Source organism: Podarcis vaucheri (assembly GCF_965113315.1).
Source record: "Podarcis vaucheri genome assembly, chromosome: 2".
Taxonomy (NCBI): domain Eukaryota; kingdom Metazoa; phylum Chordata; class Lepidosauria; order Squamata; family Lacertidae; genus Podarcis; species Podarcis vaucheri.
In genome coordinates, this window is record NC_138760.1 from 79,409,348 (window position 1) to 79,481,098 (window position 71,751).

A 71,751-nucleotide genomic window follows, 5' to 3' on the forward strand; every position below is an offset into this window, starting at 1 on the left:
TCTCAGGTTCTGATGTGTTCTTGACTTCTAATGCAGACTAAGAAGAATTTGAATCTGGACCAGGGAGGTAAAAGAATTACCATCCATTCTTAAATGCTGCACTGGGCCACCCTAAGGTGCTGCTGCACCCTGCAAATAAATTAATTGAGGAATGAAAGGCTCCTAAAACACCAGGTATTAGGTGATACACAACTGGGAAGGGACTGAAGCTCAGTTGCAGATGGAAGCTCACAGGTTCAGTCCCTGACATCTCCAGTTAAAAAAGGTTCAGGGTTATGTGAAAGACCCTTCTCTGCCTGAGACCCTGGATAGCCACTGTCATTGCATTGTAGTAGACATCACTGTGCTAGATGAACAAATAGTCTGACCTGGAATAGGGCAGCTTTCTGTTATTCGCTGCTCTAGAAAGCCCTCTTCCAATCAGCTCTGTGTGATTCGATCAATCACTCCAGAAATAGAGATGCAACTAGGTCTTCTCATTCAATGTAAAAGGCACATGAATAATCATCCATTTGATGATCTTCAAGAGCTCTGCAAGCATTTGATGTGGAAATATTCTCTTTGTGAAATTCATAATGTTTGAAGCAGCCCTTAAAACAGTAGAGGACATCTACATAATCGTTTATTATTTGGGGTTAAGGTGAGTCAGCTGTGGGACTAGGTCTCTGAACAATGGAGTACAGGGAAGTAAGGAGGGGTTACATTTGCTCCGCTCTGTGACTGAAGTAGACTCACCCCCACAACCCTCTCTTTATGGCCAACCCAGCAAGTGCATGTTTAGCAAACAGACACACATCTGGTTTGGCCCTCACCTAGTGATTTCGTAGAGCTTAAAGACTAAAATCTGACTTAATTTGTAGTTTATCTCTGGTTCTGCCATTTGTCAAGTCCCTCTGACTTTTTAAAGCCATCTGGAAAAAACGGTTTTTTAAATAATCTCTTTTATGAGTTGATTTGACATCTCATTTATATATCTATGTCCACAGTATGGGACAAAAACACAAATGAGGCAACCAAAATATAGGGCCACAGCTGGCAGAATCACGGTCTTCTATCATATAATGAGGAATTGGGGCTTATAGTTAGAAAATAGTTCAACAGAACTTATTTGAAACCTCTCAGTGTAGGAGATGTACAATTGATAATGGTTCATGCTGAATTTGGGAATGTACAGATAAGAAATTACTTATTTTGAATAAGCTGAACATTTGATAAGAGACTTTAGGATGTTGACAGATTGTGTGATTTTTTCTTTCATAGACTATGCTTTGGTGGTTTTTCTGGAAAGATTTATCAATTTGCACTGCAAGCTTTAGAAAATGGGCTGCTGTCTAGGTGAAAAAGAACATCTAATATTTGCTTTTGTCTAACAGTAGTAGTTATAGTAATACAAATGTCAAAAAACAATCACATTCAATTAACAAAAAAACTTCATGGTTCAATATGTTGCATTAAGGGATGTGCATTCAAGCTCCAAAATGCTGGGAAATGGCAGTTTTTAAGGACACATTACCGTATTTTCCCGTGTATAAGACACCCCCTATTTTGGGGGACCAATTAAATTAAAGAGGGAGATTGCGCACAGTTGTTGAGCATTTTGGGGGGGGGATGCCCAAGAACTCTCACCCACCTGGACAACAATTCCTATCATACGCGATGCAAAAGCAACCTATTGTTTTACCGCTCGCAGACAGCACATGCCAAACATACGCCCAATTGCCACAGCAGTGGCCAACTGACAGCAGCCATTGCCACAGCCGCCAAGCACCCACACTAACGCCGGTGACAATATACTGCTCGCGGCAGCAAACAATCCCCCCTCCCCTCTCTGCACTACGATGTCTAAGATGAGCCCAATTTTTAAACGTTATTTTCACATAATAAAAGTTCATCTTATACACAGAAAAGTATGGTGTTTAGGCAATATGGATATGGCATGGTAAGCTATGCTGTGGTTAATTCAAGCTTCACCACTGCTTGGGGTACATACGCTGAGCAGGACAGAGCTGAAGTCCACTGACAGTCATGAGGGACGGGGAGTGAGCAATTCACCTGTGCATTATGGATTCAACTGAATCTCAACCGCTGGGCAGCTGGTACAGTCATCGGCACTTCGCTGGAGTTCTGTGCAATCACCAAAATCTATCCACCAATTAAAATAAACTCCTGCTCGGTATGCTGATCAAAGGAATGCCCATCTGTCAGATGCACAGGAGGAAGTACTCATACTAAGTCTTGACTATTGTGAAATTGGCAAAGTCTTTTCCAGAGTACAGGAAAAGAAAACCTGGCTTGAAAATAATTTACCAAACACCTATTTATTTAACTCTTGAGAATCTGCTCACGAAACCAGCTATGTAGAATGAGGTTTTAAAAAAGAAAAACAAAACAGAGTGAGTAAGCCCAAGGGTTGTATCTAAAGTAGTGATATGTCATGGTCTCATTAGAAGAATAATTTCCACTTGCGCAATGTGACTCCCCGCTCCTTCCTCCCATGCACCCCTTAAATCTGTTCTAGGGGTTTCCCCAGAGACCCTAGAGCAGATCTGGGGAGGGTGTGGGGCATGCATGGGGGAAGTCCTTGATATAGGGTTGCCACCACAGCTGTTAATCAAGATCTGCTGATCTTTTTGTTTTGTTTTGTTTTGATGGAGCCAGTGCCAGTTAAGATGTGGCAACCCTGCTGCAATCATGATTTTTGAATCCTTGTGAAATCTGCTCCTTCATCAAAGTCCTAAGCCAATGTTCTCCTTACTCAAGGAAAAAGTTGTTGGCTTCTTCATTGTGCTGAGCAATTCTCTTAATAGAAGGGATGGAAAATAAGAGTTCCTTTCTACTGGTCAACAAATATTAGTTCTTCTTCACATGTGTCATTCTATTGCTTATAAGAATTTCATGCAGTTGAGCTTCAAAACTGATAATGAATATATTGTTGTACACTGGCTTTTTATATAAGTGGGTGGCTTCTAATTATAATATTTTATATGATTGGGCTGCATAATTTTATTTTACACCCAAATCATTTAGTTTTCCTCCATCGCCAAAGAAGAAGGTCAAAGAGTAATCTTTTCCTTACTTAAAGCAGGTTAGTAAATGCTTCCATATTTTATGAAATAAACTATTATCTTATTCAGGGAAAAATTGTTTTTAAAACATTTCACTGACACTAATATTTGCTACTACTGCTGATCATCCATACATTGCAGAAACAAAAACATTCATCAAGATACACCACAAGTTCTTCAACGTCTCAAAAGCATATTTTCTGGATAAGTCTACAACATTATTCAAGGCAAGGACTGTGTAATGGTACCATGCTATAATAGAAATGCTGACACAATATAAATCACGTGTGCCATGATGACAATATCAATTCCTCAGTCAAAGCCACAGTTACATATCCAAGACATTGAATAACCACTCATTTTTCTTACTCTCTGGATGAGCTTTTGATGCTGTAGCTTCAACTCTTTGATTCAACATTTCAGCCAAACGGGCTAGGAAAACCATTGCTTTTTAAAATAAGGTTCAAAATGACTCAATTGTTTTAACAAGCAAAGAAAAAAATACTTTTAAAAAGCAATCCAAATAACAATAAAAGGCTGAAAGGAGAAACATCAGATTGGCTGACAGATAAATATTTGAGGGAGAATAATATTCTCTGTCTGCTTATGCATTCCTAGTGCCCCATTCATCAGGGGAATAAGCAAGAAGTGGTTGATTTTTTAAAAAACCAAAACCTCTGTGCCTACAACTCCAAATCCTGGTTCTAAATAACATAAACTATTGTGCTAAAGCTCCTGTGATATCACAGAAGATGGTATTTCCCCAAAAGCTAGCCTTAAATATGCTTGAAAGAATATGTGAAAATGGCATCTAGCTTCCCTTTGAGAACCAAAGAGCACAAAGGTTTTCTCTAAATATAAGCAGTGCATGGCTGAATGTACCAGGATTCAATCTCAGAACATGTTTTAATGTCAGGCTTTAGTCCAAGGATACAGAAAGTAGCCACGATGTGGCTTAAAGATATGCCGAGTGAGTTTCTGTCAGTCCTGAGTAACTTTTACCCAGTCCCAAAACATTTGGAATTTGAGAAAATAGCTTTTAGGTGGTACTGAACCCTGAAAACTCTTCTCTCAGATACTATGGACTATGAATTCATACACTATGGTAAAAGATAAAGCATAAATGTTCTGAAACAAAAGCAGGTCCCTGAAGAACCAATACCAATAATTGCATAGAAGATCCCCCTGTCAACATTACCTTTTCAATGAATCAAACTTGTCCATACAGATGTGCAGGGGATTAAGGCAGGGTCAATATAAGCAAAAATAACACTGAACTGTAAACATGAAAGCCTGCTGTCAAAAAGTCCTTCCACTTTTCATTCCTAGAGCAAAAACTAAAACAAAATAATTGCCAGGAAAATTGTAGTTTATGCTCTAGGTATGAGAAACCTAATGAAGGAAGCATAAGAAACAAGCCAAATAAGAAAACAGAATCCCAACATATTATTAACAAACAAACAAAAATAGGATAAATATCACAGGAATGTTTTATCTTTCGTAGTATCTTTATATCTTATATCTCCAATTAATGCCATTTTAAAGCATTTATGATAGCATTATGATGATAATATGGTCTAAAAACAATATTAGTACAAGAACAGTGCAACTTTCTCCTGTCCCTTTGGGAGTGCTGAAAAAGGCACAAAAATACATGTACAGCACAAATCTATGCAAGTTTACTCAGAACTGTCCCACTGAGCTCAATGTAGCTCACTCCCAGGAAAGTGGGCATGATTGCAGCCTCATTAAGTAGTTATAGGCGTATGATTGAATCTCCTATTAAATCAGTGAATATAAAACCATATTTGATTCTAGAGAACCTCATCTAAGTCTTAAACCAATATAGTCTGTTCAAATTTTAAGTACTAACAGAAGACACTCTATATGAAGAAAAAGTTCATATTTAACTGTGTAATCTTTGCTCACAAACTGTTTTAAAGCTTCAAGTGAATTAAAAAAGTATTTCCCACATCCTAAAGTATGCTACTACAGTGCTTTGACAACTTCTCTGCTATAAAAGACTGACCATCATTGGTCCAGTTCCTCCAGCCACTGGAAGAGACTTCCCAAGTCACACCGCCCAACCATCTGATCTGACTTAGGATGCATTATGCCTAATGAACTCTTTCAGGTGCCACCCTTTCATGAAAATGAAACAATAACACAAAATCTTCAAGGAAAATGATGCCACAACTACCAGAGGAAGTTTAGTTCAATGTCCTATGGCGTGGAGTTTCTGCCCACTGTAATATGTTAAAATACAGGATTCTGACATTTAATTTATGGCCTCAAGGTCCATAAATAACAACACCCTAGTGGTCCCAGGCCCTAAGGAAGTTAGATTGGCTTCAACCAGAGCCAGGGCCTTTTCAGCACTGGCCCCAACTTGGTGGAATGCTCTGTCTCATGAGACCAGGGCCCTGCAGGATCTGATTTCTCTCCGCAGGGCCTGTAAGACAGAGTTGTTCCGCCTGGCCTTTGGATTGGAGCCAATTTGATTCCCTCCCCCCCCCCTTTTTTCTTTTCCTTCTCCTGCAATGAGGCTTCATTTTAATATTTTAATGTTCCATTATTTTAATGTTGTATTTTATTTTTGTTTTTAAGTTGTAATCACTCATCTTGTTTTTATTATTGCTTGTAAGCCGCTCTGAGCCCGGCCTTGGCTGGGGAGGGCGGGGTATAAATAAAAAATTATTATTATTATTATTATTATTATTATTATTATTATTATTATTATTAATTTAAAGGAAGCTGGGACTGCTTCATTACAGTATTTCATAGAATCATAGACTTGTAGAGTTGGAAGGGACCACAAGGGTCATATAGTCCAACCCCATGATGCAGGAATCTTTTGCCCAAAGATGGAAAACTGCATGGTGACATTAAAGTAAAACTCAGCCATTTCACTGGCTAAGATAGGCCAAATCAAAGGCACACTGTATCCTTGCTGAAATACACCTAGGTGCTTTATTACAGTAGTGTAATGACTTCAGAAACTTCCCTAGGAGGATCTTTCAGAGGCCCAGGAATGCACTTGCTGGCCAGGTCGGGTTAGGTAACTACAGCATCTTCTATCCAACGCATTAGGTTGTAATTGTTCAGCAAATGGATCAGGACCTGTCCTGCTTTCCAGCTCTGGCTGAGTAAATCAGAGAAACATACAAAAGAGGCCTGCTGCATCAGGCCAGTGACCCATCCATTGCAACATCCTGTTCTGTCACAGAGGCCAACCTAGATGCCCATTGGAAGCCCTCAAGCAATGTTCCCCCCAGTGTAGCAATGTTTCCCCCCAGCTTGAATAGGCGCCAACTCCTATGGGCCAAGGGGTCTTCAGTCCACCCCAATAAAATATTTGAGGGGGCTGTCCCCCCTCATTACCATTCAAATGGTGTGTGCGCACCACGTTGTGATTGATTATGCATAGGGCTGCCATGCGTCCAGATCTTCAAAGGTGGAAATGACGTCTGGGGGGAACTTTGGGGTCAACAATTGGGCTCAACAGCTGCAGTCTTCCTAACTTTTGGGGTGTCTTGGTTTTTACTTTTTGAAATATGGCAACCCTAATTCTGCAAGGGGACGTGGGTGGCGCTGTGGGTTAAACCAGAGCCTAGGACTTGCCGATCAGATGGTCTGCAGTTCGAATCCCCGCAATGGGCTGAGCTCCCATTGCTCGGTCCCTGCTCCTGCCAACCTAGCAGTTCGAAAGCATGCCAGTGCAAGTAGATAAATAGGTACCGCTCTGGCGGGAAGGTAAACGGCGTTTCTGTGTGCTGCTCTAGTGGCTTAGTGATGCTGGCCACATGACCTGGAAGCTGTACGCCGGCTCCCTCGGCCACTAAAGCGAGATGAACGCCACAACCCCAGAGTCGGTCACGACTGGACCTAATGGTCAGGGGTCCCTTTACCTTTAATTATGCAAGGTGGAGCTTACCTGCCCCCCCATATTTTATTCAAATTGGCACCCCTGCCAGCTTGTGATTCCAAGCCAAGGCCTCCAGAAGCACAGAGGCTGGGGGAAAGCAGATGCTTCAGCAATGAAGAGCATGAGAAGAGCCGGCCAACTTGGGCCCACCCGCCAACTCAGGTGCCGGTGGGACACTTGCAAGCAGGACCCCAGAGCCAAAGCGCGCTCCCTTCTGTGCCTTCCCACCCCTGTTATCCCCGTCCGCCACCCATCCCATTTGGGACACACACACCCCCAGGCCTCCCCCGGCTGCCCATTTCCCCCAGTAAGCGCGCAGGTGTACGCACCAACCTGCCCGGCCTCCCCCTCTTCCTGCGCCGAGGAAACCGCTTTGGTCTCCAGGCCACAGACGCCGGGGACGGTTGCTAAGGGGAGCGAACCATTCCGGACCGCTGCGGGGAGACACGCAGCTGCCTCTTTACCCCAAGCAGGCAGCCTTCTTTGATACTCCCTAGATTCCCCCCCCCCTTCCTCATCTGACTTCTTCTCGGCATCTCACTTCGCTGCATTCGTCTCTTCCTCCCGCTAGTCTCTCTCCGCGCGCCGCCCCCCACAACCGAGAATTTGGTTGTGCCCGTAGTGAGCCAACACGCGTCGGCTGCTGAGAGAGGAGAGAGGGAAAAGTTTCCTTTAGTCGGCCGGAAGGTCGCTTGGCTGCCCCGTAGTCTCGAGCCAGTAGTGGGGCGATGAGCAGTGAGGGACCATACGCTTCGTCCGGTTAGGGAGGTGGGTGCTTGTGTATATAAAGAAGCATGAGCACAGCTAGATGGTGAAATGAGCAAAGTGCACTGAATTCGGGGAAAATCAGAGGAGTTATGTGTGTCCAAGATAACAGTGCGCAGAAGCCCAGGCAAAACCCAGCTGGAAGTGTTTTTGCTTGAAATAAGTGGATATGTTTCTAAGCAAGATGCCTTGTCTCCACAATGCTGCAAAGTTGTCTCCCATTTTTGTTACCGCTATTATTCTTATTATTAATTAAATTTGTAGATCTCAGGAGGGTTATAATGGATTTGGAGCATGTGAGAAGATGGATTAGCTCTGCTCTAGGACTTGCTGATCAGAAGGTCAGCGGTTCGAATCCCCACGACGGGGTGTTGCTTGGTCCCTGCTCCTGCCCACCTAGCAGTTCGAAAGCACGTCAAAGTGCAAGTAGATAAATAGGTACCACTCCAGCGGGAAGGTAAACGATGTTTCCATGTGCTGCTCTGGTTCGCCAGAAGCAGCTTAGTCATGCTGGCCACATGACCTGGAAGCTGTACGCCGGCTCCCTTGGCCAGTAAAGCGAGATGAGCACTGCAATCCCAAAGTCGGTCACGACTGGACCTAATGGTCAGGGGTCCCTTTACCTTTATGGTTATTGAACAGTGAGCACCCGGGCTGACCTGACCCAACAATCCCCCCCCCAACAAACCTCACTGCAGCCAACTAAAGATAACCAACCATACCCCGCCCCCCCCCTCGCTACCAAGAAATATGTGAGTATGTGTATGTATACATACCGTATATGCGTGACTGGCATAAAATCCCACAAACATATTAAATGTACCACCACAATCCCCTCTTCCCCTTCTCTCTCTCCCCCTGCTTCTTCTCCCATCTTACTCTGTATAATATCTCACATCAAATGTAAAAAACTTTATGACGGGGGGAGAGAGACAACACACATTTTTGGGTGAACCAAGATCTTTAATAAATTAAAAAAACAAAAACTGAGCATCTGACATTCTGCCTGCACTGCCTGGGCTTGGTAAATGATTCTGATACGCCTTGAACTATTTGGCCCGCAGTATTACAGAGGACAAGATGATTGGACAGTGTTCTTGAAGCTACCAACATGAGTTTGAAATTTTTTTAGCAGCACCAGTCATGGCAGAAGGTGCAATTGCAGCCTTCAGGCATTAGAGATTATTGGGTAATGGTTTGACTGTGATGGGGCCCTGAGGTGATGACTCCCGACCTGGTGAAGGTATGTATTCTTGGTTTATGCAGGAAGAACTCTTGAGATGCATTATAGATCAAAAGGGTTTTATTGCGCTCCAGATTTAAAAAAATACAATATAGTATAAATGCAGCAGTGACTGCCTAGAATGGTGTGTGACAATCTGGGGAAACCCGGCCAGATGGGAAGGGTATAAATAAATTATTATTATTATTATTATTATTATTATTATTATTATTATTATTATTATTATTATTTATTATCTGTGTTGGTTGTCAGTGGCAAGTTTTTTGCCTTCAAGCAATACAGTGGTACCTTGGTTTGCGTACATTTTGGATTACAAACATTTCAAACCCGGAAGTGCGCGTCCCGGTTTGCAACCTTTTTTTTTGGATTACAACCCATTTTTGGGGGGATTATGAAGAAATTTTTTTTGGAGGCCCCATTGGCGAAAGTGCACCTTAGGTTATAACCTGTTTTGGTTTACAAACGGACCTCCAGAACGGATTATGGTTGCAAACCAAGGTACCACTGTACTAACAGTAATGGTAATACTGTAATACCTTCCACCTTGCCCCAGGCCACAAAAGGCTAAGGCACTTTAGGCACAATTCTATACATCCCTACTCTAAAGTAAACCCCACTGAATTTAATCGGACTTCTATGTGAGTGTCATCTACAGGATGGCAGTGTTGTTATGATACTTGTTTGTTTAATTCCAATTTTGAATCGCTTCCTATAAAATATTTCTAAGCGCTTTCACATCATCAATAAAATAAATTAAACATCTTCATGAGCTATGCTTTGAAGGTTGGACAAAGTAGATTGGGAATGTAGTATCCATATAAAAAAATGGTAAATCCTATGGAATGTATAATTTGTGTCTGAGAAAACCAACACAGGATTGCTCTGCACATGTCCCTTTTGTTTTGCTTTTTAAAAATAAAAAAAATAATAATGTTTGCCTTTGTATACAACCCAAAATGTGTCTAAAGGTTCAGCTTTAGTATCAACTGATGCAAATTAGAAAATAATAATAATTAAGAAACAAAACAAATCCGAGTCTTTTGTGATTTTAACCTAGGCATGGCAGTGTTTGTTAATGAATAGCTTCTGAAACCCACGGTCGGCAGCAAATAGCATTAGTAAATACTGTAAATAGTTTTGATATTCTGATAAACAGGGGCCAGCAGGTTGGCCACAAGGGGGCAGTGGAGATTACCCAATGAACCACAGGCAGTGACCATCTTCTGGGGCCTCCCTCAGTGGCCATGAATCAGAAAGTGAAGTGCTTGTCTTAACGAAACTTGCAAAGAAGAAAATATCCAGCTTTCCTACAGTGAAAGGGAAGCTGCACCTGAGATCAGGAGTGCAAAAGCGTGTTGTAGGCAAGCATCCTTCCAAGGACTCAGGGTCACTGTTTAGTGCACACTAATGTTGTGATTAGCTCCCCAGCGTCTGATAAGTTTTACCTAGTGTCTGAAACTTTCCGGGTTGAACTGTTGACCTGAACGTTCCCTATGAATCCCGCAAGCATTTCTTTCTACTTAGCAAGAGCATAACGTATGAGAGAATGCGCAATGCCTTTACTTTCTGTAATTTCTCTCAGTTTCAATGCAACCTGAAATAGATTCCCCTCCTGAAAGGTAGTAAAGGATGGTAAGATGAACCCCAGCTGAGTATATTCCCTGTGGAAAACCTAGGTGATTTATTCCAAGGCCCTTCAAAGCCTGAATTCACAGCAAGCCTTCTCTGTCTTTGTGGTTCATCTCATCTAATTTTTACTGTGTGTTTCAAGGCTTGAGACAAAATGCTTCAGTGAGTCAGAAGATTAAAGCATAGAAGTTTAACTAGCAGGGAGTTCAAGAAGCTACTGAGCCATGGCAGACCAGACAGTTTTGTGATTGACAGGCAAATAAGTGTCTGCGCCTTTGATTTGGTCTCCATACCCTTCAGCCTTTACAGAGATCTGAAACATAATGTCCCACAAGACATGAGCCTCAAGTGGACACTGAAAAGATCCACAAGTACCAACAGGCTGTGGCTATTCATTATTTTTCTCCAAAAGGGACTTCGGTTTCCCCCTTCATTTATAGCCATGTAATTCTACTAAATGAGAGTCTTAAAATAGTTTATTCTGAATTAATAGTCTAATAATGGCACCATTGTGGGTCATGACCCAGGGGTAGGGGACCTCTGGCCATAAGCCAAATTAGGGCCAGCGTGGCTCCCATTTTGACCCATGAGGCCATTCCCCCCAAAGCACGGCCAGATTCCCCACACCTTACATTGTATGTGATGCTGGGGGTGAGAAAGGTAAGACACAGATAGTTCCCTGTAACTTCACCTCACAGTACAATTCAAAGTGTTAACTTTAACTTTCAAAGTTCAACATGCCTGCACAGGAACCTGTATGTGCATTAAGAGGCTCTTCTCCAATAGCTGCTGTCATCTGAGATCAAGCAAGGAGCAACCAATAGGCAAGGCCTTTCTAGGCCCAGGGACACGGGTGGCTCTGTGGGTTAAACCACAGAGCCTAGGACTTGCCGACCGAAAGGTTGGCGGTTTGAATCCCCGTGACGGGGTGAGCTCCCGCTGTTCGGTCCCAGCTCCTGCTAACCTAGCAGTTTGAAAGCACATCAATATGGAAGTAGATAAATAGGCACCACTCTGGCGGGAAGGTAAATGGCATTTCCGTGTGCTGCTCTGGTTCGCCAGAAGCGGCTTAGTCACGCTGGCCACATGACCCGGAAGCTGTACGCCAGCTCCCTCGGCCAATAAAGCGAGATGAGCGCGCAACCCCAGAGTCGGTCACAACTGGACCTAATGGTCAGGGGTCCCTTTACCTTTTACCTTCTAGGCCCAATCCTTGAGTCCAAGGAGCCATAGGATATTAGGTAGGAAAACAGGTTTGCAAGCAGAGAAGACTGTCCTTCCACCCTTAGAGCCCATATCTCCTCCACTGTCAGAGCCAGTGTTGGATTTACGTATAAGCTAAACAAGCTATAGCTTAGGGCCCCATTCTCTTGGCCCCCCCCAAAAAAAAAAATTAAAGGAAAAAAAACCTGGATGTACATTTCCAAAATATAAGATAAGTTCAACAATTACTTTGATAAAGTACATATTTTTCTATGTGTAAATGGCTTTAGATACCTATTAAGGTCTTAAATTACCATATAGCATATATTCAACACAAAAAACAGCGACAATTTGTTGTTGACAAAGGACAGCTGGACATATAAAGGGCCCCATTACCTTTAGAAGCTTAGAGCCTCATCAAACCTAAATCTGGCCCTGGTCAGAGCTCTAAAACAACACAAAAGTCACAGTAAAAAAAGATAAAATAAATCATATACTGTATTTCCCTCCCCCTTGTTATAAAGCCAGCCTAATAGCTATAGTGCCAAAAAATGCATTTGCCATATTTATACAGCAACGTTAAAGGAATGGAATTTGATTTTACCATAAATACAAAGATGAAATACGAGGATACTAAAAAAAGTAAAAGCTTAGAAAATGAAACTTTGTATGCAACCTGCACAATTTAGAAATTTCAGATTACATGCATTTGGGAGTGATGCAATACCTCAGTATTTCTGTGTAGCATTTAGCCCAGATTTTGTGACCAAATGGGGCTAGCTCCCTCATTCTGTCAACACAAGGATTTCCATTTGCACATGCACAACAGAACGTCCCCCCTCTCCTCCTCACATGCATCTTGCCTAAATCTGCTCTTAGGGTTCCCCCAACTCTCTGGAACAGATTTGAAGAGGAACGTGGGCACACACCGTTGCACAACTGGAGATCCTTGCGCTGACAGAACAGGGGAGCTCGATATCGCATGAATTGGAACCCCCCCCCACTCCCACCCGATATAGGTGTTTTATCAACCCCCATCCAAAATATCACTGAAAATACAGAGGAGCTTTCAACGATGCTCAAAAATTGCAGAAAGAAGATCAAATAGAAATTGGCTGTTTACCATCTAATTCCACGTGCTTTAAAATGTACATGCTGACATTCTGGGTAACATTGTCATGGTCTTGTGTCTCCATTAATATTGTTGTAGTAGGAGTGAAGCTGTACCAAACGGGAAGGCTGACATTTTAGGTCCCACCAATGATTCTCCCTGCAGAGGTGTGTGTGATCACCCTGCGCTGTTGAGTAGCGGGCCTTCCATTTCTGTCACTACACCCACCTCCTTAGCCACATGATGTTGTGTCGATCTGGAGTAAATATCACATGTTATGGCAACAGCCTTAAAATATACCTGACAAATCACTTAATCATATTTCAAAATGTGGCATTATAAAAATAGTCTAGTGTTTTGTGGGTAGCAAGTGGTAGCTATTTATAGGCGTTACGCTGTGTTCCTTCTAATTAAAAATCATCTTTCTCTAGCTGAAATCATGACATCAGGGCTAGGTAACCTGTATAGTTGGCTGTGACATGGGAGAGGGAAGCAACAAGACCATGCTGCTGCTTCTTCCCACTTGATTTGCATCAACGTTTTGCCTTCCATTTCCCAGATCCCTTAGATCAGACATAGACAACGTGGTGCCCACCAGGTGTTATGGAACACAACTCCCATCATATATGACCCTCAACCATGCTGGCTAGGGCTGATGGGAGTTGTGGTCCACATTGTTGGACCTGTTCCACATCTGCTATTGGGTCCCCGGAGCACAGATTCACACAAAGTGGCAATCAACCTTGCAGGATTCAAAAGGATTTGAAATGCATATGCAGGACAAAGGCACAGCGCGATAAGCTCGCAATCTGCACACCCCAGTCAGGGTACACCCACTTTTTATAGACTATACAAAAAAACAGAGTGTGAGACTTTACATTCTTATCCAATCAGGCTCTAACATTCCATGTTTCTCCTTTTGAAGGTTAACACTTCTTAATTGAGAGCCAGTGTGGTGTAGTGGTTAAGAGTGGTAGTCTCGTAATCTGGGGAACCGGGTTTGAGTCTCCGCTCCTCCACATGCAGCTGCTGGGTGACCTTGGGCCAGTCACACTTCTCTGAAGTCCCTCAGCCCCACTCACCTCACAGAGTGTTTGTTGTGGGGGAGGAAGGGAAAGGAGAATGTTAGCCGCTTTGAGACTCCTTAAAGGGAGTGAAAGGCGGGATATCAAATCCAAACTCCTCCTCCTCTTCTTCTTCTTCTAATTTACTCATTCTTTGTTTGTCTGCCTGCTACGGCCTTCCCTGTCTTATAACAGTTGCTTTGTTTGTCTGCCTGCTTATGGCCTTGCCCGTCCTGTAACAGTGGCTTTGATAACAGCATGCTGGAATTTCTATTTGTGAGGCCCTTCAACATTCATTTATTTATTTGGTTATTTATTTATTTTTATGCATTTATATCACCACTTTTCTCTCCAAGCAGCTCAAAGTGGCATAGGTGGTTCTCCGTCCTCCTTACTTAATCCCCACAACCACCCTGTGAGGTAGATCAGGTGGAGAGGCAAGTGTCTAGTCCAAGGTCACCCAATGAGTTTTATGGCCAAGCGGGGGTTTGAACCCTGGTCTCCTAGGCCTACTCCCTAGCATAGATTATAAGCCTGCTGGTAATTACTGCTTATTTTTAAACATGGGGCTTACGGATTTATGTGCTGGTGCTTGACTTGTAAGCTATCAACACTCTCCCTACATAGTCATGGTCCACATCAACCTGAAATTGGCTTTTGAATGCATGTACACCCGCTCGGTCCCTGCTCCTGCCAACCTAGCAGTTCGAAAGCATGAAGTGCAAGTAGATAAATAGGTAAACAGCAGGAAGGTGTTACCTTCTGAAGGTAAACAGCATTTCCGTGCGCTGTGCTGGTTTTGCCAGAAACAGCTTAGTTATGCTGGCCACATGACCCAGAAAAACTGTCTGTGGACAAACGTCGGCTCCCTTGGCCAGTAAAGCGAGATGAGCGCCGCAACCCCAGAGTCATCTGCAACTGGACCTAATGGTCAGGGGTCCCTTTACCTGTACACCCACCATTATCCACAATGCAGACCTATCCCATGATTTCTTCAGAAATACTGCTGTTTGGTGTGTTTCCCCCTCAAACCAGCTTCAATCTGAATTGAAAGCTTAGGTCACATTCACTTCACTGTTAACTTGAGGTGTGTCCATTTGAGACAGTCATTGCACATGTGCAGGTGACACCTTCATGAATAGTAGTTTGGGAGCATTGCAGAAACCAAACAGGTCATGTGCATTGGATAAATACATCCCTGTCCTCCCTCTGGTGTGTACAGCAGCATCTAAATGGGACTTAGAATGCAGTGTGTGTTGGAAGGCGACTTTGTTGTGTTTTAAGAGGCTAATGTGTAGTAGCCTGGCATTCCCTCCTCCTGCACTGTGGAACAGAGGATGACACTGCAGTGGTAACTGTCCTCTCTAGCTCCTGGCTTTTCACTTTAGAGCCAAACTGGAAGTTTTGAATGAGTTCTCTGAAAAAGTATGATGAGTCATGGGAGGGAACTTTCTGCCAACTATGCACCTTTCTTCATGCAGGCAACGGGCCCTGAGTTATCCCTGCTCTGGTTCTTTTCTGTTGCACAGAAAAAAATCAAGCAGGAGACCAGCATGGATTCAGCTGAGGGCACATCGTAGAGACTGCATGTGGTGAATAAGCCCCATCCTTGGTTGTTACCTGTTTCCCAACCAACAGGAAATGGTGAACCAGCAGGAGACTATTCTTCCTTTGCATGCCTAACACTAGAACTCGTCCTCCAAAATGATCCTATTTACTAGCGACGTGTGGTCTTTCTTTCTTTCTTTCTTTCTTTCTTTCTTTCTTTCTTTCTTTCTCCTGAATCCTCCCTAAATCCTGTTGCTGAAAACTTTACTACAAAAATAGTTAGGGCTCAGTAACTTCTTTTTAAAAAAATGACATGCTGAAAAACACAAAAGAAGCCTGTCCTATCAGTAAATCAACAAATATATGGTAGAGCCATGCACGAAGACAGGAGTGCCTGGCGTGCTCTGGTTCATGGGGTCACAAAGAGTCGGACACGACTAAATGACTAAACAACAACAACAGAGCCATGCACAATTTGAAGCAAAGCCTGCCCAAGGGCTTTGATCTAGTTTACCAGCAACCACCATGGAATTGGCTTGTTCACTTCACTTGCTTTCTCCCCCACTATGAGGAGCTACACTCCCATAGAACAAGTGTGCCTCTTTTCATTTGACAGATGTCCGAGGACATACTGTTAGAGCTTTTCTCACCCTCCATACTCCCCAGAAGCCATGCCTAAATAAAGGCACAATTAGAGGGTGCCAGAGAACTGCTACGGCTGCCACCGAACCATTTCCAGGTGCAAGAGTGATCAGCATATTAGGGAGTTTTTCCTAAGGGCAAAAGCTGTTTGACAGAGGAACTGACTGCAGCAGGAAGAGATGGTAGGCCCTCATTTGCTGGATGGCATTGAAACAGGCTGGATGCTCAGCTGCCAGAGATGCTGTAGTTCAGGAGTGGGGAACCCATGGTCCTCAAAGCATTGTTGGACTCCAACTCACATCAGCCTCAGCCAGCATGGCCAGTGGATAGAAACGGTGGGAGTTGTAGTCCAACAACTTCTGGAGGACCACTGGTTTCCTACCCCTGCTGTGGCTGAATCCTGTATTGCAAGTCCTGTACTGAGAGGGGGGTGAATCAAAGGAGTCCCTCTCAACTCTATGACTGGGAAGAAGCAGGTCACCTCCCACCCTTGTCAAATCATGCATTTCGTTTGATGAGGTGTCCATCTGAGGTGCCTGTGTACAATTGTGATACTTGCCACCAACTGCGCACCAATAAACAAAGATGCATGCTTCCTGAATTGCCAAGCTATTAAGTCAAAACATCAGAACTCCTGCTAATTCACCCCAAGAAGATGCCCAGGCATCAGATGGATTTGTGGCAGGAACCTCCGGGTCAGGAATGGTGCTAACAAGGAACTGGGCAAGGGGCAAGCAATGAAGGGTGATTATCGCTTGTTAACTTCTTGTTCTTTGACTCTAGCTCTCTTGCTTGAACTGTTCAGCTAAAGGGAAATGTAATGCCCTGAAGGTCCAGGACTGTTGCCTCTGCATCTGATGCTTCTCTGTGTGTTTTCTGTCTACATCTTGTGTGTTTCTGTACCTGCCTTGCCGGTGAATTACGGAGCGCTGATTTATTCCCTCATCATACCTAATCCCTCTGATTGTCTGAGAATACATCTTGGGGAAATCCAGGTTTAGGAACCCAAACATCCAAACATCACCAAACATCCAAATAGTAGTGTGGGGAGGGCAGAGTTTGAAGCAGAGAAGTGGCAGGCAGAAGGAGGGATACTCAAATCTTCATCCTGTTCACCACCCAGCTGGATTCAGCACTGTCACTAGAGGCTCAGGTGGCCTTGGTGGTTAGCAATGCCCTTTTCCAGCTGGTCTGCCAGCTGTGGCCCCTTTTGGATAGGAATGGCTTGGCCACTGTACTCCATGCTCTGGTAACTTCCAGACTGGATTATTGCTATGTGGAGCTGCCCTTCATAGAAACTTCAATTAGTCCAAAATGCAGCAGTCAGATTACTGGCTGGGGTTCCATTTAGATCCTGTATAACTCATTTTAAACAGAGGTGTGCTGGCTGCCAGTTTGTTTCTGGGACCCATTCAAGATGCTCACATTAGTGTTTAAAGCCCTGAATGATTCAAGCCGAAAATACCCGGAAGCTCACTTCCTTTCCTACAGACCCTCTTGAGGGCCCTCTGGGTAGTTCCACTGTAGCTATAAAAGCTTCAACTGGCAGAAATTCTCCCTTTGATGTATATGGATCCTGCACCTTCAAAGGGGATCTTGTATCTTTAAGGATCATGTGGAAAGGAGAACGCTGCTCATGTGCAGCTTCTCTCATTTCTTGCTCCTGGTGCTTTTCTGTCTCTCACAGTGCTTTCAGAGAGCAAGAGCTGTTTCTGTAAACAGAATCTGCTTCTCTTTGTGAGGGAGCGACACTAGGCAGATCCGAAGTATTCTGCCCAAACGCCATCAAGAACTGGTCGTCCCGCTTTGATGCTTTCCTTAGGCATAACATAATCAGTGTACCTCAACACAAATCCTCACTCACCTTTCTGACATCTGATTTCCATGCAATCAGCAGGAGGATATGGAGAGGAAAGGTTGCCTTTCCACCTTTCAAATATCCGCAGAACAAAAGCTCACACTAGGCCAGTCCTGATTGCTTTTCTGAGTCAGCGACACTGACTGATTGAGGCCTAGGCATTTCAATCCTTCAGAAAACAGCATTTTGCTATCCAGGCCCATTACAGTGGTACCTCAGGTTCAAACTTAATTTGTTCCAGAAGTCCTTTCTTAACCCGAAGCGCTCTTAACCCAAGGCGCGAATTCCCTACATAGGCCTCCCGTGGCCCCGGAAGCGGATTGCGTTCGTATCCTGGGGCAAAGTTCGCAACCCAGTACATCTACTTCTGGGTTTGTGGAGTTTGTAACCTGAAGCGTTTGTAAGCAGGACTGTTCATAACCCAAGGCACCACTGTACGCTGGATTAGCTACCAGCCAGCACTGCCTACTCCATTGGACCTTTCAAGCACTAATGTAAGGTACCACTAGGGTCAAACGGGGCCCAGCTGACTTGCTCTCTACAACACCAAGCTAGCACACAACCTAAAGGAGCCACCACTGGTCCAACCTTTTCTGTGCTGGAGCACTACCCATACATTGGCCAGAGATGGTAAAGTAGTAGTAACAACAGCAGCAGCAACAGCAACAACACTTTTATTACTTATATGCCGCCCATCTGGCTGGGTTTTCCCAACCACTCGGGGGTTCATCAGTTCAGCCAGCCCAGGTGACCTGAGGAGCTAGCTCTATATCATGGTTGCTCCAAACCTGGTTCCTTGTGACATGTCCCACTGTAGAGCTGTACAGATCCCCTTCATTCAGAGGGGGATACCAGAACCAGAGCCTCCATCTACAGCTTGTCTTGGAGGCTGACCAAGGCCTGACACTAGGTCAAGAAGAACCTTGTCCCACATGAGAGCACCCAACGTTTGAGACGGTCATCACTGCCTCTCCTCCAGTGACCCTACCTGCAGACATCAGACAAGTGCCATAAGGGGAGAGAGTCATTTCTATCATACTCTGGCAACAGAACTCCATCCCAAAAAGAGATCCACATATCACCTTCATTGTTAACTTTTGAGCATCAGGCAACTGTTCACTTGCATATTTTCCTCTTTGGTGGGAATTTCATTTGTTGCAGTGTTCTCACTCTGCCTTTATTAGTGTTTTAAATCATCGAATCATAGAGCTGTAGAGCTGGAAGGGATCACTGCAATGTAGGAATCCTGACCACATCCGTCCCTAGGTGGGTTCGAACCACCAAACCTCCAGTTAACAGCCAGATGCACTGACCCATTGTGCCACTGGGGGCTCCTCATGTTACATTAAATGTTTTCCGGGCTGCTTTTTAAATTATGGTAGTGGGAATTTTTTAAAAAATAACATTTAATTAAAAATGTTATTGGTTATTTTATGATGTTTTAATATTATGTGACTAGCCACTATGGATTCTGTTCTTAGGAGAAATGGAGCATATGCACCGTTTTAAAGCGAAAAGATACATATACCCCAGTGGGAAGGTGCTGCTTAGTTGCACAGCTCCGATTTATTGCCTCTGTCCTGAATTGTGCCTCTGTCCTTCCCTTCCTAATATCAGGCTGAGGCTTCAGTCCCCACTTCAGTGGCTGCCAGGTCCTCTTAAAGAGCTGACATTTCCAATCCTGACATTTTCCACAGCTCCATCTGGGAATTAATGGCCGGATATTAACTGCGATGGGGCTGTTTATCATAATTAGTCTCATGAAGCTATTGAGCATTCAGCTTTCCCTTTTTCTTTTTTTCTTTTTCTTTTTGCCTTAAATTTATCAGCTCTGAAGAAATAAATGCAGAATCTAGCAGAAGAGATGGCTGGTTTATTTATTGATTTATTTATTTTGATCTGTCAGGTTTCGTATTTAAAGTTTGCCAAAACTGAGCATCTCTTCCTAGAGATGATGCCAAGGTTGACCTGACTTGGGCACGTAATTGGAATTACTGGAGCCATTTGGTATTTTGCACAGACATTTATAATTCTGACATTTTCTGCAATTCAGACCTCTCCCAATGCAAACTAAATACAGTTGTGACTGACAGGGATTTATCAAACACTGCAAATATTATAGTGCTGTTTCCCCTTAGGTGTGTAGAAAGAAAAACTAGATCAAATGCAGATCCCCACATGGAAACTTTAGGATTGCTATTTATTTTATTACCATAATATTTATTGGGTAGAATTCACTGTAGTGCTAAGCAGGGAGCTACGAGCATGAGGAACAAGGTGTAATCATGCAACAAGACTTTCCCTCCCTTTCCTCTCCCCATAAATCTGTGTGGTGTAGTGGTTAAGACCGGTAGTCTCGTAATCTGGGTAACCGGGTTCGCGTCTCCACTCCTCCACATGCAGCTGCTGGGTGACCTTGGGCCAGTCACACTTCTTTGAAGTCTCTCAGCCCCACTCACCTCACAGAGTGTTTGTTGTGGGGGAGGAAGGGAAAGGAGAATGTTAGCCGCTTTGAGACTCCTTCGGGTAGTGATAAAGCAGGATATTAAATCCAAACTACTACTACTACTCTTCTTCTTCTTCTTCTTCTTCTTCTTCTTCTTCTTCTTCTTCGGTTTCCTTCAACCCTTCAGAGCAGCCCACTGTCTTTCAAGATAGATGGATGTCAGCAACAATTCAGAGCAGTTTTAGGGGGCATGAGGGGGAGAGGGGGGAACGGTGCACAAGTGGACCTCATTCCACACAAGCAACAACTTAGTTGAAACCCACCCAACCCAATGTGTTTATATACTGCTTTTTGTCACCAAGTCTGTATTTTTATTTTATTTTTTTAAAAAGAAAAATATTTACTTACCTGAACTTGGAGATATTGTTTCTTATGGGCATGTTGAAATGTAGAACAAGGGAGCTCCCACTACTGATGAAAATCAAATATTTGTTTGTTTGTTCGACTGCATTTTGTATTTCCAAACTGCAGCGTAGGAGGAACGCCCCCTCCCCACAAAAGAGAACTCAAATAATAAAAAGCAATGAAACATTAAAATGAAAAGCATATTAAATACAAAAAAGCAAAATATGTGTACACATTAAAAGAAAAGGAAAAAGAAACATTAAAAGGAAAGGGGGGAACTTATAAATTTATTTCCTACTACAATGATGATTATTCGTGTGATAATAAACCCAGACACAGTCATGCTTAGAATAGACCTATTGAAATCAATAGGACTTAAATGATCCCTTTCTTTTAGTAACTCTAAGCATGGCTAAGCCTCGGTCCAACCTAATGGGTTGTATTCCACTATGTCATACTCAGAATAGACCCATTGAAATTCATGAACCTAAGTTAGTCATGTCCACTAACTTTGATGGGCAGCCACATGAAAATGGTGGGCAAAGCCAGAGACAAAACTGGGTGGAGCAAATATGCCTTTTACAGTAGATTACCTCGTACTCTCACACAGCTCATCTTCCACCCAACCTAGGGAGAGTCTGGAGGGCCAATAGGAAAGGTCTGAAGGGCCACATGGGGCTCCTGAGACTAAGGTTTCTCTCCCCCTGCACCCCGCAAGATAGGTTTGCAAACCGGGAAGCAAACAAGATGCAGAAGGACACTTGAGTTGCTCTGATGTGCTGCTAATATAGCCTTAAAAATATATCTGTATCCATAGACTTATTTTATTTGAGTGCTGCTGGCCCCTAAAGTTGTTCAGAAGCCTCCTTCTCCTTGCTGCTTCAGTCCTTCCCCCATGCAGAGCTCTGCTGGTGTCCTCCTGATTTCATTCTCCACGATTCTGTTCCACCCTTGTTTTTCTAGCCCAATCGGAGATTATCCAAAGCTCTCCATCCAGATGTTTACTAGGTAAACATAAAAGATTTTGTGTTTACATATTACCTATTAACATTCCTCTGCTGATGTGAAGGTAGTAATCATGGAGCCAGATGGGGACGTGCACACAGTCTTTGACACCAAGCCTGCACACTGCTGGGTGGCATTTTTTAACGAGATGCCAACCACCAGCAGGAAGATCAGGAAAGCTGACTGCAATTAAAAACTGAATTTCTAAATCTACCGCATGGCTTATTCCAGGTGAAGACTAAGTGTTTTGGGCTGCAGCATTTGACATAATGTACATGGGATGCGCTCCAAGCTAATGTGCTCAAACCTGAAATTCCCCCTTGTTACAACATGATGGCAATAATACAATAATTATATGCCATCACCTGTGCGGATAATGCAAAGACGCTGTGCCCATTCCTAATTCACATGACAGCATTCCAGGCAGGGACTGTAATGTCTGTAATCCTCTTACTACATGGATGACCCTGACTTTGTGTGGATGGTCTTAAAACCAACACTGCCTGTTCCAAGGGGCTGATGGCGTAGAGTTGCCCCATGTGCTTCAGAACTGTCCATATGGTAAATAAATATTATTACAACCCATGTGACTTAGCGACGTAGATGCATTTTGAGTGGCTACCACATAATAATGTGCGACATTTTAGTTGGATCTAACCCCCTAAATGCCAGTAAGGATATTTTTTCTGTGACACGGGGGAACTTCATCTTGCCTACCAGGAGGGGCTGGTGGCATGAGGCAGTGCTTTATATTAAAAAATCTGATAGAAGTTAATTAAATGATCAACAGTAACAGGAGACCTCCGGGTATAGGGTGGTATATAAATTTGATAAATAATAATAAAAATGAATAAACAGCATTAAATGGAGACAAGCAGAGCAGATAACACTAATCTGAACAAAACTGCCATTGTGGACATACAGTTGGGCAATTTCTTACTCACCAGGCCCATTGGCAGACCAGCTCTGCATTACGAAGATGTCTGCAAATGTGACGTGAAGGCTGGCAACATCAACCCCACCATGTGGGAATCCCTTGCAGACTGCAGCACCTGAAGACAGACCGTAGCAGTGACCAGAGGAGGAATGATGCTGGGAGGAGCACAGAAAGAAGAAACACCTTGGTACACCTGCAACAGCACCATGGTATGCCTTCGTCTGCCCCACTGCAATAAAGCATCTCTCTCCTGTATTGGTCTCTATAGCCACAACAGGCGCTGTAACCTTCCAAAGGCGCACTCCTCCATTGTCTCCCAATACAGACACAGATGCCAACCAATGGTTTTCGTGTGGTGTGGCACAGTGGCCTCCAGGTGAGCCCTAAAGTATCAAGGTATCTTGTCCCCTACAGTAGGGATACAGTTTTATGTACATACCTGCCTGTGTTTACCCATTGCAAGTGTAAGTAGCTGGAGGCTGCAATCTAAGGTTGCTGGTACAATAAGTAGATACTTCATATTTAAAAGAATGAGTCCCTTAACGCAGGGCCATCCTCAAAGAATTTTGAGTCAGCATAGAAGCCACCCGGTACCTAACACCAAGGAAACTAGCGCTAATACACCCAGGAACCTCACCAAAATGCTGGAGAGGGTGCACCTCCACAGGCACATACCTCCACATGTGGTGGGAGTGTCCCAAAATCCAACTATTCTGGACGACAGCCATACAAGAAATATGTAAAATAACTAAGCAAGTAATAGACATCACCCCAGAATTGGCCCTACTAAACATCTTCCAAGACAACAATGCCCATTTACACCACAAAGAACTCATAACCCCCTTCTCTCAGCAGCCAGAAACACCATAACCAGACACTGGAGAGACCTGTCAGGAGTAAGCATGGATCAATGGTACCAAATAGTATGGGAAACAGCCCTACTAGAAAAATTAACTAATAAACTGAATCTGACACGGGGACAAACAGAAGAAGACGCCTTCACCCCGGTATGGCTCCCCTTTATCACATACACAGCCCAACAGGACAGTGACAATAATCCACCAACAGCATACAAATCAATATGGCTAACCTGATCCAAAACACCCACCCACCTCACCCACACACGAAAACAAAGATCACCACAGCCAATCACAAGCAAACAATCACACCCTAGGCCAACCCCAACCTCTCTCACCACCAAAGGAACACAAGTGAACAACACAAGCAACGCTGACACCAAACTCTACATACATTAAACATAGTAGAAACACCGCCACCCGACCCCACCCCTATCCATCTTCCCTCTCTCCACCCCCCCTTTCTTTTTTCTTTTTTCTTTTCTTCTCCCCCTAATGCCTCAACAAATGAAACGGATTTGTAAAAATGTTACATGAAAAAAAAATAATACGAGGCACTACACTTCTGTAAAACAAGAAAATCCTGAATAAAATTGTTTGCTGCAGCAAAAACAAAAAAAAAATAAAAAAATAAAAAAGCATAGAAGCCAGCCATTTGGTGGCTTCTATGCTTTTTTATTTTTTTATTTTTTTATTTTTTGCCCCACTCCTTTAAAAAAGCCACTCACCGACTTCCGGAGGCGGCGCGAAACGAGTAATGGCGGTCCTCTTTGCGCAGCAAAGAGGGGCTCCGCAGGAAAGGGTTGTTCGCTACGGCGAAGCGACGACCCATTAAGTTAAACCACGAGCAGAGTGAGCTCGTGGCCGTGGGATCCGGCGGGCACCGAGAGCGACCCCCAAAACGAAGAAGGGACCCCGTAAGGGGCTCCGGAAGCGCGGAGGGGAAGCGGTGCTGTGGATTCATCGCTCTTTCTGCGGGAGTGAAGCCGCGCGGCTGTTACCGATGAGCGCCGACCTTTCTTCCTTTACATTGGATTACAAATTAACTACTTGTGAGTAGGATTTATTTGAGATTGGATTACAAATTCGTGAATTCGGCTGAAAGCGGGAGACGAGAAAAAGGAAGTCCGTCTCCCGGAGGTGCTTAATGATCAAAGGCAAAGGAACTGACAAGCTGGAAGCAGTACAAAAGGGTTTTTAAATGAGAGACAGCATACGTCTGGAGAAGTTGGAAACTGAAGGGAAAGGCAAGTTATCTTTATTTTCCTGTTATCGTGTCTACTCTGTTCGGGGTTTCTCCTCCGCTAGACTTCTAAAAACTTTAAAGACTTGAAAACCCCTAGTCCCGGACTTGCAGCGGGCAAAAGGTTGTGTTGCGGATACACTTACAAAGCTGAAACAGATACTTAGAGGCATTACCGGTGGATACAATTATGCAACTGTATTTTGCACCTTTTAAGAAACTATTGTGGCAAAATTGAGAGGGCTCTGCCAGAGGGAAAAGGTCTTCTCTAAAGACATTGGTTAATTTATTTAACTGTAGGAACTTTAATGGCGACTGAAACTTTGTTTCTTCTTTCATGAACTGAACAACACTCCCCCTAGTGGAGTTTGGGACTTACAATTTCCTGAGAACTGACTTTGTTTTGTCTCTCTGTGGTCTGGTTACTCACTCTGAGGCCTGTCTTTCCCATGGAACTTTTGACAGCTTGACCTTGAATCCAAAGACAGGTGTGGAATGAGTGTGGAATGAGTGGTAAACCAAAAACAAGAGCTGCGTCGAAAGCAGGGAAAGGCAAATTGGTACAAACAACTTTGGTTTCCCAGGCTCGTAGATCTTCAGTTCCTGCGGTTCTACAGGCTGTACCATTACCAACAACCCCAGCTGAAGAATCTGAACAATTAACAAGTGAAGATATGGCAGCTGGGGGATCTAACATTCTCCTAGAGGAAATGTTACAACAATTTGCAATTTTGAACAAAAAAGTGGATGACCAAACTGCAAAAATTGACTTAGCCACATCCTCAATTACCAAACTTTCTGAACAGGTGGCTAAGCATTCACAAGATATTGGAAACCTAAAGGACGTTGTATCCGAAAATCGAAAACTGGCCGAGGCTGCGAATGAAAAAGTAGAAGCAGTAACTAAAGAAGTGGAGGAATTGAAAGGAGAGGTAAGGCCGCTCCATAAACATATTACTGACCAGCAGGCCTATCTGTCTTTGGTGGAACTGCGAAACAGGGAAAATAATTTGAGATTACGCTCTATCCCAGAGATTGAGAAAGAGGACTTGATTGGCTTCTTAACAGCAGAATTTTCTAAATTCTGGGGTATAAACGAAGATACAGACTTTAAAATAACAACTGCATTCAGATTGGGAAGGGCTGCTGGGAAGGACAGACCTAGAGACTGTTTGATTATTTTAAGGACTAAGCAGGAGAGAGACAAGCTACTCGACCTACATTTTAATAAAGCACTTGAGATCCAGGACAGAAGAGCACAAATCTACAAGGATATTCCTAAACAATTACTGGATCTAAGATCTAACTACACTGACCTAGCTGGACTTTTGAGAGGTAACGGAATACCTTACAGGTGGGAGTTCCCACAAGGCCTCTCATTCAAATACAAAGGAAAGAAGACAAAAATCAAAACGAAAGAGGACAGCCAGAAGTTCCTACACGACCACGGAGAAGACTTGCAGAAAGGAGTGGCAGCTATTTGGCCACCACCAGAGTCTGGAAAAGAGTTACCACCCTCGGATTTGGACAAAAAAGAAGACGCCCAACAAGAGTAACAACAGATTGATACAGGATGTCTCTGCAGCTGTATAGTTGGAACATTAACGGCGCGAATTCCCCAGAAAAACGCAAAAGGATCTTCCATATTCTAAAGAAAGAGAATCTGGACATAATTTGCTTGCAAGAAACCCATGTGACCAGGTCACACAGGAAGGTGTTAATAAATAAAAGATTAGGCCAAGAATTTATCTCATCAGATAGAGTCAAGAAGAGAGGCGTGGTGATCTACGCCAAGGAGAATCTATCACCAAAATTTTTGTTTAAAGATGAACAAGGAAGAATCCTGGCTATTGAAATTTCGACTCAAGGAGAAAAAGTTTTGATATTAGGAATCTATGCACCAAATGAGGGGAAATCAGAATTTTATAAGAAGCTGCATGAGACATTACTGGACTATCTGGACTATTCCAACATCATTATGATGGGAGATATGAATGGGGTCGTCTCTACTTTGATGGATAAGTCACAGAATCAGAATCTGACTAAAGATGGAAGACTACCAAAAACTTTCTTTGAACTAACTGACAATATGGACCTAATTGATTTATGGAGGACGAGAAACCCCCTAGGTAAAGAAGGAACTTTCTTTTCTGAGGCCCACCTGTCATGGACAAGAATCGACCAAATCTGGGCAACTAGAGGGCTGGCACCTAAGACCACAAAAATAGAAATCTGCCCAAAGACTTGCTCCGACCATAACGCTTTGAAAATGGAAATGAGATTTACTACTGCCGACTCCTTCAGATGGAAAATGAATGACAACCTGTTAAGAGATCAAGAGATTGTAAAGAAGGCCCAAAAAACTTTAAAGGATTATTTTGAAATTAACTTGAATACCTCGGTGGAAAAAAGAATAATCTGGGACGCAAGCAAAGCTGTTATGAGAGGGTTTCTGATACAACAGAATACAATCAAGAAAAAACTTTGGAATAGTAAAAAAGACAAGATATTGGAGAAGATAAGCGATGGAGAGAAAAAATTAAGAGTGAATCCAAAATCAAAAGAGACTTTAAGAGAAATCAAATTTCACCAGTCACAATATGCGAAATTGATTAACCAAGAAGTGGAATGGAAAATCAAACAAATGAAACAAAGATCTTTTGAATCTGCGAACAAATGTGGGAAACTGCTCGCTTGGCAGTTGAAAAAGAGACAAAAATTAAATTATGTTACCAACTTAGAAGTTGAAGGGAAAAACATTCAGAAACCGGGAGAAATTAGAAGGTGTTTCCAGAAATATTTTAAAAAACTGTACACACAAGAATCCGAGGAAGCAACTGAGATAGAACAATTCTTGAAAGATAACGGCCTACCAAAATTATCTCAAGAGAAGAGATCAATCTTGAATTGTAAAATAACACAACAGGAAATCGAGGATGCCATTCAGAATATGCAACTAGGCAAATCTCCGGGCCCTGATGGACTCACCTCCAAGTACTACAGGATGTTAAAAGACTACTTGATACAACCATTAATGGAGGTTTGCAACCAGATTATGGGGGGAGGGAGGGCACCAGATACGTGGAAAGAAGCATTCATCACACTGATACCTAAAGTGGAAACTGAAAAGACTCAACTCAAGAACTACCGCCCCATCTCACTCCTAAACGTGGATTACAAAATATTTGCGGATGTTTTGGCTAACAGATTTAAAAAAGTACTAAATGAAGTAATCCATAAGGACCAAGCAGGCTTTCTCCCAGGTAGACATTTGTATGATAATACCAGGAACATTATCGATATTCTGGAACTTTTACAAACAAATATTAACACCAAAGCAGTGTTAATTTTTATTGATGCGGAGAAGGCCTTTGACAATATTTCTTGGAAATTTATGAAGAAAAACTTGGAAGGGATGGGAGTGGGAAGGGGGTTTGAGAATGGAATAGAGGCAATCTATTCAGAACAAAAAGCTAAGTTGATAGTGAACAATGTGGTGACAGAAGAACTTCATATTGAAAAAGGAACACGCCAGGGGTGCCCCCTATCCCCTCTGTTGTTTATTTCAGTCCTGGAGGTTTTGCTGAATATGATAAGGGAGGATCGGCAGGTACAAGGAATACGGGTCGGAGCGAAACAATATAAACTGAAAGCATTTGCAGATGACTTGGTTTTAACATTACAGGAGCCAGAACCTAGTACAAAAAGAGTTTTGGAATTGATTCAGAAATTTGGTCGGGTGGCGGGTTTTAAGCTGAACAAACAAAAAACTAAGGTGTTAGGGAAAAACTTGACGGTTATTGAAACAGAGGGGTTTCAGAAGGAAACAGAACTAAACATTGTTAAAAAAGTGAAATACCTGGGGGTCAATCTGTCTTCTAAAAATTTGAATCTTTTTAAAGATAACTATGAAAAATGTTGGTCAGAAATCAAAAAAGATCTAGAAATTTGGTCAAGATTGAAATTATCCTTGTTAGGCCGAATTGCAGCTATAAAAATGAACGTTTTGCCAAAAATGTTGTTTTTGTTTCAAGCCTTGCAGGTCGTGGACAGAGTGGAATGTTTTGGAAAGTGGCAGAGGGATATTTCTAGGTTTGTCTGGCAGGGCAAAAAGCCCCGAATAAAGTTCAAAATACTAACTGATGCAAAGGAGAGAGGGGGGTTTGCCCTGCCGGACTTAAGGTTATATTATGAAGCTGCGGCCTTCTGCTGGATGAAAGATTGGATTTTATTGGAAAACACTGATGTCCTAGATCTGGAAGGCTTTAACAATTCGTTAGGTTGGCATGCGTATTTGTGGTATGACAAGGGGAAAACACATGGAATGTTCAAAAACCATATTGTCAGAAAAGCAATATATATGGTCTGGAAAAAATACAAAGACTTATTGGAAAGTAAAACTCCGAGGTGGATTTCACCAATAGAGGCCAAAGCTCGGAAAACATCCAATATGGAGGCATATTGGCCGAAATATTGGGAAATAATAGAAAACATTGGAGGTAATTGGAGGTTGCAGAGCTTTGAAAAATTAAAGGACAAGGTGCAAAATTGGCTACATTATGCCCAAATTAATGAGGTTTTTAAGCTAGATAAAAAAATAGGATTCCAGGTGGAAAAATCGAAACTTGAGACAGAGTTGTTAGAACCAAAGACCAAGGTATTATCGAGAATGTATAACTTGCTGCTTAAATGGAATACTCAAGATGAGACAGTTAAATCAGCCATGATAAAATGGGCTCAAGACATTGGTTACAACATTATGTCTGAGGACTGGGAAAGGTTATGGACCACCGGTATGAAATTTACGGCATGTAATGCCTTGAAAGAAAATATTATGAAAATGGTATACAGGTGGTACATGACCCCAGTCAAGCTCGCTAAGATATACCATTTGTCTGACAATAAATGTTGGAAATGCAAGGAGGCTGAAGGGACATTTTTTCACCTCTGGTGGACTTGTCCAAGATTGAAGGCCTTTTGGGAAATGATCTATAACGAGTTAAAAAAGGTGTTTAAGTACACCTTTCCCAAGAAACCAGAGGCCTTCCTTCTGGCCATTGTCGGCCAGAAGGTGTTAAAAAAGGATAGAACTTTTTTTATGTATGCTACAACAGCAGCAAGAATTCTTATCGCCAAGCATTGGAAGACCCAAGATTTGCCCACACTGGAGGAGTGGCAGACGCAATTGATGAACTACATGGAACTGGCCGAGATGACTGCAAGAATCCGAGACTTGGGAGAAGAGGCAATGGAGGAGGACTGGAAAAAATTTAAAGACTATTTGCAAAAGTATTATAAGTTGTATGAAATATAAGACGTCGTATGATTTGGAACGTTAGCCCCAGCAATGAAATTTAATTATCTATGAAATTGCTAACATTTGTGAAAGAATCAAAGTTTAAATGGGTAAAAATGATATCATGTTATATTTTTAGAGTAAATGGAGAATAAGAGATTTAAACTTAAATTGCAACTGAAAATATAAAGAAACACACGAAATAAGGGTATAATTTGCTGATGACTTTATTATCAAGAATGCATTATGCGGGAGATGTGGGGAAGTCCAATGGAAATTTGAAATAAGCTGTTGAAATGGATGTGATTTTCTGTTCTCTTTTCTTTTTTTCTTCTATTCTGCTTTTCCTTTTGTTCTTTCTGTAATTTGGAAAAAACGCAATAAAAATTATTATAAAAAAAAAAAAAGCCACTCACCCACTGTCCATTGTTAACAGCTTGGCAACCCACCCTCAGGTACTCCACTGGATGGCAACTGGCCCATCATGTGGCTATTAGTACATCATCTCTGAGCTCCGCAGCTATCAAATGTTTCTTCTTTCAGAACGCAGCAGCTGCATGATTTCCTTGACTTTTAAAAATCTGACCTCCACTTGTAAAGGTAAAACTTTTGAAAGGGGCTACATATGAAAGAAGAAATTATTTCCTCTGCACCCACCAGCCCAGCCAATGGCTTTTAAAATATGCCGTTGGTCTCCCATATGCAAATAAGAAATGGGAATGGTAAAAGATTCACAGCTCATTGGCTGCTGCCTGTCTGTGTCAAGGCTTATAGTCATAATGGGTGGTCTGGCTGTACTTAGGGATTTAGAGTTGTTCTGCTCTGCAATTCACACTTCTGGCACAATGGCCTAAATATCTTGGTTTCATCAAATGGCCAGCAACCAAAACCAGAACATCAGCCCTCTTCTTTATATGTGAAACCACCTCATACTATGTGCTGAGACCCATGTTGAGTAGCACTGGGATTGCATTTCTTCCAGTTTTTTTGGGACTGCTTCTCCACCAGGATTTGTTCCAGGCCCTATAACAACCCAAAGTGGTTCTCAACCAACTAATCCCTGTCTCAGGTACTGGCACCATCTTGAAACCAGTTCTTGGTAGCAACCAGATGGACTAGAGACCCCTGTGAGCATCATTTGGGAACAAAAGGGTTAGGAAGATACAGGATACGGGAATCTCTCAGTGGTGTGGAACCAGTAGCCCTCCGGATGTTGTTGGACTCCACCTCCCATCAGTCCTAGCCAGCGTGAGAGGGAAGCTGTAATCCAGCAACACCTAAAGGGCCCCTGGTTCCCTACCCTTACTGTAAGTCATTGAAGTGTTCCAGGGCAACAGATACACCACCTTTCATAGAACATAAAATTCTGTCTTATACTATTTGTCCACCTAGCTCAGTATTGTCTGCTCAGACTGGCTCCAGCCGTCTAGGGTTTCAGGAAGGAGTCTTTCCCATTGCCTGCTTCCCATTTTAATTTTTAAATGGAGACGCTGGGGATTGACACTGGACATTTGGCATGCCAAGCAGGTGCTCTGCCACTGAGTTACGCTCTCCCCCCTCTCTTAAGCTCAAGGCCAGGGGAAGGTTGACTATTCAAGAGGTAGCAAAGAAGGGAAACATTATTCCTAAGTACCTGTGAGGACGAGGGGACGCGGGTGGCGCTGTGGGCTAAAGCCTCAGCGCCTAGGGCTTGCCGATCGAAAGGTCGGCGGTTCGAATCCCCGCGGCGGGGTGCGCTCCCGCTGCTCGGTCCCAGCGCCTGCCAACCTAGCAGTTCGAAAGCACCCCCGGGGGCAAGTAGATAAATAGGTACCGCTTACCAGCGGGAAGGTAAACGGCGTTCCGTGTGCGGCTCTGGCTCGCCAGAGCAGCGTTGTCACGCTGGCCACGTGACCCGGAAGTGTCTCCGGACAGCGCTGGCCCCCGGCCAATAAATGTGAGATGGGCGCACAAACCCCAGAGTCTGGCAAGACTGGCCCGTCGGGCAGGGGTACCTTTACCTTTACCTGTGAGGACAAGGCACTAAACAATCAATGGAGATCTGAAGAAGAGGGATAGGATTAGGCAGTGCTTTTTTCGAGGGGGGAACATATACCCCTAAACATTTTGTGAATCTAAGTTTGGCCTCATTGAGGGGCAGTATTTCAATATGAGTAGGAAAATGAGAGTACCCCAAAGTGATTATGGACATGGCCATGTAGTTCAGAACTGCAACATGAGACTACAGTTTTTTTGTTTGTTTATTAAAGTCCTCCAGGTTTCCAATGTATTATATAACAATGGGTTTCAGGACAGCAGAGTATCTGTGAAGATATATTTGGCCTGATGGTGGTGTGTCCTGGAGCTCCACATCATCAGTATTCTAACTCCCACGAGGCTGACTCCCATGAGTATTCTAGCTCCCAACATCTCATTGCCAATTGGAGGCTCTTTCTTCTTCCCTAGAAATGACTGGTTGGTGAGTCTCGGAGGAGTCCTTTTTTCTGGAGATTCTTGAACCTGCTGATGGATTATGGATACCAAAAAGGAACCGGATAGCAGTGGAATGGATGACATAAGCTTGAGTTCTACCTCTTTGGGATGTTACACAATTCAGGGTAAGTTTACTGCAGAATATAGAAATACACAGTCTATTTCCCTCCCTTATCTTCACTTGACAAATGCCTGGATTTATGTCTTGAATGTAGATGTTCAGCTCCGTATCGTATCAAATCGATGGCCCTTCATCGTAGCAAAACAAAGCTGAAACAGAACCCAATGAGTTTCTAGCAGGACTAAGAAATTTCCATAACTGAACATGTCCAGAATAGTGCCTTCATGTGCTCTTCAACCAGGAGCATTGCTGGAAACAGGAGGTTCAATATCAACCCCCAAATTCTCTGTGCTTGTCTTACATGACCAATTGGACAGCTCTACCTCTTGTTGCCCTTCTTGTTTCTGATCAGGATCTAACACACCAACTTGGTTTTACCTCCCCTTCCTTACAGGCTTAAAACAGCTCTATGAGGCCCACCAGCTCTGTGATGCCACCCTGATGGCCGAAGGGAGGGTTTTCTCCTGTCACAGGTAAGTTTCTGGATTTTGCTGGTCTCCAGCCTGCAAGTGAATATTGGCCTGATGAAGCAGCTCATGTTATCCATAGCCAGCAAAGCAGATGCTTTGCCTAGGGAGGTGAAATTGCCTAGGCAAGTGCAGAGTATGCACATCAGCACTGAGATGCTCCGGCTCTATGGGAGCAACACAGCCTCTGACACAAGAGTGTAATAATCTTTGTCACAATGCATCCTGCCAGATCACTGCCATTCCAAATAAGCCAATGGCTCAGGTTCTTGTGCTAGTCATATGCCTCTAAAAGCTTACATTTGCACTTCACGTCTGACAGGGGCTCATTTAATGGGGTGGGAATGAGGGAAGATTAGCAGAAATAATAATAATAATAATAATAATAATAATAATAATAATAATAATTTTTTATTATTTATACCCCGCCCATCTGGCTGGGTTTCCCCAGCCACTCTGGGCGGCTTCCAAAAGAATATTAAAATACTATGATACATCAAACATTAAAAGCTTCCCTAAACAGGGCTGCCTTCCCATTCATGGAGAGGTTTATACAAATTAAGGTTTATCATTTAGATTTATAGAGATTTATGGAATTAGGTAAGGTGTAGAGGAAGTGGATAGAAAATCTGTTCCCCTCCTCTAGAATTGTGGGAGTGTCAGTCTCCCAATTAAAGTGTTTGGCAGGAGATTCAGGACAGACAAAACAAAGTACTTTTTTTACACAACACACAACTGATTTATAGATTTCATTGTCATCCAGTCTAGTGAGGGTCACCATATTAAATTAAAACAGGATCGGGCAAATTCATGGAGGTTTCAATGGTCACTGGCCGTGATAACTAAATCAAACCTTCACCTTCAGAGACATTGAGTACCATTTGTTGCAGACAACCGGGAGAGAGCTATTTCCTTCACATCCAAAAATAAAAATAAAAATAAAAATATGGATTTCTGAAAGTATCTAAATGGGGGAAAGATTTGGTGTGTATTGGGGGAGGGGTTTGCTCTCCTGCAAGTTAAATTTTGTACACCAGGGTTCTAGAACTATTCTTGCCATGCTAATTATGCATATAGTTTTTGAAGGAAACTTTCCAAAATGTAATTGGCGCACCTGCAGTCTGAAGTGATACAGTCCATTCTGCTGCTTGTGCAGACTAGGCCTTACAGTGCCCAGGGCCGGATCACCCATAAGGCAAAGTGAGGTAACTGCCTCAGGCGACAGGATCCACAGGGGCAGCAGATCTGGCCTCCAAGAAAGGGATCATTCACGGCTGCAGCTCGCTCCTTGGAGGCTAGATCTGCTGCCTCCCTGACAGCCCCATGCCACCTCTGCAGTGGCCTTTATTCACACCCTGTTCTTGATGTACAACTTCACTTCACCCTTTCTTCCTGGGGGGGTGGGGGGTGGCAATTTTGTAGCTCGCCTCAGGTGGCAAAATGTCTTGAGCCAATCCGGCAGTGGCCGTCACATGGGCTGATGCTGGCCTGCTCACAGGCTGCTGACTCTTTTTTAAAGGGATGAAGGTTTTTCTTCTTTAACAGCTGGACTAGCAAACCTGCTACAGGAATGAAAGCACAGAGAGCAAATCAACTGAGCGCAGCAGCAGTACATGGAAGAAGAGGAATATTCCCAAGTAAGGGATGACTGAGATAGTGAACATGCGTGTCCTTAGAATTATTGCATCCTGAGTGGCAGATATATATTCCTGTTTTGAAGGATCATGTAACCCCGGAAGCTTAGCATTTTTACACATAACATAAGGCTGACTTTTTGTTTTATTGACGTAGTCACTTTGCTGCCTCTCTTTGTAGGGCACTGTTGGCCGCATTCAGCCCTTACTTCCGAGCCATGTTCACCAGGCCCTTTAGAGAATGCTGGGAAAGGCAAGTTGTGTTCGAAGACATGGCCTCTTCTGTTCTTCAAAGAATTCTAAATTATCTCTACACTGGAGAGTTGTTGCTTACACCAGAGACTGCTCAGGATCTCTTCACAGCTGCCAATAGGCTTGTCATCCGCCCACTGCAGGAGATTATTGGCAGGTAAACAGATCCTGTTTTGGAGCTGGGACTGGGGATCCTTGGGTCAGTGGGTGAAATCCTTAAGAGATACAGTATGGAGGCACAATCTAGAGTTGAGCTGAAATTTCTCAGAAGACATTTTTCTGATAATATATCTGAGGCTTTTCTTTTAGAAAACAAATTTTCACTAAATATTTCCCAACTTTCTTTGGGGGAGGCAGCTATTATTTCTCCCCTGCCCCACAATGACCTGAATATAAACACAGATAATGCCCTTGAATGGCACTAGGTCTAAAGCATTGTTTGGGGTGGGAAATAGTGCCCAGTGCAGTTGCTGCTGCTGCTTCTTGCAGCGGCAAGCAGTGGCACTGGGGAGGAACCTAGCATCAGCGTCTGGGGAAATGTAAGTTGTTTGAGCTTATGTCAAAAGCGAGTTTGAGTTTTCATTCATTAAAATGACAGACATCTGTACCTTGACCTTTGCCTAGTTTGTCAAACGAAATCAAGGACTGTGTTCACTTGGGCCCCAGACAACACAGACGTATTGGCTGGCAAGCTAAACAAGAATGGAAAATTTACTGGTTCACACAGTGCTGTCGTAATGCTGGGGGGTTCACAGAGGATATCAATCTCCAAAAATTCCACCACATTACCCATTAACCAAAATGAAATTAATTTAAAGACAATAATTGGTGAACTCCAGCTGTCCCTTAGCAGTTTACTAACAGCTAAGCGCCTTGTTGTAATGTTCAACTGGGCCCTCAGCAGCAAGTAAACTGCTATGGGACAGTTGGAGTTCCACAATTACTGCCTTTAAATTAATTTCACTTTGTAACTGAGGGAATTTTCCTGGAGGAAAGAGAGATCAGGAAAAATGAAAGATGGGATGCATGCAGATCCTTCCTATTGCCTATACTCCTAACTTCACACTGACACAAGTGCTATTTAACATGGAAGGGCTTGTTTGTAGCTCATAATTACTATTGCAAATCACATATATGTTGACTGCACCATTCCTCCATATCCACAACTCAATCCATCTGGCTATCCCATTTTGTTCCATTCATCCAGCTGTCTAACATTTCCCTTACTGAGGCTTGTTTCAGCTTTCTTCCTCCAAAGTCCTGACCTGCTACCTTCCAATGTATTTTCCCCATCCTTTAAAGTGATCCCTTTCCTCCTGAGCCTGGAGAAAAGATGCAACAAACAATTCTAGCTCCACTTAAAGCATCTTGCTTTTGAGCAGGTTGCCAGAAAAATATAAAAAATGTACATTTTTCAGACACCTTGGCAAACTTTATTTTAACCGGCATGTGTTGGTCTCTGGCGGTGGGAAAACAGGTCAGAATGCCAGTGGGCATGCCAGTCCCTTTGCTGCTGAGCGCGAAAAGCTGTCTCTTTCACCATCTGGAGAGTGAAATTCCCCTGCAGTTCCCCACTGATCCATATTTAATTTCTTTCTCTCACCAGATTCCTTGCTGACAGCATTTCTATGGACAGCTGCCTGGGGATTTATGCTTTGGCATATGCTCACAACCACCAAGCGTTGCTTCGTGTGGCCACACGCCACATCACCATTAACTTTGAACCTCTTTCTCAACACGAGGCCTTTCCAGGCTTGGATCCCAGCACGGTGATCAGCATTGTCTCCTCAGACAAACTCCTGGTGTCTTCTGAGCTGATCGTCTACCACGCTGTGCAGCGCTGGGTGAGGTCTCAACCAGCCGAGCATCTCTCACTGATCAAGAAGCTGCTGAAACAAGTCCGCCTCCCGCTTCTTACTTCCGAAGAGATCACGGTAGTCCAGAAGGACATCATCGAAGAATATGGACATGCTCACCTGCAGTGGGAGCAGCTCGATGGAGAAGGGAGGTTGCGGAAGAGCGGGGGTCTCAGACACGGCATGTACGACGACTGGATTGTGAGCTTGGGCCTTTTTGTAAGCAACATGCAGGGAGGCGTAGTTGAACGTCTGAAAACTCACTTCCTGGGATTCAGCCTGCAGACTGAAAGCTGGGAGGAGATACCACCTCTGATGTATCTAGATTCCTCTGGCTTCTTGTCTGTGGGGCACAAGCTCTATGTCTCTGGGGGACAAAGGCTTAATGGCTCCGTCTTAGGCAATCTGCACGAGTTTGATGCTCTTACCGGCCAGTGGACGCAGCTGCCATCCATGTCCACCCCTCGGCGAGAACATGGCTTCCTAGCATGTAAGCAGAAGCTGTATGCTTTGGGGGGTCGGAGTGGCCGAAGTGTGCTTGATTCTGCAGAAAGCTTTGACCTAGTGCAGAAGACCTGGTCTCCCATTGCCAACCTGCCATTTGCAGTCAGTCATTTTGCCTCTGCCACATTGAAAAACAAGCTCTACCTGATTGGAGGGTTCTCTCACACAAGGGCAAGCGGCCTTGCTCACAGGGGCATTCTGATTTATGAAACAGCTTCCGATGTGTGGAATCAGGTGCCTCTGGCTTTTCAGTGCTACAAATCCACAGCTGTGACCATGGACAATGGGATCTTCGTCATCGGCGGGCTTGTTGAGGAGAGCAGCCGGCGCGAGACACCCGGCACGGTAATCAGGGCCCTGATCTCTGGCACCCACAAGTGTTTCTTCCTCAGCAAGGATGGCACTGTGAGCTACGACGTCGCCATCCCAGAACTTCCTATCCTGGTCTTGCCACCTTGTGCGGTGCAGTGGCAGAGAAGAATCCATGTGCTGGTGGGGAATACAATATACCAGTGGAAGCCCGGAGAGCCCAGCTGGACCAGGAGTCGAAAAACTGCTCCCAACACAAGAGTAACATTCTTAACTGTAGTTAACGGAGTAACACTGAGGGTCCCAAAGAAAAATCTGCAGCCCCTTTTACGAGAAGCCTCTGCAGCCTTGACAGCGGTTTGGGTGGCTGATGATTAGCAGCCAGTTGACACTTTCCCAAACCTGGCTACCTTGGCTTCACCTAAATGCAGGATTCCATCGGGCATCTTAAGCTTCTCCCTTTAATATCAACAGTACTGATGTCTTCAGGAACAGAATACAGTCACATGGGTTCCTCCTCATTGCACTTGAGAAAGGGTGCCTATGGCTCAGCCAAGGGGGCCTGGCTGCTGAATAAACTCCATTCCAGCCTCCAACTTACGTTACTTACCATAGAATTTTTCTGAGTACCATATGGTATGAGTGAAAAGATCAGAAGCTTCTAGGTCAGGGGTCAGCAAACTTTTTCAGCAGGGGGCCGGTTCACTGTCTCTCAGACCTTGTGAGGGGCCAGACTATATTTTGAAAAAAAATATGAACGAATTCCTATGCCCCACAAATAACCCAGAGATGCATTTTAAATAAAAGGACACATTCTACTCAGGTAAAAACATGCTGATTCTCAGAACGTCCACGGGCCAGATTGAGGAGGCGATTGAGCCGGATCTGGCCCCTGGGCCTTAGTTTGCCTACCCATGTTCTAGGTCTACCTCCACTGTCAAAGGCATTAGGCCTCTGCATCCTAGTTTCTGGGAATCACAGGAGGGGGAAATGCTGTTGCACTTGAACCCAGCAGGCAGGCTTCCCAGGGGCTTTAGGGCGGCCATTGTGAGAAGAGGATGCTGGACTAGAGGGCAGTGGCGTAGCGTGGGTCGTCAGCACCCGGGGCAAGGCAAGTAATTTGCGCCCCCTAACCCGTGGATTTTAGCACTCCAGTGCGAGTGCCCCCCCAGATGTTGCGCCCGGCCCCCCTACACCCCCCACGCTACGCCACTGGGGCTGGGGGCGAGCGAAGGAGCCAAGGACCCCCCCCCAAAGGCTCAGCAGGAATTTATTAAATTTATTATTTGCGGAGCCCCCGCGGGCCAAGGCAGCCGAAGCCCCCTCCCCTCGGGTGCCTCCCCGCCCCCTCCTCTCCTTGGGCTGTAGGTGGAGCTCCAGATCCGGGTTTGGCAAGCGCCTCTCCTCCCTGCCGGGTCCGGGGGCTTCCAGCCGTGCTCCGTCCTCGCCCCCCCCTGCGGCTGAGAGCCGGAGCCAGCGGCACCCCCTTCTGCCGGGATACCCTTGCCCGCCTGCTGGCTTCCTCTCGGAGGGTTTTGGGGAGTGGAGGGCGCGGCGAGGCCCCTCGGAGCTCTCCTCCCTCCCAGTCGGCAGAAGCAGCTGCCGCCTGTGGCTGGGCCGAGGGGATGGCGGCGGCGGGGTGCGGAGGCTGCCCATGCCCGGCCAGGCGTCGGTGGCGGCGTCAGCGCTGCTGCAGCGGCTGCTCCTCCTGCGAGCAGTGAGTGGAGCGCAGCCGCAGCGGCGGCGGGGAGCAAGCGCGCTAGGGCGCAAGGCTGGCGGCGGCGGCGAGGAGCCCGGCGGAGGAAGGAACTTGTCCCTTCCCTCTGGACTTGCGCCCCCCAGATGTTGCGCCCGGTGCAGCCGGCACCCCTGGCACCCCCCACGCTACGCCACTGCTAGAGGGGCCATTGGACTGGGTGGGAAAAAAAGGAAGATTTTCTGTCTTTGGCTCAAAGCAAAAGTCCCCTTATTTCCTTCAGATTTCAAAGCCATGTTCAACTCTGGGCTGTACTGCAAGGAGGAACTGGAAGAGAAATAGGGGCACACTTTAACTCTTAATCAAATAATTAAGATTGGTTGGTTGCCTAACTCAAGGCAATCTCTAGTAGAGATGTAAAGGCCCGGGAGTAGGGGCGTGGGGGAGCAAAGCCAAAATAATGAAGAAGAAAAAATCCTGAACCCCCCCCCAAAAAGTTATTTTGGTTTGCCCCGCCCCAACCTTCAGGTCTTTAGTTAACTTACAATCAAGTTTAAACACATAAAAAATTGTGAAAAACAAAGGCCATCAAATTTTTAACAAGAGATCAATGTATTAAACATAAAGCAACATCAACCTTCACAGAAAATAAACAGACGAAAAGATTATCAACAATGCGGAATGACGCTAACATTAAGCGTTGATGTAGCTGCATCAAATGTGTGGAAGAAGAGAAGAGTCTTATCCGGGCACAGAAAGTCTTAATCTGTCATTGTTGGCACCAGGGAGGCCTCACTCAGGACTGCATTCCACATGAGGAAGGGCCATGGCCTTTGTTGCCACCCTCTGAGCCTGTCTGGGTGGGGGCACCCAGAGAAGGACCTCAGAGGGTCCAGAGAGATTCACTTGACCAACACAACTAAGTGAAGGCTGCTGCTTGTGCTATAGGACAATTGGGAGTGATTTGCTTATTGATGGCAACCACTCTGGTTATTATTCCCTATACCATTTACTTCTGCTGCTGAACAAAGTGGGTGTGCAGGTACAAGTACATCTTGCGCAAAATGGGTATATTTTCTACCGATATATTGAAACATCAGTTTGGGGAGATGCACACATAGATGGGTCACAGGTGTTAAATCTTATTTGTGCAGTGCGAGCTGTTTTAAAAGAAAAATGACTTTCCAGGTTCTTGATAAAATCAACTTTTTATTGCTCACACACTCCTCTCCCTGTGAAAAACCGTATTAGTTTCAACTCCTAGTCCTTAAATTTAAAGCTACCTCCCTCTCTGCCACAGCTGACTCTCTTTCCACCCCTTCCCTTTTAGACATGCCTTCTCTCATTCCACCGGCCTCTGTGCCTTGTTCCACCACACTACACCCAATATCTGAAAAAGCTCGTTCTTGGTGGTCATAAAGTCAGCTCCTCCTTTTTTCAAAATCTACTTTTTCAGCAAAACTTTTCCAGAACTTCCACAGCCTCTCCTTTCCAGGTCTGCCTCCGTTAGGGTACATCTGTTCCAATCAATATATGCAGTGTTTGTGAACAGGTTGTGTATTCTGCATTTAAGCGCACGCCTTGCCCTAATTAATGTTCCACTTCCCAGTTTCCTCCTTAGTGTTAAAATAATTACTTCTTAAGCGAGGTGCTAATCTTACTACAGCCATGCCGCTTAATGTTACCGGTGGCCATCTGGGCAAATTCCCTTCCCATCTGGGCAAATTCCTGGCCATTGTTTGGTTTCTCCTCATCCACTAAAAAAAAAAGTCTTTTTTTCTTTAAAAACTTTTATGATCTAACCAGGCATACAAACTGCACCCAGCAGCACCTTCTTTTCATTTCCCTCCTGTCCCTCCTACCCAGCCCCTGGCTAAAGCAAGTTCTACATGACATTTCATAGATTTCTATCCCCTCCCCTTGCCCCCACCCCAGCCCGGCATCTTTTAAATGTCTACAGCTCTGCCCAAAGCAGTGAACAGAGCCAGAAGAGGGGGTAGGGAGGGAAAGCAAGCCAGGAAAGGGAAAGCAAGCCCAAGCCAGGAAGAGACCAGAACACACAGGGAGCATTTCTTGTTGATATTGACCCTTTCTTTGCCAGTACAGTGGTACCTCGGGTTACATACGCTTCAGGTTACAGACTCCACTCAGAAATAGTGCTTCAGGTTAAGAACTTTGCTTCAGGATGAGAACAGAAATTGCACTCCGGCGGCGTGGCGGCAGCAGCAGGAAGCCCCATTAGCTAAAGTGGTGCTTCAGGTTAAGAACAGTTTCAGGTTAAGTACGGACCTCCGGAACAACTTAAGTACTTAACCCGAGGTACCACTGTATTCATTTGTTTTCCATTTATGGTCTGCCATTCTTCCAAGGAACTGTAAGGTGGTATACATACATTATTCTCTTTTTCTCTTCCCCAGCCTACACCATAGCCCTGTAAGGTGGGTGAGGCCAGGAGAGGTTGACTGGACCTCCCTGGTCCTAGTTCAGCACTCTGCTACACCAAGCTGGCCCTTTCTTCATGCATCATTCTTCCTTCTCTGCCTCTACTACTTGCCATGCATCTTAGGGCCATTTTATACAATCAGTAAAAACATTCACTGGATACAATCAGTAAAAACAAATCGGAAAGCTTTTTCCTCAAGTGTCCAGGCAATATATGTATGTGTTGCGTGAGTGGGGTTGCCTGCCTGAAATGTTTCCCCATGGGAATTCCCTGCACGTAGAAAAAACTACAGATAAATTCTCTCCTTATAGATTCTATAGCTTTTGTGTTCTGTACTCTGACTTGTTCTTTGTGCTAAGTACCTTTTAATAACAGAAACAGGAACTGTAGGAAAGTACGGTGGAACCTTGGTTTTTGAACGGAATCTATAATCGAAAACTGAGGATCAATGGGCACTTGGCAAAATCCATTGAAAAAATGGAAAAACATGCAGTGGAAGCCATTCAACTTCCGAGGCGTGTTCGAAAACGGAAACAATTACTTCCGGGTTTTCGGCGTTTGGGTTCCGAGACGCTCGAAAACCAGGGTTCCACTGTACAGACAGGAATGCATAGCAGAAGTAATCTTGCTCTGCAGATCACCAGATCTGTATCACACACACCCCACCCCCAAGTCGCCCGTGGCTTCCAATGAGCTGTACCCACTTGGGTCTGAGCACATCTTAGGCAGAAAGATAATACATAAAGTCAAATCTGTTCTTCATACAGGACTGATGTTTGGCCCTCCAATCAGAAATACATTTGCAAACTCTCTCTTGCAGGAGCCACCCAAATCACCTCCCATGTTTGGCTGCAGCCTTTTTCAGAAAGGGTCAGCTGTTCCATTTGTTATGTATATGCATCTAGCGCAATGGGGCTCCTTCCACACTCTCCAGGCACCTCTGCAGCAGAAATAAGTAATAACAGTGCCAATTTGAAAACTGGAGCAGGAGTTAATTACACTCAATAAATTATGCCCAACAGAGCAGCCAGCTCCCACCGAGCAGCAATTGCAGGTAAGCAGGTGAGAGCTACAAATGGTTCTGCCCTGCCTCTTTGACTCCACGCTTGTTTCTCTTGTGTTTGCTTTGACGTTTTATTCCTCTTCTCCCAGCCTCTCTCCCTGATGTCTCTCACAAAGAAAACTGGAAACTGCCATGGTAGTAACCTTTAACAATATGCACCGAAATCTTGGCTAACAACCATAGTCCCACATGCCTGCCCTAGTCGATGGAAGCATGATTCCCCAGGAGAGTTGCTACAATGCCATCCCCAAATGTTATATCACTCGGCTTTATGCAGCCACCTGCATAGCATAGTAATGGCCACCTGCTCACCCCTTCAGCTATATAAAACACACCCACATCAAGCTGCTCACTGGACGCCTCCGTCTTTAGGGGAGTGGGGAAAGACAATGCAGCAACAGGGGAGACTTTCAGCTGGGGGAGGGAATTAAACTCACCAAAACACACACACAGCTTAAAGCTCCATAGGGTTCACGGAAATACATTTTTTGGGGGGTGGGGGAACTGTGAACAAAACATCAGATTCTGCCAAACTTCACTCTCCCCACCAAACTATACTCTGGGAGCAAAGTGTGCCAATTAACCTAACGTGTAAATTCTCTGATATATTCAAAACGTGGAATGTGGGCTTCCTCACTGCAAAATTTTGGAAATTTTATTCTGCATTCCAGGTGCTCTGCTTCAGTGGAGCATTTCAACCAGCAGAGGTCAATATCACCTTATAGAGGCTTGGAACAGGGGAGGGGAGGGTGAGATTCAATTATTTGGCCAAGACTTCAAAACACACAAACTGGGACTGTGTTCTCATCACTGGATTTGCATCAGAATGGCTCTCTAATTGCTCCATCAAGACACAGATTGTGGATCACTCTGTTGTTATTCAGAGGTTTGCAGAGTTGTGGGGGCCCTTTAATTTGTGCTGGTGGTGAAGTAATTGGAACGCCTGTTCAGTGGGCATACAGAACTGCTCCTACCTGGATGAATGATTTATGTGGCTTAGTCCTATAGCATGGGCCAGGTAGAAAACTGCAGGGGAAATTGAGTAGGATTAGGGAAACAAACAAATGGTTATAAAGTCTGGAGCTTCAGTAAAGATACCCAGTTCCTCAAGAGGTTAAAGAGCTGGTTGCTAGGAGAACCAAGGGGTCTCTTTTCCCCACATTATTACTTGCTTCTGCAACTCTCTTAAAAAAACCAAGTTTGTCTACATCATCATCTCCAATTCCAGAAATTTAAGAATGGCACCCCTTTAACCTCCAGTTAATGTATATCCCTCCACACCTTTCATTCACTGAATATGCTAGTCTAGCCATTAAAATGTGTATTCCATAGTCTTTAAGCCAATAGTATTGGTTTTTCATTGGGATGCTATCTCAGTCCAATTAGTCATCTATCTTCCCCTGCTGCCATCTTTTCTGATGTAGCCCAAAGGAACAAGCAATGGCTTTAACAGAATTTTCTACCCAATCATGGCATTAATTATTACTATCACTTCTTTTCAAACGGGCAGAATAGGTAGATATCTGGAATCCAATTAACATAGCCCACTCTCACTTATTTTATTCAGAGAGCAGAATGAGCCATGTAGCTACCCTTCTCAGTGTACAAAACTATATTGTGTTATATTGTTGAACAACCACTGAACAACCATGACAACAGATGCAATGTAATGGCTAAGGCTAACCTATGAACCAGGAAGTCCCTCTGTCATGGACATACTAGGTGGCCTCAGCCTCAGGGAATAATACTGTTTTAACTTTCATATATTTTTATTTAACAACATTTGTATGCTGCTTGATTGCAGAAAAACAAGAGATAAAATCTTACAGGGTAACTATTGTAACTATTACAACTAAATAATCCATGTGAAGCACTTCAAACACTTGAAATCACAATTGTATAATTATTATAATTATACAAATGTTGAGTATTAATGTTAATATTATTATGAACAATGATGAATATCTCGTGTACATTTTTTAATCAGTGGTTTCAACAGAAATATGCTCCTATAGGTCTTTTTTCATTGTTCCCAACTATAGAAAGAATGGGCCACAAATGAGTAATCTGCTGTCATTGACTTTTCCTCTTTGCTCCACACAAAGAGGAAAGAAGCCTTTATTCTTCTGGTTTATAGAGTGTCCCCAAACTCTTGGGATAAGCAGAGAGTCAATCCCCCAGCACTATATATTGTGGATGCTCAGGTGCCATGTCAACCAAAGAGTCTAGAAATTAATCCCATTTTCACCCAATAAATGAGAGTCAGAGGCCAGAGTACAACCATGCATATACATACAAATGTATAGTTCCCCAAGTGCTTGCATACACAGATGCAGAATATGTGCATGCATGCTCAAAGAAACATACAGCACATTTGTGTATGTTATCATGATGCACCCAGACATGCAGCTGCCAATATATTCATATACAGGAGATTAAATGAACAGAGTGCTATTAAAATCCATAAATCAAATGCGAGTATTAATTTCCTTTGACAAGCCCTCAAATTCAAATTTACCTCCTTTGAGTACCTCAGTGAACTCTGACTTGGAATAATTTGCTCCATTTGCATTTTAATGTAGGCAAAACTTTGACTTTGATTAGTTCAATTACATTGTTCAAAATTGAACTAATGAAAGTCAAAATGTGATTCTAAACTAAGCAAAGGTTATGAAGCCAAGGCAACACTCCCAGTGGCTCAGATGGACTTAGGGTTTCAAGTGCACAATATCCACCAGAGAGCCCAAACCAAACTCTGGCCTCAACAGACACTCGTGATGTGAAACATGAATCTGAAAGGCCATAGCTCAGCAGTAAAGCACCTGCTATACACACAGAAGAGCCGTAGTTCAATCCCCAGCATCAATAGGTAGGACTGGGAAAGACCTCTCTCTCAAACCCTGGAGAACCACTGCCTATGTGTGCAGAGTGACAATACAGAGCTAAATGGACAAATGTCTTGGCTTGGCATAAGGCAGCTTCCTAGGATCAGCTTCCCCTGTAAATCATTTCCAAGACTATGGCATCATAAAACACTTTCAACATAATTGACTGATTTGTTATATACCTGTTCTAGCGCCAATTCACATGTTACCTTGCCCTATTTAATGAAGGAACCACAAGTAATACCTACATGAACACCTGGAGCATCTGGAAATAGGGCAGGTGGCACTGGTGAAACCTAGTTCAGATTGCCCCGACCTGGTGCCCTGTAGGTGAGCTACAACTCTCATTAGCCCCAGCTAGCATGGCCAGTTAATTGAGATGTTGGCAGCTGTAGACCAACAACATGGAGGGCACCAGGGTGAGGAAGGCTAAGCTTCTAACCCACACAGCGGAAGTTCCCTTAAAGGTATAGTCACCTTTATCCTTACCCACCCATTGATCTTCTAAGGCAGGGGTAGCCCTCCAGATCCCACTATCCCTGACAATAAACCATGGTTGCCAGATGTGATGGACAACATCCGGAAGACACCACATTCTTGTTCTAAGAGAAGAGCAGATGTGGACCGCGTAGGCAAGGTATTTCTGCTGCCTAGATCAATAATCTTCATGGTGGGTGTGCAGCACACTGGTGCCGAACCATTAGACAAATGCTGGAAGGGAGCTGTCATGTTCTGGTCTGATGCTGAATCCCACAGGTCAGGAGTTGCAGGACCACATACAGCTTTGAGTAAACAACTTGCTCCAACAAAAGTTGAGAGCACAACCTAGTCTTTTTATACCTCGGTCCCCAGAATACTTCTCACAGGCTTATGGATAACTTCAGATTTTCAAATGCCAACCCTCTGGTCCAATGATGGACCATAGCCTTCATCCCATAGCCTCCTGCATTGTATGCTCAGTGTGCCACTTGAGCCACAAAACATTGTGGGGTGCATTTGGTTGCTCAGGGACCCTTCAGGCCCAGGTAGTACACGAGGGTCTGGGGGGGAGGGTCTCCTATCGGCCAGCCTTTGGCTCAGTGGTCTTCACAACCTGAACCTGGTCTGGCTCCTTGCCCGTTTCTTTAGCTAGAGATTCTGCAGCCTCAATTCTGAGTCTTGTTTGCTGCTGGACTCTGAGGTCATGACATGAATGAGGTGGTGCTGTCAGTGCAGGACTTTGAGGAAGAATTCCAGGGCCCCACTTGGCAGAATGAGCAACGGAGCACCCCAAGTGAAGCAGGGTTTTCTCCCCACATTCTGAAGCAAGCAAAGTAACACACTTTACCTGATAAACAGTTTCCCATTCCTGGTGCCTGCAAGACCATTAAGTCCAGAGTCTAAAAGTCTGGAGTCTGGAAGGGGCGTCTTAAGCTGCTGCCTTCCGAAAGGAATTAACTTCCTTATTCTGAATGCTAATTCAAGAATTGGAGGGCTCAATTATCCCCATCACTTTTCTTTCTTTATACACCCAATAGATCTTTTGTGTTTTCCTTGTTTCATTTAATATAATTACAGAGCGACACCAAGGTCATCTGGGGAAAAAAAAACCAGATTTCTTCCTGCCTTTCTCATAAATGCCATATATTTGTGTACTGTTTCTCTTCCAGTGAGATTCTAAAAGTCTGCAAATGAAATGTTAGCCAGCTAGCTATACGATGTGGCAAAGCAACTGAGATGTTCCACAGAAAACAACATTTCTTGGGTGTAATTGGCAGCACAATTTGACGGTCTGCAGAAGAGTCTGCCCTAGCTGTTGAGAGGGGCACTTTCTGAAGCACCCTTTGGAGGTTGGGTCCAGCTGCCATCAAAGCTACTCCAAGTCTGCCAAACTGTTAAGAATTGCTAAACTGGGAAATGAGTGAAAACACACCCACTTGAAGCCTCAGTGGAATGCAGAGCGTCCTGGGTCAAGCCTCTGCTTGCATGGGATTGCTATTCCTCAACTAATTAGTTTAAAATTTGACACCGTGTGAGGAACTCTGCAGAGAAATGCATAGACAGTTTCCCTGACCCGAACAGCTTACAGGCTGACTTGTAAACAAGAAAACAAGACTGGTGCAAAGGTAATCATGCGCCTTGCAAAGTTCACAAGTATGCATAAACCTGAGAGTGCAGACATACATGAATATTGATATAAGATTCAATAGGCACTTTGGTAGCAGGACAGCCAGGTCCCCATCAGATCCAGTTGTGTTTTTGCAAAGCCCTGTGAGGAAGCATCCATCCAAGTTCACTTTGGAAGAATAATCTTTTTCTTTAATGAATGAAGGAATTTTATAATGGTAAAAACCATGCTGCCGTCATCCGAACAAGAGCCTCTAAAGAGACAGGAACCTCAAGTCAAGATATTTGGCTATTGGAAGGGTCCAGTTAACTTTCCTACATCTTCTAATATTCTCTCTGTTCAAAGGCTCCTGAGCAGTTCTTAATTTGCAAAAAGGAGACAGGGTTCTGGGGGAAATGACTTTGGCAACCTCACCCACCATTGCTCCCAATGTGTTTTGACTATACGTGCTTTTAGCCTTAGATGAAATCCCTGGAATGTAACCCCTGTGTAAGTTGTGGGCTTACTATGCAATACATCTCCCTTGTGATCAGGTGAGCTGCATGCCTATTTGATCTGGAGGGTAATCTCAAGGTCTTTGCTCTCTCTCTAGTTATGGTTTTTAATTTTTCAGCCAGACTCAGACTGGACATCTCTTCAAACAGAGGACTATGTCAAACAAAGGACTCTTCTCTGTAAAGTGGGGCCCATGACCCCTCTGCAATCCTGCCCATCAAATAGTTTTCCCACCATGTCAATGGGAGCCAGTAGCAGGATTTGGGGGAAATTATAATGACACCACATTGTAAGTTCTGCTAAATCAGGGGTTGTCAATTTTTTGGGGACAAGGGCCCACATTTTATATTTTGATTGAGTACTAGGGGTACCAGTCATAAAATGATCACTATGGCAAGCATGGTATAACACAAAATTATAAAAAAGGATACCTGCATATTCTACTTAATAATTTTCTTTCTAGCAGGTTAGAGACCTACTTTTTATTTTTTTAAAAAAATGAAAGCACAGAGTCTGGGGCTTTTGCCTAAAGGGGCCAATGGAAGTCTATGTGGGCACCATGGCATCTGGGGCACCATGTCCTGTTTGGGCACCTGAGATGAAACAGGAAGGTGCCGCTGTGCCTTGCTGCCACCCTGCCGCCGCATCACGCCACCACTGTAGCTTCCCTTACCTGGGTTGTGCGGTGATGGTTGCAGGTGGCAACAGTGGTGCTGACTTCCAGCAAGATCTCAGGTGCTCCATTGCATCTTGCCAGGTTTCAGTGCTGCCATCTCGCCGGAAGTCAGCATCACTTCTCCACTGGCAGCGGAGGGGGTGTGGTGGGCAGGGGATGCTGCCTCTGGGGCTTCTGCCACTCGAGGCTGCAGCCTCACCCTGCCTCATGCATGGGCCACTTGTGATGGCACCCGCAGGCACTAGACGGGCAGGCATCGCACTGAATGATATGACAGGGCAGGGGGAGAACTTAAGAAGAACCCTGCTAGATCACACCAAAGAACAATGTAGCCCAGCATCCCGTTATTACGGTGGCCAACCAGATGCCTGTGGGAAACTCAAAAGCAGGAGGAGAGAAGAGAACATTGGCACAGGGAAGCTGATCCAGGCTGGCCCCGATGTAGAAAGTATGCTTCCAAATAACCAAGCCAGAGAGGATTAGGAAGGCTGATTGTAAGGTGACAATCAAGAAGCAGGACATATTGCACATAAACAGCTTTCTTACTCAGCCAACAACAGATTTAGCTCTGTTATCTCTATTATGGAGTACCGTGGTGCTATAAGATGCAGCCTGTGATGCTCTCAAACAAAGAGCAATATACTTCTAAATAAAGGAAAGCTTTTAAATTAAAGGCACTCCAACCAGGGACTTGATAGCAAGGAATCTGAGATGATAACCACAGGTAAACTGGTGGGTATAATTTGTGAAGAAGGAAGAATGATTACTCTATATGAGATTTACCAATCTGATGCCTTCCAGTTGTTTGGAACTACGACTCCCACCAGCCGCCATGTACAAAGATTTTTCTACATCATGGGCAAGACACAAAGTTTCACCTAATTCCAATGGAATGCTAGGACTCAACCCCAACACCAAACTGCTATATAGGAGGCTCAAGTATTTTCTGTCATCCTGTAGCAGGATGTGTGGATTAGGTGAACCAGCCTTTCCCACTGAAAATGCCAACGGACCGTGCACATAGGCAAAAGCTCTTCCGCCCCTCCCTTTGCTCTTCTCCAATCCTTCTGTCTTGCAGTGCAAATAAATTGCTTCAGATTCCTGTAACTCAGGCAGAAAGCCAGGCCCCTTGCTGATAAAACCAGCCTGCCTGGATAGCGTTGCTATGGTAACTTACACTTTCTTTCCTCATCCCTTTGTTTGGCTGTGGACCCGGACTTTGTACACAGTCATAATGGAGCCAGACTCTTGGGATATTTCAGGGGTGAGGTGAGAGTAATTTCATGCAGTGGCATGTCACTTGGACCATCTCCTTCAGCAAGGAGAGCATCGGATGTTATTGACCAAGAAAGCCCCATGCAGGGACTGAAGCCAGCAGGAGAAAACTCTTCAGGCTTAAGGAAGAAGAAGAAATAATAATGTTTCCTCTCTCTTTCTACCTTCTGCCTTCCTATCAACACTTCGTCCACATAAAAATGCACATGGAAAACATCTTACATCTCATATTCCTTATCTCACATCTCCCTGAGTTCAGGGAGTTGTCTAACCAGACAAATCATTCAAGCATATTCACATCCTTTCCACATATTTGGCAACCAACCGAAGATGATGATATTATTATTATTATTATTATTATTCCTTTCCCCCGAAGATCAGGGCACAATCTGCCTGAATAAATGATGACATATTAGCTAAATGATTAAAATAAAATTTTACACATCACTTGAGAAGACAGGTGAGCATGCCCTAAGTAATCTATTGATTGATTTATTGCACTGAACATCCAGTTCTTCCAACCATCCAACAGGGCCAATCCTGCTAACTTCTGCAGGGGGACTGCATCAAGTGACTTCAACCTTAAATAATTCATTTTTTGAAGCAGACAACTTTTTTTCAGAACACTATGTACGTCAGACTTCAGTCCTGTACTTGATGCAAGGGGGATTGGGGCCACTCCCAAATCCCATGAGCAGATGCAGTGAATATGGAAGCAGCACTGTTCTGGCCTAGCTTATGCCAGAGTACAGAGGTATCCTTAACGGACTGTATAGGATCAAGCATGTAACTCAAGACAGGACTACAATGGGCATGTCCAGTACCTTCAGTTAAAATGACCTCAGGTAGCAGGGGTGGAAAAGACCTGCAGGTAAGACTTTCAGGTGACACTGTCATTCAGAGTAGACAGTATTGAGACAGATGGACCCGGTGGTCTAACTTTGTACAATCCATATGCTTATGTACATGATCTGCCTAAGTTCACAGCGTTGAGACTCTGTCCCGGTTCCAGCCACTACATAGAGGCAGCTTAAGGTCCAAAATAGTTTACTGTTGTAGAAGGTCTTCTGTACAAACAGAACTTCAAATCATAAAAATAAATTGCATCTTGCTACCCCATCAGCATTAATGTGATTTATAAGAATGGAGGCATGTTTAGGACTTGGATTATATCCTTCTCCCAGAAAGGGACATTTTAAAGGGATCTTAGAGCTTTGTCATTTAAAAACCTGGCTGATGAGCTGGGGCTCTTAGGTCTAAGAGGTGGGACCAAGAATGGTCCTAAGCCCTGCTCTCTGGTGTAAGAAGGGGCTGCAGATGCTCAGAGGGTTGAAAACCACAACAGCAACAAAGCACAGGCCCTTTGGGGGAGGGCTGTGGCACAGTGGTCTGCTTTGCATACAGAAGGTTCCAGGTTCAAATTCTGGCATCTCCATCTGAGACACCCTGGTCTGAACTCTGGAGAGCCACTGCCAGCCAGTGCAGTCTACTGAGCAAGATACATAGACCAAGGGTCTGACTTTCTAAGCCCACTTTCTAGAAGCAGCCAACTTTTCAAGAACTGCAGTTATAGTGCAAAGTATAGATGCTTGCATATAGTATCTGAGAGGCTGATGGGGGGGGGGATGGATTGCAAAACAAAACAATTTAACACTAAGCTGCATATTATTTATAAGATAATGATTGCATTCTTGTTTATTCATAAGCCTTCCATGTTCAGAAGGCACATGCCTTATAGCACTGTGAGAGGTTGAAATTTAACAAAAATGCATTGGATATGTCTAAGGAAAGGTGCCAATTCATGTCAATTTTCTGGCAACACTCAAAGCGAAACACTGCAGAGATTTTCACTCAGTTTACTTGCATGCGGTTTGTCTCATTCTTTTCCCCAATTAGTAGAACATTTGTGTTGAAAACACACAAATTAACGCAGACAACGAGATGATGCGTTCAGCCGGATACTGTAAGAGTCTTTTATATTTTGCACTGAGCAATTGTTTAAGATTGCAGATTGGTCTGAAATAACTGCTGCATTTCCCCTACCCAATGAAGGTGCCCACATTTCACTGGTGGGAGGAATGATTTATAAATCTTTCTGCTCTATAAATGTAAGATCATTATTGTTATTAATGAAGTTAATTGCCCTACTGCAGCAAAACAGCCTCATCAGTTTCTCGATTTGCTCTTCAGCCTGATGACAAGCAGATAAAAATGTAACAAACACATCAAACAAATGAAAAATCCAGACACATAAACAACACCACGTTTCCAGCAAATGGCATACTTTGCATTTTTGTGACTGCAATTTCTTCTCCTCAACCCTGTTGGGAATTTTAGAATAAATGCATGCTCTTATGTACCAGGGAAACTGGATTTCTTTTTATTTGATGGATTTTATTGATTCCCATTTATTTTACTATTATGTTTCAAAATGTCACCAGATTCTCTCAAGTAAGGTGGCTTTGTATTTTAGGCAGCGTGTGTGTACAAAAGCCTACATCTGCATTTATTAAGGAAGTTTCGTAGCTGCCTCTGATAAATCCCATTATTTTGCCTGTGCGTTTTCCTTGCATTGAAATCGGCAGCTGATAATAACACAGAGTGCATTTATCGAAATCCTCTGTGCCTCTCTCGGCCTTTAATTTCTATCATTTTCTTTTGATCAGCATGTTGAGTGGCAGCCTGATTTTTGTCATTACTGTTGTGTATAAACAACATGTGCCGAGGAGCAGCTGAGCCTCAAGCGAGGGCATGGGTCCTTGCTTGTTAGAGGTGGCTTACGATTCGATCTTAGAACTCATGAAGATAAATGGCCTCCCCAAGCCTGAGCCTACATTGTACCCTACAGAAAAAGGAGAGCACGCGGGGATCTACGAGTTTGACTCAGCTGTGATCTTTGTGCAGGGCTGTATTTATTACATTTCGGAAATACCAACTCGGTTGCTCTGGGCAAATTCGAAACTTTAAAAACACCATAAATTTAGGAGACACGTGCCAGCAGCAAGAGCCAGCAGTTAGGCACCGTGCCAGAGCACACCCACCCACCCACCCTTGAAGCTTGGAGGTGGGGGAGTGGGCACCTGCCTCTCCCCAGGAAAAGACCTGAATGCACAGATTGGACCAGCGACCTCTCTTTAAAGCCAGAAGGTGCAGGAACAGGAGGACATAGTTTATTGGGAACCCAGCAATACCCAGAGAAGCGGCAGATTAGCCCAGGCTCCAAAATGCGCAGTGCCAGGTCACACGTCCCCCGAGACCGATGGTCAGCCACTGAAATTAGTATTTGTTTCCACACTGCAGATATGCTGCAGACAATAAAAGCACTAGCTCCTGTTCAGTGGGCTCCTGCAGACATAGCAGCTATGTTCATGAAGCTGCTCTGTATGCAATGGCCTCCCCCATGTATTTCATGCAACTGAGGTCTGAAATTGGATAATGCTCCTGCGAGCACTGCCCTTAACATTGCAGTTGAGTTGGTAGCAAACAAAACTCAGAGAGGAGGTGTGAAGTAGCCTTTTCCTCTGATTAAGACAGGAGAGTAGGAAAGTACCTTAAATCAGATCAGATTGTCCATCTAGTGCCCTCTTCCGTTATCTTCACAACTGCTCTGTAAGGTAGGTCAGGCTGGGACAGTTTGACTTATTCAAGGTCATCCAGTAAGTTGGGTGGGAATTTGAATCTGGGGCTGCATACACACCGTACATTTAAAGCATACGACTTGCCCTGCAAAGTATCCTGGGAACTGTAGTTTGTTGATGGTGTTTGGAATGGTATCCCTGTGAGGTGCAAACTACAGCTCCCAGAATCCTTTTGGAGGGGAAATCATGTGCTTTAAATGTATGGTGTGTGCACAGCCATACTCTCCAAGGCGCCAGGCATCACATTTTAACACCACCTGCTACCTGATCCTTTTAACTGGAGATACCGCCAGGGATTTTACCTGGGACCTCTTATTAATCATGATTTATATTATGCAAAACATGAGTTCTGCTGAACGATAGGTCCCGGTTCTGTGGCTGACTTAACTATTCTGTTAGCTCTAAAAAGACAAAGTTAGGAAGGTGTGGGAGTATGCTAGAAATAGAAACACTTTGGATAACAGATGGGAAATTTGTACGTAAACATGCCCCATGATAGCTGGTCTGTGTGAATCTAAATGGTATTACATACCAGACAGATTGCAGAAGATGTGTAATCACTCTCGTAGGCACTGGAGATGCCATTGGGGGTGGGGGGTGGGGAGGAAGACTTTCTTCATATCTTGTGGAAATGGCTTTAATTCACCCACTGCTGGCAATCTGTTTACATTCGAGCCCTTCAACAAAACTATTGGAACTTTGTAATGATCACTCTGAAGTCTCAGGACTGAACTTGCATTACAACACTTGCTGATTATTGCCAGAATCACTCTGATAAAGACAAAGAAAATGAGGACTTCTCCATGTCCGCAGCAATGGCTATGAAACAGTATGGCGATGTGCAAGCTGGCTTAATAATGTTCAAGTAAGAGCGGATGAGTATGGAGTCCTTTGGGCTCAGTCCGCAATGTTTTCAGAGAAACTGATGGTGGGACAGCAGTTATATAATTTAAGAGGAGGGGTTGAAACTTAGCCAAGAAAGCCTTTGAAGCCATTTGTTTTGGAAAATTATATAATGAAACATATTTTTTCTTTCCAGGCTAATTCTCCATTTACTGTGGCCTCGATATTTCAAGCTTATTATAGACAGCCAAGCTAGAAATTGTTCTATGAGAGCCAAAATCTTACATTTAAAGTTAAAAACTGGAAATATCAAGATTCTTGCAGGTGCATGGTAGCTCAAAGGTAACATACAGTTCACATTCGGAACTTGTGTGTGCTGGCTGCAAGGCACTGCTAAACTGCAAGGCAATCCAGATGGCTTGCTCCTTATGCCCTGGACTGTGGGCTGATTTCCTAGGGTAGGTTGGCTCATTTTGGGTATGCGTTAAAGTAGAGGCAAGAAAAGTGTGCCCCTCCAGATGCTTTTGGACTCCAACTCCCATCAGTCACAGCCAATGTGTGTTACGTGTCCAATGGTCAAGGATTATGGGAGTTGTAGTCCAACAGTATTCGGAGGGCCACCTGGTTCCCCACCCCTGCAATAAAGTGTTTGTATATAATTGCTTTGAAGTGCACCCTAAGTCCCAGGTATTCCATTCATCCCTACATTTTACTGGGAAAACCAGAAGGGTCTGTCAATGCATGCTGCTCACCTTTGCGGCCCCCTATGCACATTCATTTACTCAGGCTGCAATTCTTTATCCATTTACCTGGGGGCAAGTTTCATTAAATTCATTAAATTCAGTAGAATGTACATGTCAGCAGAACAGGTCTACCCTCAATGCCGGGCCACATGTGAAGTCAGCATGTTTTCAAAGTTATAAGAATTGGTCTTATCTTGAGAGTGTCAAATTTCTAAGTGTCCTCCCCTTGAAGACCTGTAAACGAGAAATGAGTTTGTGGCAAAACCAGCCCAAAACAATTTGCTGCTTGAGGAAGCGTAGCAAACGGCACCCCCACTCCGAATCAAGGTGCGAGGTATCTAAGGCCATCCAGGGTCATAGCCACAACATACATTTAAAGCACCACTTTAACAGGCTGGAACCTGTAGTTAAGTGTGCTGAGAGTTGGTAGGAAATGCCCTCAAAAGAGCTACAACTCCAAATTTATTTTGGCACTAGAGGCAAAAAGAAAGAAAGAAAAAGAAAAACCAACCCTACAATCATCTCACTTGGCAGTAAAAATGCAACAATAAGCTGAACAGCTAACTATCTGTTGCCTTTTCATAACTTCCAACATATACTGCCTGAGGCAACTGCTGTACTCTGCCTAATGGTAGAGCCCTTGCTTTTGGGAAGGGACAATGAGAAGATTCACAAAGCAAAGGGTAAGGGCTGTGCAGGTCAGGGTCAACCATTTAGATCCATTTAGCTTCTATTCAAGCCCTTTGGTGGTTATGTTGCCACAATCACCAAGAGATATTGGGAAGGAAAATAAAACATGATTTCCCCTCCATTTTTCCTTTACGAAACACAAAGAAACTCTCCAGTTGGGCTGCAATTCATAAATGCATCAAAGTGCATTGTTACAGATGAGCTTCAGACCTCTGTAAATAGGGTTCAAATGGGAACAGTGACCTAGCCATAGAGTCTGGTGACAATGTTAATAGAGTTGCTTGCTATTATCTCCGCATCAAGTACAAACTACAGATTCATGGAAACGCATGAAGGGGAGGCATCACTTAGGCCTGTCTAAAAAGAGGAGGAGGTTCTGACCACAGCTCAGCAGTTAAAACAAAGAGGAGCTCCCACTACCATCTTGGAAATGGAGCAGCCTGCTTATAACAAGAATCTTAGGGTAGTCAGGTGAAACAAAAGGAGAGATCTTCAGCACCTTTAAAAGCTCTGTAGGGGTGGGGTTCAGGAGGAAGTGCTGGGGGGGCTTCTGGAGCTGTCCTGCACTCCATCGTCCATCCACGATGGTTGCCTCAGCCTAATGATAGGGCTGCCCTTGGTTGCAGCTCTGAGTAGCTAGCTCTGCCTTCCATGAGGGGTGCATAACCAGTCATCGATTCTGATGGAGAAGGGGAGACTGTGGTCTGTAGAGGCCTTTTCAGTGGTGCCCTGTGTGATGCCAAAATTCAGTGCACTCCTGCCTGTTGCCTTCTGTTCTAAATCATTGTTCTGGTGCCCCCTGTGGCGCCCTCTCGGCTCGGCAGCCAGTGAGGGCAAACCAGTCGCACACCTCTGCTGTGGTCCCACAAGGGCTTCTGAACTGGAGTCAGAGGAGGGCAACACAACCTTGTTGAGCCACAGATATTACCAGGGCAATTGGCTCCTCTTGTAGAAATGTTTCTGGATTAGTTTCTGCAGCTGACCCTGTGGGCAATTCTCTTCCCCACTCCCCCAGCTTTACCCCCCCAAAGATGGGATGGGTGTCTGACTCTAGGCCATGACATTAAATACTCTGCACTGCCCACCATCACCTGACTGGCTGACCTTCCTTTCAGAGGAAGACCAGGGAACTATGCAAGCATCAACCCAGGCAGACAAACCATAGAGGTCAAGGTGAAGTGATGCTGGCCAGAAAGGCCCCCCCCCACTAGATTGCATGGAAACTCTGCCAGATGCGCAGCGGATTCAAAAACTCCTTGCCTAAGCTGCAACCTGCCTGTTACCTCCTGCACCTGAGAAACAAAGTTGTTACTTCCCCTGTAACTCCAACATTGTATATGTATATACTACTGCATGTGACCATTTCTCCTCCTTATTTTTTGTTGTGTCATATATCCTAGTTGTATTGTTGCTAGAACTGTGAGCTTTAAGCAATTAGAGACATTTCACATGAAATGCCAAATGAATTTTTTTTTTAATTAAGCAAAAAATCAGATGAAAACAAAAATCAAGAATAATAATGCACAAAGGCAAACAATATTTAAAAATTATTTGCTGCCTATTCAACCTAAATTTAATTAAAGTATGAATACAGAATACTGTTTAGATAACAATATTTAGGGAATCTGGCTCTCAAAGCTTGCCACCCCCTAATCTTAGCTGCAGTGTAAGCAGAGGAATCCACTTTGCATGTGACCCAATTAACATCTAACAAATACAGTATGCAGTTTTGGGAGGCAGCATACTCTGCCAACTTTGGAAGTAATTCTTTTCGTGTATGTCCACATAAATGAGAAGGGGACACTTTTGAATCAATTACAGTGCAAATCCTACATATGTTTATAATAAATAATAATAATAAATTTTATTTATATCCCGCCCTCCCCAGCCGAAGCCGGGCTCAGGGCGGCTAACAACAATAAAAATAGTTCAACATTCTAAAACATTCATTATAACATTAATTAAATCAAATTAAAATCAAATTAATGGCAACCATCAAGCAAATTTTTGTGCAGATTGCCAGAGGAGGGGGTCAGGCTGCGCCCTGACAAAAGGCCTGGTGGAACAGCTCTGTCTTGCAGGCCCTGCGGAAGGATGCCAGGTCCTGCAGGGCTCTAGTCTCTTGTGACAGAGCGTTCCACCAGCTTGGAGCCGCGGCCGAGAAGGCCCTGGCTCTAGTTGAGGCCAGCCTAACCTCTCTGAGGCCTGGGATCTTTAGGGTGTTTTTATTTGCAGACCGTAAATTTCTCTGTGGGACATACCAGGAGAGGCGGTCCCGTAGGTACGAGGGTCCTAGGCCGTATAGGGCTTTAAAGGTTAAAACCAGCACCTTAAACCTGATCCTGTACTCCACCGGGAGCCAGTGCAGCTGGTACAGCACCGGATGGATATGATCTCGCAGCGAAGACCCCGTAAGGAGTCTCGCTGCGGCATTCTGCACCCGCTGGAGTTTCTGGGTCAGTCTCAAGGGCAGCCCCACGTAGAGCGAGTTACAATAATCCAGTCTGGAGGTGACCGTCGCGTGGATCACAGTGGCTAGGTCAGGGCGAGAGAGATAAGGAGCCAACTGCTTAGCCTGGCGGAGATGAAAAAATGCCGCCTTTGTTATAGCTGTAATCTGCGCCTCCATAGAGAGGGAGGTATCGAAGATTACACCCAAGCTCTTCACGGATGATGCTGGCACTAATTGCACCCCCGCAAGAGACGGGAGTTGCCCCCTCAATCCCATATCGCTCCGTCCCAGCCAGAGGACCTCTGTCTTCGAAGGATTTAACTTCAACCGGCTCCCACGTAACCATCCAGCCACAGCTTCCAGACATCTGGTCAGTGTGTCTGGGGCCGAGTCAGGATGGCCATCCATCAACAGATAGAGTTGGGTGTCATCGGCATACTGATGGCAACCCAGCCCAAAACTCCGGACAAGCTGGGCGAGGGGGCGCATAAAGATGTTAAAAAGCATCGGGGAGAGAATCGCACCCTGAGGCACTCCACACACCAAGGAGTGGCGCGATGACAATTCCCCCCCAAGCGCCACCCCTTATTTGTAAGTAAGCCCCTCGGAGTATAAGGATGTTTACTTCCAACCAGGTAAATGTGCATGGGATTGCTGCCTTCATCTTGCACTTAACTGACAGAAATATTAATTGCATATTATGAAACTGCAGATTAAAGCTTTCCCTATGCCTTGCATTTTTAAGGTGTATTATATTTTTCATTTTTGTAATATTAAATATTAAAATTGTTTTATTTCTTGTGAGTTGCTCTCAGAACTCTGTTATAGGGCAGCCTACAAATATTGCAAACAACAAAATAAAGACATGCGCCTTGGTAGGAATGAGTTTCACCTCATCTCCAACTAATATACAAAGAGTCCTGTTGGATTATAGACTGGGGGGCATCTAGTTTCAATCTAGACCTGTCTCCTACAATGGTCAACCAATTGTTTCTGGGAGAGTGATGTGCAATTTGTGAAGGCAACAGGCCTATTCCATTGATTGTCATGGGCATGGGTAGGCAAACTAAGGCCTAGGGGCCAGATGCGGCCCAATCGCCTTCTAAATCCAGACCGCGGATGTTCCAGGAATCAGCATGTTTTTACATGAGTAGAATGTGTCCTTTTATTTAAAATGCATTTCTGGGTTATTTGTGGGGCCTGCCTGGTGTTTTTACCTGAGTAGAATGTGTGCTTTTATTAAAAATGCATCTCTGGGATATTTGTGGGGCATAGGAATTTGTTCATTATTTTTTTCAAAATATACTCCAGCCCCCCACAAGGTCTGAGGGACAGTGGACCGGCCCCCTGCTGAAAAAGTTTGCTGACCCCTGGTCATGGGCATCAACTGATATTCAGAGGTATATTAATTCTGAACCTGAGAAACACCATTTAGCTACCATGGATAGAAGCAAATCTCTGTTTAAAGCCTTTAATCAAGACTCCATTATCTTATCTTGTGGCTGTATATTCCATAGGCTAATTGTGTGTGTGTGTGTTCTGAATCTACTGCCAAATTTTCAATTTCATCGGATGACCCTAAATTGTAGTGTTTTGACAAGAAAGAGAAGATATATATCCAATTTCTTCACAACATACCTAATTTTACAATCTTCTATCATACCATGCCCCACTCAGAGCTGCCGTCCTATATTCACCTACATCATATTTTCCCAAGCGAAAGGAAAAACCTTCAAACAAGTATACAGGTGCACCAAGTCCAATAAATCACTTGAGCTCAAATGGTTTAAAAGTAAAAACCAGCACGTTAAATGGAGCTCAGAAACATACAGAAAACTAGCGATATGACAACAGCACTAACACTGACTCCCGCGCCGCCTTAAGGACTCTGGCAACCTCATTTTGCACCAGTTTTCAAGCCATCTTCAAAGGCAGCCCTACATAGAGCAAATTGCAGTAGTCTGAAATTACTGTATTACCATATTGCTGAAGGAAGCCATGGGCTTGGCCTCTACTCCTTCCAGTCCTCCTTTCTTAGCCCCCTGCTTCCTTCATGCTCACACAATGGTACTTCACCTTCATCTCCTACCTGCTTTAGCCTACTTCAGCCAACATCTGCTCCAGGAGGTTGAGGGATCCTCTGGGAAGCGGATTGAGGAGTGCCGGCAAAAGGGGAGGAAGGTGAAGTCTTATTGCATAAGCAGAAATCTGCTCAAGCAATGGTGGATTCTGCTGCTTATTTTCCAGTAAACTGTGAACATTTTATTTTCCAAGTTTCTCCTGAAACCTTGTTAGAATTTCAGCTCTCCCCTGGAAAAGAATTGGTAAAAGAATAAAATAAATAAAAAAACTTCCAATTCTGCGACCCACAAATAGCACAGATAAATTTGGGGAGCCATTTTTGCTCAGACCTATGTACTCTGTAGCTTTGCCTGCTTCTTGCTATTTTGTAAACTGCTGTCTCAGTGACAAAAAAACTCTATTCATATTGCTTTTTTTCTGGAGCAACTACAACTACTTGTGTCAAGAGGGGAAAACACGTGTAAATTTGGCAGAGGGGGCTGTAAGGTTGTGAGCTTCCCTCACAATATCTGTATTAAGAAGCCACCTCAACAAAGGGAACAGGAAAAGCAGCCCCCAATTGCCTTAGGAAGAGAGCTCCCCCCCCCCAAGGGTAGCAGAAGTATCCCGCTTGGCCTAATTGCTGATGAACCACTAAGAGAGAGAAATCGGGGCAAAGGCTGTGCTTGCTCCAGAAATGAAGTTCACAGCTCAGTTGTCAACACAAAAGGCAGAAGCACCCCAGGAGAGGAACTGAGCAGGGACACGCATGTCTTTAGCCTTCTGCTCACATCGGTGGCGGCGGTGGGGAAGCAGTTTCATTTGCTGGCCTGATTGGACTGATGAGATTTCCATATTCTTCATTAAGGGCCTGCCAGCCAGCTCGGATGCCCTGCCATTTCCCATTACTCACAGCTGATCCATTATGCAAAAGGAGAAGAGAGTGAAGGGGTGGGAGGGGTGGGCAGGAGGATAAGGACCCCAGCTAGAGACTGTAACAATCCTGTCAGCATCCATGTTCCAGGGAGACTGGGATGGAAAGAGACATGAAATTTACAGAGTCATGGATTGGCAGAGGGTAAGGTTTAGATATCAACTGGAGGTACCTGCTCAGTATCTCTGCTTCAAATGCATCCAGAAGGTTCACTTTCACGGCAGATATACAACATACATGTAGCCATCTCTGGTAGGAAAGATGTCAACTGCCAGACAAAATAGTCTGATTAACAAGGAAACAGCATTCGAGAAAATGCCTGCCATTTCCTATGTGAAATATTTCATGATTTATTCATTTTTAAAAGCAGCACACTTTGGTTGTTTGGTACAAATGTTCAAATCAGTTCTGTAGAAGACCTAAATAAATTTATTTCTTTTTCTCAGCACCTAACTGTAACTGAGCTGGTGGAAATAATGGCATTTCGGTTTGTGTTGCATACTCATCTTCTCAATAGACTCTTCCAACAACGACTCCTGGGATAATGGCCTCAAGCCGCCTGCCCAGAAGGTCTCGTGGCTCCTCAGTCTGCCAGAGTGTTTACTCCTGAAGAGGAGCACCCAAACCTAGGAAGAGCAGCTCAGGTCCTTGCAGATGAGGATTTTGAAGCAACCCACCAATCATAAAGTCTGCTCATTCGCTTAAATGTCCTCACTGAAAACGGCAAAATACACCATTTGAAGCCTATTCATGGTGACTCGGTAGAAGCCAGAGTCCTGTTCCTTTTAAATATTTACATATAACTTGAGGCATAAGCTTTGGTATTTATTAAGTCCTGTTTGGAAGGACAGTATAAGAAAACAGTTGGCCTTTGACTTTCATTTGGCTTGGTGCCTACTGTCTGTGAGAGATCTTCTGCATTCAGTAGCATAGGAAGGGGGGTGCGGTGGGTACAGGCCACCCCTGGTGTCATCACTGAGGGGGGTGACAAAATGGCAAAAACATGTGTTTTTAAAATAAATAAATAAATATTTGGGCTCACGACACTTTTTTTGAAAAAAGATTAACTCCCACACCCACTGCACCCCCCTTCCTACGCCACTGATAGCTAGGTGAGGCGGGGGGGGGGCACTGGGTGCCACACTGAGCGGCCTGCAGTGTGCCTGAGCCATGCACCTCACCTGAGGGGGAGGCAACGGGTGGACTGCCTGCATGCAACACGCTTTTTCGAGCAGCACGGGGCTGCGTCTGCCCCCCGCCTCAGCTGCCCTGCAGCTGAGGGGGAGGTTGCAGAGAGGCTCCACGCAGCACGCCCTGCCTTGGCTCACCCCACCCCCATGGGCGGCTCGCTTCGCCCCCGGGTGCAGGACGTGTGCAATGCACCGGGCACCTGAGCTATGCCGCTGTCTGCATTATCCAAGTCTGAATTGTGGGCCAGAAAAGCGGCATTTGGGTTCTGGGCACGGAGTTCTGCACTCCTGCTTTACTGCCAGAACGAAATGCAAGCAACGTTGTTCAGCACACAACCTCAGCAGAAAAACAGGAGAAGGGCATTCCGCGAAGCTGCTTGATCAGTCTGGGAAAGATAAACAAGTAAACTTTAACCAACTAAAACAGGTTACAGCTCAACCTACTGTTGCGGCAGACTAATGACTAGGTATATGTTGTAACAAGCCACCTCAATCTCTGCCGAGCGGTAGCAAGATTGCAGGGGTCTTGGCACTAATAATAATAATAATAATAATAATAATAATAATAATAATAATTATTTATTTATACCCCGCCCATCTGGCTGAGTTTCCCCAGCCACTCTGGGCGGCTCCCAATCAGTGTTAAAAACAGTACAGCGTTACATATTAAAAACTTCCCTGAACATGGCTGCCTTCAGATGTCTTCTGAATGTCAGGTAATTATTTATCTCTTTGACATCTGATGGGAGGGCGTTCCACAGGGCGGGCGCCACTACCGAGAAGGCCCTCTGTCTGGTTCCCTGTAGCCTCACTTCTCGCAATGAGGGAACCGCCAGAAGGCCCTCGGCGCTGGATCTCAGTGTCCGGGCTGAACGATGGGGGTGGAGACGCTCCTTCAGGTATACAGGACCGAGGCAGTTTAGGGCTTTAAAGGTCAGCACCAACACTTTGAATCGTGCTCAGAAACGTACTGGGAGCCAATGCAGATCTCTCAGAACCGGTGTTATGTGGTCCCGGCGGCCACTCCCAGTCACCAGTCTAGCTGCCGCATTCTGGATTAATTGCAGTTTCCGGGTCACCTTCAAAGGTAGCCCCATGTAGAGCACGTTGCAGTAGTCCAAGCGTGAGATAACTAGAGCATGCACCACTCTGGCGAGACAGTTCGCGGGCAGGTAGGGTCTTAGCCTGCGTACCAGGTGGAGCTGGTAGACAGCTGCCCTGGACACAGAGTTAACCTGCGCCTCCATGGACAGCTGTGAGTCCAAAATGACTCCCAGGGTGCGCACCAGGTCCTTCAGGGGCACAGTTACCCCATTCAAGACCAGAGAATCCCCCACACCAACCCGCTCCCTGTCCCCAAAAACAGTACTTCTGTCTTGTCAGGATTCAACCTCAATCTGTTAGCCGCCATCCATCCTCCAACCACCTCCAGGACCTTCACCGCCTTCACTGGTTCTGATTTAAAGGAGGGGTAGAGCTGGGTGTCATCTGCATACTGATGAACACCCAGTCCAAACCCCCTGATGATCTCTCCCAACGGCTTCATATAGATATTAAAAAGCATGGGGGAGAGTACAGAATCCTGAGGCACCCCACAAGTGAGAGCCCAGGGGTCTGAACTCTCATCCCCCCCCACCACTTTCTGGACACGGCCCAGGAGGAAGGAGCGGAACCACTGTATGACAGTGCCCCCAGCTCCCAGACAGTCCAGAAGGATGTTATGGTCGATGGTGTCAAAGGCCGCTGAGAGATCCAGCAGAACTAGGAAACAGCTCTCACCTTTGTCCCTAGCCCGCCGGAGATCATCAACCAGCGCGACCAAGGCAGTTTCAGTCCCATGGTGAGGCCTGAATCCCGATTGGAAGGGATCCAAATGGTCCGTTTCCTCCAGGCGTGCTTGGAGTTGTTCAGCAACCACCCGCTCAATCACCTTGCCCAAGAATGGCAGATTTGAGACTGGGCGATAGTTGGCCAAATTGGCCGGGTCTAAAGATGTTTTTTTAAGAAGCGGTTTAATGACCGCCTCTTTCAGCGGGTCTGGGAAGGCTATCTCACAGAGGGAAGCATTCACCACCCCACAGAGCCCATCGCCCAGCCCTTCCCGGCTCGCTTTTATCAGGGTTTGTGTTCCTTTAAGAAATGTGGTTTATTCACATATATTTAAACCTGAGACTTATGAAGACAGAGTTCATAGCATTTACATCCCAAGAGGGGCTTGTCCTTCGAAAGGCTGGAGTAGACAATACAATACTAGCCTAGGGAGAACAACAGTCTGGTGCAAAATCATGCAGCTTCCTAGGTTTAGTTTTATTACATTTTCCAGCCATATTCTATCTCTGGGTCTAGTGTTATATCTTTTAATAAATTCAAAAAGCTTCAGTTCAGCCTGTGTTCCAATATTTCATAGCTAACATTCAAAATCTCCCCACTGTACTGTTAAATATATGTGAGCAATTCCACAGTAAATGAAGAAACGTTAGGGTGTTGCTGTTTTTTAATGCAAGCTTGAAAAACTGGATTCATAACAAACACCCCCCAACTAAGGGTACTTCCAGTCAGGTGTTTTTTGTATGATTGGTGCTTAGGGTTGCCATTTTTCAAAAAGTGAGAATCCAGACACAAAAGTTGTTTTTGACTTCTGACATGGGTTGCCATACATATGTCCAGGAAATTCCAGATGTATAGCAACCTATTACTGCTCATACATGCAAGTTTTTTGCATTGTCTACATGGCATTGGCAGCATCAAAATGCCAGCCTGTTCCCCCCCCCTTTTAATCTACATTTACTCTTTATGAAGGAAATTCGGGTATGTGGATTTAAAAAAAAAAAATCTATGACCCATTTGTACTATCTGAATGATATTAAGACCTTCTTTTGAAGCAATCGCAGTCTCATCTATGCAACATGCAATTCCCAGGCCTTCAAGAATCCAGGGTTGTATGCAACAAAGTTCTACTCAGAGTAGACCCATCAAAATCAATGAACCCAAGTTAGTCATGGCCATTCATTTCAATGGCTCTAACCTGAGTAGAATTAGCATTGGCTACAACATCCAGAATGCAGCTGTTTGAGGTCCAGGAAAGGTTACTGAGCAAACCTCAATCAATAACCTTGGTAGTAGTTATACAGCATTGCTGCCCATTCCTTTGGGTTCTCCTGTACCTCTGCAGTTGCTAAGGTCAACCATGAGCATGCCCTAGGTCTGAATGTCACAGGGATGGAGAGAGGCCTTTTTGGTAGCTGTTCCACTTTTATGGTGGGGGAGCGGTTGCTCTCCTGTGCCCCTGCTGATTCTCATCCTCATCTTGGGTTCCCAGTGGCATCCCTCTGCATAGCATTCATCCATCATTTCCCAAAGTCTGCCGATATCAACTGCCAGCTGTGCTGGAAAATACACCAGCTCAGCATACTTGCGTGCAGATTTTGAGAAACTGGCACATCCGCCGTGACGGTGATGGAAGGAAGGGAACATCACCCCCAGCCCAACCCCATGCAATTAAATTTGCTGCTCACTTTGCCCAGCGCTAGCCTAGCAACGTGAGCTCCCAGTGGCCCCTGCCTCACTGCACATGCCGTGCTGACATTGCAAAGTGGTAAATCCAGAGATGACATAGAGTTGGGAATTGCCACTGACAGGTGTTTCCTTGATACCAGCTGGTACGCAGGGCAGGGCAGCTTCACTCCTCCTCAGCATTATATCACAGGAGAAAGCCGAGGAATGCAGCTCGGATCCTTTCACTGCAGCTAAATCTCATTACTTGAGTCTAACAGAAGAATGAAGAGAAGAAAGGACTGCCTTTGATCAGTGAAGAATGATGGCAGATAATAGTGGTATGATCAGCGGCTGAGCTCTCCTGCTGGTCTGAGGTAATTAATCAGGGGAGCGCTATTTAATGGTGGGCCCTCTGTAAATCCATCCCACAGTGCCTTCCTTATGAGTCTTCCCTGAATATCCCTGCCAGTGAAAGAAGAGATAATCAGAGCACCAAGGCAACGGAGGGAAGCCAGGTGTGAGGGCTACTCAGGGCATGTATCAACAAGTAGTTTCCTAGGCTTTCTCTTGTGGTGGAGCAGCATTAAAACAGCGCCATGAGAAAGTCCACACCCCACCCCAAGCTAATCAATGTCCTATGAGAGAAACGTATGCTAACAACCCTTCTCTGGGCATCCACATTTTTAGTTAGTTAGTTTATTCCAGTACTTTTTTTTCTAAAAAAATGTTTAGGGGTACTCTCATTTTGACTCAAGAAAGCCTCCATTTTATAGTTCAAATCGTGGAAAATAAATACAGTAAATGGACAAAAGTACAAAGAACATGAATTACTTCATATTACACAGCTGACAGCTCACAGTAGCTTCCACATTGGCATGAGGTTTGTGTGTACTAACATCTTCCCGATTCCTTTGCTTGCTGTTGATGTCCGTCAGAGGTGGTAACAACTAAACTGACCAACCACCGTGCTAGATTCCAACTCCTACTTCACACATTAAATGCTCGCTTCCATCTGAGACTCAGGAAACACCATGACAGGAATTGAGGCTGCCATCGAAGGTAGCAACAGAATTGACAATTCACCGTGCTAGAGAAGAAACTAATTTTTTAAATTTTTAAAGTTTCTTCTCCCGTTAGATTCACAAAATGTTTAGGGGTATGCGTACCCCTGTGTCTCCCCAGAAAAAAAACACTGGTTTATTCTTATTGGTTTTCAAATTATTATAGAACCACAAAGACAAATGAGCAACAGCAAAAGATTTCTTAATATATGCAACTAAAGGCAGGGCATACAAAACCTAAATGTATTGAATGATAACACCCAATCTAATATCATGACATCCACAGTTCCTAGATGGGACGTGGAGAGATGCCCGTAAATCTGAAACTAAGCTGTATGAAATAAAACTCTATCATACTGAGTAGAAATTATTAATTAACAGTTCCAGCGCCACCTCTCATCTTGAGCTTCGAGGGAAAACTGGGAGGAGGAGGTGGAGGAAGTTGTAAGCAAGATGCAACCTGAGAAGCATCAGCCTCACCATCAGAGAGATAGAGAGGTCAGCTCAAGAGGTTAAAGATGCAGGGATAGTCTTGGGAATCTGGAGGTCCTTAACTCTATCTGTCTTAACCCATGCAAGAACCCTCTTCCATAAGCTGACTTCCAATACATTCACATTATAGAAGGTTCTTGGCTGTAGCAAAGAGAATTGCTGGATATGTTACATGTGTGTGTGCATCCTCCATTCTAGCTCCACTTCCAACTAAGTGCAAAAAAAATGTGTCTTAACTGAGTTAAAGAGCTCTAGTGTAGAAGCAGCCTGTGCTACCGAAGTGGCATATACCTTGGATAGGATTATACTGTCAGTTCTGACATCCATGTAGCCCTCCGCAGCACCAGTTCACATGAGCATGCTTCCCAGCACCCAGCTGAGCTTTACAGTGGGATTTATCATGGCAATTGGCCTTGTCCGTATTCTGAAATGTCCAATCAGCAGCTGGACATAACTTTGAAATGGGCCTTAGGCCAGGAAATGGGAAGCTGCAATTTCAACCTGTCTGATAACTGATGGAATGAATCTCCATGCCAAAATCCTCCCCCCCACCACCACCTGAAAAAAAGTTTTGTGGCAATATGCTCTGCAACCATCTCCTCCACACAAGGAATTCTCTTGTCGATCGGCTCACATTTACCTTTAATAGCTGCAAAAAGTGCATGATTTCATTAGCATGGAAGGAAGGAAGCATGAGGTAAGACCATCTGTTCAAAGATGGACCAGTTTCTGAATTCAGCTATTACAGTAAAAGAAGCAGGGCATTCAGCTGCTGTATCAGTCAGCCTGCAGAGTGCTACTGCTTCCCACAGGAATCCTTTAGTAAAACTGGGGTTATGGGACAAGAACTGGATCATAATTCAAGGTGAGTGAAGGTTGAACAGAAACGGAGCTGTTCAGGGTTGAGGACTTACAGAAACCATTGCTATTTTTTTTTTATTTTCAGTTATGTACATTTCAATAGTTTTACAGTCATTTTAACATTTCAAAACTCAACTTCCTTCCTCTTTCTGTGGTTCCTTAAAATTATTTTTATCATTTCCTGCATATTCTAAATTAACTTAACTTACTCTTCTATTCATCTACTTTAATTATATACTCTCGTGAAACTGCAGGTTGTTACAATAATCCTGCCAATGTCCTTATCTGTTTGCAATAGGGAAGCAGGAAGATCAAAGGATTCTGCTTCTCCAAATAAACTGTATGGAGGAACTGACTCCATACCCAGTATTAGGGCTTGACTTGGGAATTCCACATGATATTTTAAAAGGCTTGGGAGCCTTTGGATTGATGCACTTCGGGGAACTGTGACTTTCCTTCAAGCACCACAGTTGTGTATGACATAGTGGTGGGGCGGTAATTCTAACTGTTGACTGACTTTAATCCCACCAGATCCCTGTACAAACTCAGTCCATGCCATCAGGGGCTGTCATCATTGGGCACTTACTGAGGAGGCCCATTCTCCTGTGGGGCATCCATTGCTGACTCCTGCAGCCTTCTGGCACTGCTGCCCCTCCTTGCTGGCACTATCTGCTCACCTCTGAGCATGCAAGCAGTAAAAGAGTAGGATGAGGCATCATCCCTCACTTGCCCCATATGGAAGAAGGCTTCTAACAGATGTTGGATATGTAGCTACCTCCTTCTGATTGTTAGCAAGAAATCAATCCATGAGTGCAGATTCAAACTCTCTCTCTTTCTCTCTCTCTCTTTCTCTCTCACACACACTGCTGCTCCTCACGAGAGGCTTTGTATAGAATCACAAACAAGAGAGAATATTGATTCCAACTGATCTATGAACTCCCTCTACCCGGGGGAGAAAGGGAGGTGGCCTTTAGAGGTCAGGACTGGTGGTAGGGCAAGCGCTGGTGATCCCAGCAAGGATGCACAACTCTCCTTTCATGGTGACTGAAGTATTTCTGCAATCAAGGATGATGTCGGTGGGTGGGGGTGGTGTATATTGATTGCATCAGAGCTAAGACACTGACCTGGAGGAGAAACATTGCTGGGGGCAGGCATGGTTTTGCATCTAGTTTGTACATTTAGATTGGGGGGGGGGGACCAAATCAGCAGAGGACTTTTGCATCCCTGAACAGTGGAGACTTGGCCACTGCAGTCAAAAAATGCACTTGTGACTCAATAGATGTGACTAGGTAGAGCTGAGATATGGCTGTTCTAGCACATCCCCTCCAACCTTTTTCAGACAAAAATGGGGGTGCATGTTTTTTCTTGTAACATCCCTATTCTCCTTCCAAGGGCTCCTTTCTGAGATGCCCCCCCAAGCCACACTGCTGAAGGCAGTGACTGGAGAGGCCAGGACAATTAGTGTGTGGGCTTTCATAAATTAGGTTAGAAAGTGTTCTTCATACACATAAAGGTTGAGAACCACTGCTGTAGCACCTCAGATGTGGGCATGGACAAAAATGTTTTAACAGATACAGTGTTTTAAGAGTGGCAGACACCAGAAAACAGGGACAGTGGTGCATATCTTAGCAGTATGTAGAGATGGGCAGAAAAGGAATAGAATCATACAATTATGGAGCTGTAGAATTGGAAGGGACCATTAGGGTCATCTAGTCCAACCCTCTGCAATGCAAGAATCTTTTGCCCAACATGGGGCTTGAACCCACAACCCTGAGATGAAGTGTCTCATGTTTTCCTGCCTGAACTATCCCAGCTCAATATGGGTGATGGGGTGGATTTTCTTTTTCTTTTTTTAAGGATACATTGGGACTCAGGTAGCCCTAGGCATCCTATGCTTTGCTGTGAAAGCTGCTGTTATACCTCTACTTCATAATCTCTGAGTGAGTCTCGCATTGCAGGGGTTTGGACTAGGCAAACTTTGAGGTCCCTCCCAACTCTACCGTTCTCTGAGTCTAAATTGGGGGTGGCTGACATGAACCATTTGGAGTGAGATGGACCGAGGGGTCCGACTCAGCATAAGGAAGCTTCCTTTGTGTCTATGATATTATCACTCAAGCTGTCTGTCCACAGCAGTGACCGCTGGGTGGGGTGCAGAGAGAAAAAACGTCATGGTGCATCTGCAGCAACACAACTGAACGCCTTCATCTGCCCCAGCTGCAACGGAACATGTCTCGTCCGCATCCGTCTCTACAGCCACAGCAGGCGCTGCAACCTTCCAACAGTTTGACCTCACCCCGCAAGGTGTGTGCCTCCATTTTCTCCCTAGACAGACGGATGGCAACAATCTGCATATGCTCCAGGGCGCCCCTCTTCATTATCATTACTCCTGAGGGCTCAGTAGTAGGAAACGGTTTGGGGCACAAATTAAACCACATCCGGCGCACAGAAGAAAAAATAGGGTGGGGGTAAGAGCACAGAGAAGGATAGGTATTCCTCTCTCCTCCCCCCTGGGGCCTGCCCCCCAAAACATCGCAGGTTCTGCCCCACACCAAAGGTGTCTCCAGCGGAACACCAGAAGCAGCGTCTTATCTGTGCGGGGTTCTAATTAAAGAGCTCACATAACACCGAATTTCTGGGTTGTTTTCCATCAAGCAATGGCTTTGTGGGATCCCTCCCCCCTCCCCTTCCCCCAGTTGTTGTAGCTGTAAAACAAAGCAATGACAGGCAGGGCTGTCAGAGCCCCGTAGCAGACAGATACTCCCTGAGATGCCAGTCACGCCTGACCTCGGTTGTC

The 71,751-nt window shown here is 44.6% G+C and overlaps 2 protein-coding genes and 2 long non-coding RNA genes across 10 annotated transcripts in view; 1 reads left to right on the forward strand and 3 right to left on the reverse strand.

The window, feature by feature from the left end:
* Positions 1–7,484, reverse strand: part of DNAH1 (dynein axonemal heavy chain 1) — a 115,085-nt gene extending 107,601 nt beyond the window's left edge. The window contains exon 1 of the mRNA XM_082214625.1: positions 7,320–7,484. The gene's annotated coding sequence lies outside the window, so the exon portion shown is untranslated. The remainder of the gene's footprint in view (positions 1–7,319) is intronic.
* Positions 7,485–12,925: 5,441 nt separating this feature from the next.
* On the reverse strand, positions 12,926–22,959 carry LOC309527733. Of its 3 annotated transcripts, none has more exons than XR_014217312.1 (3): positions 22,854–22,959; positions 18,842–21,908; positions 12,926–13,197 (listed from the first exon to the last, which is right to left on the reverse strand). It is a non-coding gene; the product is annotated as an uncharacterized lncRNA (long non-coding RNA). The 3 variants fall into 3 exon arrangements; XR_014217313.1 differs by having other exon boundaries at positions 15,626–21,908; XR_014217314.1 differs by lacking the exon at positions 12,926–13,197 and having other exon boundaries at positions 14,776–19,041; positions 20,908–21,908.
* Positions 22,960–22,973: 14 nt separating this feature from the next.
* Positions 22,974–38,453, forward strand: LOC309527674 (kelch-like protein 28). Of its 5 annotated transcripts, none has more exons than XM_082214539.1 (5): positions 22,974–23,055; positions 32,688–32,839; positions 33,230–33,308; positions 35,118–35,345; positions 36,795–38,453. In XM_082214539.1, exons 2-5 carry the CDS (start codon positions 32,755–32,757, stop codon positions 38,233–38,235), a joined length of 1,833 nt encoding a protein of 610 aa, XP_082070665.1. In that variant the 5' UTR covers positions 22,974–23,055; positions 32,688–32,754; the 3' UTR covers positions 38,236–38,453. The 5 variants fall into 5 exon arrangements, with proteins under 5 accessions (XP_082070665.1, XP_082070664.1, XP_082070663.1 ...); XM_082214538.1 differs by lacking the exon at positions 22,974–23,055 and adding an exon at positions 30,732–30,842; XM_082214537.1 differs by lacking the exon at positions 22,974–23,055 and adding an exon at positions 30,979–31,369.
* LOC309527729 lies at positions 32,543–33,655 on the reverse strand. Its single transcript, XR_014217309.1, has 2 exons — positions 33,256–33,655; positions 32,543–32,741 (listed from the first exon to the last, which is right to left on the reverse strand). It is a non-coding gene; the product is annotated as an uncharacterized lncRNA (long non-coding RNA).
* Positions 38,454–71,751: the final 33,298 nt, after the last annotated feature.

Coding starts and splice junctions, on each gene's coding strand:
- LOC309527674 (XM_082214539.1), top strand. CDS start 32,755: ATGGATACCAAAAAGGAACCGGATAGCAGTGGAATGGATGACATAAGC. Junction 32,840..33,229: donor GGGATGTTACACAATTCAGG/GTAAGTTTACTG, acceptor CCTTCCTTACAG/GCTTAAAACAGCTCTATGAG. Junction 33,309..35,117: donor AGGGTTTTCTCCTGTCACAG/GTAAGTTTCTGG, acceptor CTCTCTTTGTAG/GGCACTGTTGGCCGCATTCA.